Below are 66,348 nucleotides of genomic sequence, written 5' to 3' on the forward strand. Positions count from 1 at the left end.
AATAATGAAATATTCTGTTCACAATTAAAATGTCACATCCACCTCTATAAATTGTAAACAATGTTTTAAAATGAACACTAACACAGGTTAATATGTTTCAATATATCCCATTTAATTTACTGAGTGTGTGAAAACTCTTTGAATCATTATTTTCTGAAATATACTCTGCTTTACAATGTGTGGTTTCCGTTCACATTGACATCTGTCACATCCAAAATTGCACAAACATAAGAATCTTGAATTTGACCTGTGCTTTCAAACTGGCTGATATTATTTGTGAACATTACCCATATTATGACCATCAAAGCTGTGAAATATCAGAGTCATTCATTGATTATTAAAATTGTTGAGTAAACCTTTTCATGTCAATTTCCCTTTTTTACCACAAAAATTACATGTAAGTGGCCATAAATTTGTCATTACACAACAAAATTTGCCCAAATTTGGTCAGAAGAGAGCCTATGACATACTTGTTTATTTTAAATATCTATTATATGTATTGGACAGTAAAAGTATAAATATTCACTACTCAATATTTATCAAATTTGTTAAAAATTACATAACATGAGATAATAAATTATAATTTTCTTCAAGAAGTAGAGAGATTTAAGCTGGGAAATGATATTTTTATGAAAATCTGGTCTTATGTGGAAAAGAAAACCCCAATTAAATGAAATTAAATCCATTTTGAAAATTTCAAGTTTTTTTCACCAAAAGTGGCGCCTAACCGTGAAATGGGCCATATACAAGTTTACAAACAACATATCAAAAGCCTGTGAATGAAAACAAAAGCAGTACCTTAAGGTGGTACTACACCTCCTGATAAATTTTGTGAATAATTTTGCATTTTTCTCAAAACATAACTACACACTAGTAACAAAAGTTATGTGTATTATAGGGGCAAGGAATCCAATTACTTCACTGAAATTTCAGTGATTCAAGACAAGTGGTATAGAAATGAGGTACATTCTAGCGGTACCTCTTTTCTCATCATAAATAACATACCGCTTGTCTTGAGTCACTGAAATTGCAGTGTAGAAACTGGATTCCTTGCCCCTATAATATACATAAATGTTGTTAGCAGAGTGTTATTATTTTTTGTGAAAAATGCAAAAATAGTCACAAATTTATCATGGGGTGTAGTACCACCTTAACCTTGTGTCTGACAGATTTACAAGTTTACTTATGATTTGATTTTAAGTCTGATCATGTGGACTCATAACATTTTGCAAATATCCTTTTACAAATTAAGCATACTGCTGACCATCCAGCGCATATTATTTTCTACAAGGGCCTCTACACAAGCTTGGGTCTGGTTTTTGTTCCTGGCTGGTGGGTGGGGGAGACACGTGTGGTGGTTGGCGGGTGCATCCTTGTGATGTGGATGTACACACAATGTGTTTAAACAGTGCAATAGTATATCTTTTTATGTAAATGCCCCAATGGGTTGGAGGAGTCACACCTTTTGGTGACAGTGTCTTGATGCTTCTGACTCTTCCTGGCTAGCCCATTGGGTCTATTTTTACTTTTGTTTCCTTTTGTATGTATTATGTAATTTTACTTTGCTTTTTGATGTTTTTTTAGCCGAATTTGTAAAATAAAAATAAAAATAAAATAAGCTTGACGTAGCGCGCGTACATGTGCGCGTTGGTTTAGGTTAGCGCTTTTAAAAAAAGGAACCTTGCAACAGATTATTCTTCAGAAAATGACACATATTGAGACATTCTCCTTTCCTTTGTCAACAGATGCAAGCCATTCGACATTCAGGAAGTCACCAAGTAAAATAGCCTTAGTTACAGGATCTGGGGTCAATTTCACTCAACTTTACGAAGCTTTGTAAGTCTCGAAATTGGTCGTAACTTAAGACGAGTCGTAAAATCCATTTCACTGAACTTACTTATGAACGGTACCCTTCGTAAGTAATATGAATTTATGAATTTACTACAGGGACCCTACGTAAAGTTACCTCTAGTATTGAGTATTTGTAACTTTACGAATGGTTACTTGAGTTTATACGAAGTCGAAGGGTTAAAAGTTTAGTGAAATGGACCCCAATAATACTAAACAGGAGATGGCCTTAGGCTCCAAAGATAAGCCCTACAATATCAGTATATGATCACAGCCACTGCCTTGCCATTTTGATGGGAAATATATTCTCTTGTATTTTAAATGTTGTTTTTTTTGTCTGCTTTCCAGATTTTGTCCTTAGGGTTTATTTGTTCTTTTAAGTGTATTACATGTACGAAAAGTGCTATCGGTGCACCGCTGGGGGGGGGGGGTGATAGTTTTTGTAATAAATGGAGCCCTAGCAAAGACAAATGTGTCTTCTGAACAGTAAAATCTCATTAGGTCTCCAATTAAAACATTATTGTTCGCAACATGCACAGCGTTCGAAATAGGGCCGGTCAGCCAGCCATTGGCCTGTAACATTTTGGCCTGGCCGGTAACTTTTCTGACTGACATCTAGTTGCCGGCCCGGCTGGCCGGTAACTTTTTAAGGTCAAGCCCCACTGGCCTGTAACTTTTTGAGGCATATTTCGAACACTGAACATGCACCCATATATCTTCAGAAGTTTTAATCTAAAAGTTGCTACTAAGGTGCCTACTCCATCTTTACTTCACTTTTCTTCACATGTGATTCACATGTGATTCACAATCACAAGGCACTTGAACCAACCCAAGTTTGCGCTTGTCAAAAGTAAATTCTGGAAACTGCAAAGCTCCTGTATCTAATGTATCGAATGCCTTGTCTTCATCCACATCTCCAATTACCATTGTAGGACTATCACTATCAAAGTCACAGATAACTCTGTTTACTTGACCATATCTATTAACCAGGTACCAGCTATTATCATTCTCAACAAAGAATGAATCTTCATCTAATGTGGTATCAACCGCGATATCTATTAATTCATTGGTAGCTGGTTTATACAGAGCAACTACAACAGCCTCATATCCATATTGACCATGATGACTACCATCAGGATTGGGACCTGTTCTGTATTGCTTCCCTTTGATGAATATCTGTCCTGTTGGTAGTAAAATAATATATGGTGAACCAAGCAACATGTCCTCTACAAGAATTTCCCATGATTTGCTGCGAATATCGAATCGTTGAATCATACTCTTGGACGTATCAATTTCACCGATCAAATATATGTATTCTTTTATTTGCACCATTCTAGGATAGGTCAATAATTCAGGCATTGGTGGAAGCAAGATCCATTCATTCGTCTCAGACTTGTACCAGAAAAAGTTATTTTCCTTAACCCATTTCTGATTTTCACTTTCTTCACCATCTGGCCCATCACAATATTCAACATCAATTGCAGCATACAATTGATTCTCATTGCTGACAAACAAACTTAAATTCTCGTCTAAATACGGCGTGGGAACAGTAATATCAGCCAACTTAGTCATCTTATAACATGCTGTTTCAGTTTCGCATTTTAATAAAATTATGGGAGCAGTGCTGCTGATAACATCATAGTCTTTTGCCAATCTAGCTGTGATAGTGTTTCTAGTAGCCAACAACTCTGGGTGACTTTTGATCAATGGTGGTGAAGCCGTATCCATGGTAACACTCAACTTGATAACCTCCTCCACCATCACCTTACACTCGGGTATAGCTAGTAACTCATCACCAAGGATACTGTGGAGTCTGTTCAACCAGATTAATCCACATACCAGTACCACTGACCTTCAGCTGGGTTGCGATGACGTCACCCTGTGATGTCATTGGGTGAGGTAGAGTTCGGATGGTTCTGTCCCAGGCGTGTGAGAGGTTGTTTCTGAGTCCTCCACCACGGTTGAGGGATGGTTGTTCTGCTCGCAGCCAGATGGCTTCTTTAACTCCCCGTTCGTACCACCGTGCTTCGTGGTCGAGGACTTTGACGTCCTCTAGGTCCACCTCGTGTTTGCTGGCTTTTAGGTGTGTGTAAACCGCCGACTCTGCAGGCCCCGAACTACATGTAGAGCGTTGATGTTGCTGTAGCCGTTTCTTAAGTGGTTGGGATGTTTCTCCAATGTAAGTGTCAGTACAGTTGAAACTCTCCGCGCACTGAATACCATATGGTCATTTTCACGGTAAAGGGTGTAACTTTGGATTTTTAACATTTTAATCCGTAGTGTTCTAATAAAGCCACAGAATTCCATAATTTTTGGCCACATAAGTCATCTAGTTAGCAGCTACCTTGGGTAGCATAATCAGCTTTGGGAGTTACTGCGTTCAGTTTTAGCAGGCTTAAATGTACTTAATATTGCCATTTGGAAAAACTATAAAAAACAGTAACATTTTTGTAAAACCCTGTGTTTTCTTCAGTTAGTTCATGGATAATTTTTCTTATCCTGAAAGTACAGTCATATGTTCTGTAAACACTGCCACATTAGATTTAATTGTGAACGGCCCTGTATTTTTGAGAACCGGACTTGATATTTGTCGTTTCGAGGCTTCATTTTCCGTTAACAATTGTTAACAAACTTTGTGGGTGTAGCTTTGGTTCATAATTCTTGGTTATTTCTTCACTTCTTCTTGATTTATAACAGTTGTTATCTTAACTTGAAATGGGTAACAAAAATTAGCCGATTTGCAAGCTTTTAAAATTTTTATAAAATCTTGACTTCAAATAGCCGTTTTTCCGTTAACTTTTTGAAGCCTCCGAAACAAACTGTTCAGCAAGCTTGTGCAAATATAAATAAAAGAGCTCATCCAATCTATTTATCAAAATGTAGCAAAGTAGATCCTCAAGTCACATGTTTTTAAATCGTGGAGATATATATCACCGTTTGAAAATGGGACCCAATACAAACTTTCCGTTAACAATTGAAGCCTCGAAACAAATGAAGCCTCGAAACAACAGTAAACTTAATTATCATCTATGCATATCTAAATTGGTGTGTTTCATACTGATATCTGCATTGTAATTATTACTTGATATGTGCAGAATGTCATAAATTTAAAAAAAAATTGACATTATGGTTAATGTTTGAAAAATATACTGATACCTTAAAAAGCCTGTTTCGGAGGCTTCACATGCAAAAAACACCATACTTAACAAATGGGTGAAAAAATTAATGTGTGATAAATCTACAATATCTGCCGCATAGAATCATTGATTCAATACACACAAGAAAATAACAGCTTAGATGATCCCAACACTGTTGTTTTCAAAAAACTACTTCTGCAATGTTTAACAATTGTTAACATGAAGCCTCCGAAACAAAAAAAATGACTTGCTGTGATAATTTAATTTTTGTCACAACTGAAATTCAATACTTAGAAGCAAAGCATGAAAATTGGTAATTGTGATATTTTTACCTATTTTTTTATGTCAACTTGTAGTAGTTAGCTAAATATTTTACTTTTATGATCACCTGTGTTGTTAACTGAAGCCTCCGAAACACAAATCGCTTGAATTGCCAATTCTAAAAAATAACTCCAATTTCTGTGAAACTTGGCTGGGAGGTTCCTTTCATCAAGTAGTATTTGTACATGAAGTTAGACATTCAAATTATTTTAGGAACCCAATTAAAACTTAAAAAATATGTTTAAGGTTTGGAAATTTCCATTGTAAATGACACTTGATGTTAAAAATTTTCAAAACTGCAATTACAAACATAGCAAAACATGGTATAAAATTTAACTTATATCTGTTGACTTACTTTGGAATGGAATTTCACATGTATTCCAGCTTTCATGTCAAAATTTTCTGAGGTTATGTAAAATACATTTTTTTTTATATTTAAACCAAAATGTTATGCAAATGTCAATTTTTTTATTAGAAATCAAAAGGTTTAAGCCTTGAAACATTATTTTACTTGAATTTAAGTTGCTTCTATGCATGATTTCAGTAAACAGAAACATATTTAAGTGGTTTGAAATTTTGACCCTAAAAATCAAAAGTTACACCCTTTACCGTGAAAATGACCATATACAAGTCCTGGGACAGAACCATCCGAACTCTACCGGACTCAAGGTGTTTAACATCACAAGCCAGCTGAAGGTCAGTGGTACTGACCGCAACGTTGGTTGCTCCAAGGTATGTGGATTAATATGGTTGAATAGATTGAAATCATTCTCTCATTGTATGATTCCCAGATGATTGAGAGTATTCACAAAAAGTTACCCAGTATTAATCTGGACAACTCTGTTATCCAGATTTTGTCCTCAGGGTTTATTAAGTGTATTACTTTATGTTGCTGGTATACTTTGTAATTTGCTGAATAAAGTTTGATACGGGAAGGCGGCCAATTGAGTACGATAAGTGCTATTAGTGCACCGCTTAGGGTGGGGGTAATAATTTTTAATTGGGGACCTAGCAAAACAAAAGTGTTCAAAATGTCTTCTGAACAGTAAAATCTCATTAGGTCTCCAATTAAAACATGCACCCATATATATATCTTTATCGTAAGTAATTGGATGCCTTGCCTAACATTCATAAGTTTTAATCTAAATGGCTGTACTGCTACTGAGGTGCCTACTCCAGCTTTACTTCTCTTTTCTTCACATGTGATTCACAACCACAAGGCACTTGAACCAACCCAAGTTTGCGCTTGTCAAAAGTAAATTCTGGATTAAACTGCTCTCTAATATCTAATTTCTCAAACATGTCTTCAACAACATCATCTCCAATTACAATTGCAGGCTTATCACTATCAAGCTCATCACAGATAACTATATTTACTTTGTCTTTGCATTCACCTCTAGTAACCAGGTAGCAGTTATTATCATGCTCCACAAAGAATGAATCTTCATCTAATGTGGTATCAAGCGAGACATCCAGTAATTCATTGGTAGCTGGTTTATACAGAGCAACTACAACAGCCCAGTATCCATATCCATAATGCCTGACATCAGGATTATTGGGACCTGATCTATAATATTTCTGCGCTTTGACTAATATCTGTCCCGTTGGTAGTGAAATAGCATACGGTGTAAGAAGCAATGAGTCCTCTACAAGAATTTCCCATGATTTGCTGCGAATATTGAATCGTTGAATCATACTCTTGGACGTGTCAATTTTAACTTCACCGATCAAATATATGTATTCTTTTATTTGCACCATTCTAGGATAGGTCAATAATTCAGGCATTGGTGGAAGCAAGATCCATTCATTTGTCTCAGACTTGTACTGGAAAAAGTTATTTTCCTTATTCCATTTCTGATTTCCACTTTCTTCACCACCTGGTTCATCAAAATACTCAACATCAATTGCAGCATACAACTGATTTTCATTGCTGACAAATACCCTATACACACTTAATTTCTCGGCAGAATATGGAAATCGATTAGGAATATCAGCCAACTTAGTCATCTTATAACATGCTGTTTCAGTTTCACATTTTAATAAAACTATGGTACCAGTGCTGGCATCATCATAGTCTTCTTCCAATCTAGCTGTGATAGTGTTTCTAGTAGCAAACAACTCTGAGTGACTTTTGATCAATGGCGGTGAAGCCGTATCCATAGTAACACTCAACTTGAGAACCTCCTCCACCATCACCTTACACTCGGGTATAGCTAGTAACTCATCACCAAGGATACTGTGGAGTCTGTCAACTGGTACCAGACCAAGACGTATCTTCTTCAGGAGGTCAACTACATTGACTTTGCGCTGCTCCCAATCATGCTTCAGCCATGTTACTGTTCCTTGCAGAATCTGTTCTTCAGTCGTGTCGTCTGTCTCGATATCTTCATCACTGAGAATCTCGAGTATCATACTTTCTGAACAATGTTCCAGAAACTCTTTGGATTGAACACACTTGGAGAAGTTCTGTATAAGGTAACGTCTATACAATCGTGCAACATCTGTAAGACTGCTATGATTGCTTGTAATGGTCCATATCTCATAACAGTCTTCAATTGTGAAACTATCTTTGACTTCTCTCAGATATTCAGCACATAAATCCATTGCTTCAGGTATCACCATGTAACAAGCCATTTGGAGAATACCTGTGACAGTTCGTAAGGAGAGAGTGAAGTATCCTGTATAAGCAAAGTCCAAGATTTGGCGAAGCTTTCTTCTGTTCCAGGAACAGTTATCTCACTCATTGTGCTTTCTTGAAACCCTGAAGAGAACATTCCTTGGAAGTAGTCACTTGCACAGCTTAGGACTGCTTTGTGAGCAGGAAATCTTTGATTACCAACAATGATGTTGACATCACAGAAGGCAGCCTGGTGTCTCAACTGATTAGTCCTGATGAGGATAGACGAGACGAGTGGGCCTGATTTCCCACACATTGTACACACTGATCTTGCTTGAATGCGGCCATCTTGTTCTCTCAAAGTCAAATTGGTAGCAGCACAATATACAGTGTAGGACTTGGCAAACTCAAATCAGATATAGGCTGTAACAAAAAAGAAATTACAATTTGGAAAAAATATTTCAAAAAGTGAATTGTTTGACCAGTGTTTATTTTTACTTCCTATACAGTCTTACAGATAGAGGTAAATTCTTTTTTTACATTTTACATGTAGATCATCATAAGTAGGGATGTCCAATTTGCTGTCAACACATTTGTGCTGCTAGAACAGTTTACAATACAATACAATACAACTGAAATTTATAAAGCGCCTAAAACCAAACAATTGTACTAAGGCGCTGATAAACACTTAAACCAAATAAAATTACAGTCCGTATGTAGGCAACATTAAACAAATGGCATTTCAAGAGTCTTTTGAAAATGAGAAGAGAGTTTGCATTTCTGATATGTTTCGGCAGCCGGTTCCATTGACGAGGTGCGTAGCATGTAAAAGCACGGGCTGCAAATGTTCTACACTGTATGGCGAGTTCTAGGTTCGAACAGTAATGGTGCAGAGGAGGAACGTAACCGCCTGCGGTCAGTCTGTATTTGGAGCATGCTAGAAAGATATTCTGCATGTTGGTGGAGAGATTTGTATGTTAGAACCATGATCTTAAAGTCAATTCTTTGCTTAACAGGCAACCAATGCAAGTTGATGAGATCGTCAGAGATGGGGTCGACCGGGTTGTATTTTCGCTTTCTGGTGATCAACCTAGCTGCAGTGCGTTGAATGTTCTGGAGTCTTTTGAGGAGATCGTTGTTGATACCTGCTAATAAACTGTTGCAATAATCAAAGTCTAGATGTGACTAAGGTGTGAACAGCTAATTTGGTACTACATGTACACACCTGCACACCCCTAGCCAATTTTTTGCTTATTTTTGCATTTTCTCCAAAATTATAGCGCATTGGTGACAAGTAAGATATGTATTATAGGGGCAAGGACTACAACTACTGCACTGAAAATTCAGCAACTCAAGGCAAGTAGTTATTGATTTATTGATCAAATATTGGTTTTCCCTCATTTTTGACTGTAACTCCACAACTGTTGTCTGTGCTGAAATAAAAATTTCCAGTGTAGCAGTTGTAGTCCTTGCCCCTAATATACATACATGTATCTTACTTGTCACCAATGAGAAAAATGCAAAAATAGGCACAAAATTGGGCAGGGGTGTAGTACCCCCTTAAGGATGTAAATCCTATTGACACGGCATATAAGGCCAAGCCAGTCTCTGTGTACAAACGGCGTACACACAAGACTGGCAAGCGAGTCTAGTCTTCAAATGATAGCGTTTTGAGTTGGGCCAGTAAATAGGTGGAGATGTTACATGCGCGCTACATTTTAGGGTTCATCTTTTTAATTTTCTCAGTTAATATGCAGCCTGTAGTTTTAAAAATTTGGTGTCAGATTAAAGCTTGTGATGAGACCAATACAGTAAACCTTTAAAAAGTTGTAAAAAGTTATTAACATTTGAATAATTTGCATCTAATTAGCATAATGTGCGGGGTGGAGGAGGATCAGGAGGAGCAAATTTAATAAAAGTGACCCCAAGGGGTCATATGATGCTAGAGGTCCATTTCTTTTTTCCAATTTTTACAATTCACTTTAAACTGCATAATATACATGTGTAACACCATACAATCATATTCCAGGTAATTTAATTTGCTTTGAGAAGCAATTTTGAATTTTATTTTCCGTTCGGGTTACATATTGAAGTCAATGGGAAAATATGCCTTGAAAGGGGCTGGCGCAAAATCATTTTGATTTTATTTAACCCTATGATGGGTTACATTTAAAGCTCTGACTGAGAGGAATTCAAATATGGAACTTTTAAATATGTGGGGTGAAGCTTTTTTTAATTTGTCAAATTTTACATTTTTTCCCTAAAATATTTGGTATTTTCGGTTTCATAACTCCTTAGTGTTACACCCTGTGCCATTTTAAAGTCCATTTTTGGATTCCTTGGTTCATTTGCAGCAAGAAAATGTATACTTTTATTTATGTTGGGTATAATGTGTGAAAAAACATGCAATTTTCATCTCATGAAAACATGTAACGCATTACGGCCCAACTCAAAACACATGGCCATAAACAACATATATAGGGCATTTCGTGATCCACAGCATCATCCCCCACTTTTCTCAAAAAAGTTGAGATTTTTATATCACTGGAAACCTCTGGCTACATAATGTTTATTTCTAAAAAAATTCTGGCAGATTAATTCGTTTAGCAAAGATATCGTGAAATTTGAAACACATTGTCTATGGAGCAGTGTAATGCACATATAAATCATGCATAACTTGCAAACGCAAAATCAAAATCCACTGAAATTTTGGGAATAAGCTTTTTTCGTGGATATCTACTAAAAATGTCATCAAAAGAGGAAATACTCCTTTAAATGATGCATGACAATGACATGAAATTGATGAATGATCTAGACCGAATAAGGGGCTGTGCAATAATTATTAGCCCCTCAGCTAAACGGCTCGCTTGAAAATCGCTTGCCCCCCCCCTCTCTCGCCCGCCAAAAATTGCTTGTCCCCCACTCTCGGCCCATAAAAATTCTTTGCCCCCCCTTGAACATGCCAAATTTTTGGGATCCCAAATTGCAAAGCTTAAATGGTCTTAAATGGTCAACGAGCAGGAAAATTTGCATATTTAAAGCCATATTATATTACATTTAACTGTAAAAATAGATTAGTATTTATTTTCCATAAAAATGTTAGCTTTTACTATCAGATATGTCCCCTTTTAATTTTGAGCTGAACAAGTGAGGTAATAGAAAATTGGAAGCGCCCATGCATGTCACTCTCACGGTTGTACATGTAATACGGTACTATCCTCTGGGTGTGTTTGTTTGTGCATATCCCGCACACCGTGTATGTAGGCCTACTGTGCATACGTGTTCGACTAATATTTCCATCGTAATAATAAAACGTCGGTTCCATCGTTTAATATTCAAAATCTCGGATTTTGACAAAACTACAGCACCTAAACATTTTTTGTCAATTCTTGATTTTTGCAGAGTATCTTTATTGAAAGTACATAATACAATCGTGTTAACCAGAATTTAAAAAAAATTGAGGGCGTTCTCCTCACAGCAAATGTTATAATATAGCTAAGCGTTTCCGTACTGTTTTCCTAAGCCTTTTTAGAGCGTTTTATTAAAAAGGTGCCCGATGAATGTGTGCCAAAAATCGCTACCCCCCCCCTTCTCGGCTTGCCAAAAATTGCTCCCCCCCCCTTCGGCTTGCCAAAAATTTCTTGCCCCCCCCCCCCAATTTTACCCTCCCCCCAGGGCTCATAATTATTACACAGCCCCTAATCAGTCACAAATCCTGACATTCAATCATCATGATGCATGAATCGATGAATGACAATTTGATCATAATCAGAGAAGACTAGTCACTGTTATTGGTTTTCCCTATAGCTGTGTACTCAGAGCGTACTCCCTAAAGTCCTAGTGAGTAAGATTTTCTTGCAATATTTGGCCTATTTACCTTCAAATGTGATCCCTACATGTACTTTGATTCCAGTAGAATATGCAGCGTAGTAAAAAATAAATTTTTGGCGTTTCTGATCGTCACGATGAAACAATTTTCAGGACAAAATCCCTCGTGCCGTTCTCGGTCGCATTTGTTTAGACGTCGGTAAGATGAGAAGAACTTCCGGTGTACTTAATTTATGGGAATGTTCTATTATGCGTAGGGGAGACAGATTTATATTGTTGTGTTTCGCAAAGATGGCTTATTTATTAATGTGCTATGTGCATATGTATATATAAAGAAATACAGAACTGTATAAATTATTCTTGAAGGAATCTGACAACACTTTATATCTCTGAAATGTGTATATCTGTTTTGTATTTTCCCCCTATGGTTACGATATCGTTGATGCTGACATATGCTATCCATGATGCTATTTTCGTGACACAAGTATGTCAACAATGACATGAATTAGCCAAGTGACTTGCAATCTAGTAGATATAGAAATAGTAATGATAAAAGATTTAATTTAATTATAATAATATTATTGATATTTTTGGTGGTACACTGATTAATAATGATATTGGTGTGTTTTCGATATATGTGAAAATTAGGTGGCCATCAATTTTAGCGTTTATATTTTCACGCGTGACCTTGTTGCACAGAGTAGGGGAGATTGGGGTTAGTTGAAACATTTTTCACAAAATCGTCTTTTTAACGCAAACCGATTACTTTCAAGAAACACTAACCATATCAGTATAAACATATACATACATGCTACAAATACAGCCTTAAACTTTAGTGGACCTGCTTATGATTATTCATATAATTCAATTTGAAAATTTGAAAAAAGTGTTTCAACTAACCCCACCCCTGGGGTAAGTTGAAACACAGGGTGGGGTTAGTTGAAACACGACTTGTAAAAATTTCAAAATAATTATTATTGTGTTGTTAGGGTTATACTTCCCTTGAAGGCACCCTTTAACATAGAATCAGTGTGAAAAAATGAAGAAATATATATGTGGGAGTGCAGGTCAATACTTTGGACACAAGGTGACGAGTGTCACCATGGACCAAAATATGAGAAGCCTAAAATATTATAAAATGTACTTTCTGTGTGCACTTTTTGCTTGTATTATTGCTTTTAACCATATTAAAGCAATATTGAAGAAATGGTAAACATGTTACAAATTTTTAAAAAGACAAATTTTTAACCATATTTTTCTATGCGATTTTCACGTTTCAACTAACCCCACCTCAAAAGTTTCAACTAACCCCGATGCCTATTTTTACATTTCAAAGTTCATTACACAAAAGAAGAAATACAATAAAACTTTTATTTAACATTATTCTGGGACTTACTACTAGTGCTTATGATACTCAAAAAATAATCCCTGAATCTTCAAACAACATGGAGATAACGCATCTTTTCTGAGGGGTATAAAAATTAGTCAGTAAGTCAAAAACAGATATATTCCTTTCCCAAGCCAACACTGGTGGGGCATCAGTGCTGTTGCTAATTTGGTGGATGACCCTTACTAATACCTATTACTAGGTGCCAGTATTTTACCAAATTAATTTTTTGTGTCAGAAAAAAATACAATGTTTCAACTTACCCCGCGTTCCAACTAACCCCAATCTCCCCTACTCTCTCCTCTGTGCCTTGTTGTTTTAATCTAATTACCAGTCGTTCAAATCCGTACTTATTGCTGGCATTTTGGGCTTATTTATTGTTGCATTTGGCAACCCTGGTGTTTCCCCGCATCACGTATGTCACCCACTGAATTATGAAGTGTTCCTAGTTTATCTCACCATTTTGGGCGCTGACCTCAATGTTTAGCAATTAGTGCGACTGGTAAATGCAGGCTAAATGTTATGTTTGCGCATGCGCAATAGCATTTGTTACATTTCACTGATTTCAGTTCGTGATCATTTTTGTGGGGCATGGTGAGAGAGACGGCGTCGTAAATCATCTTTATTCGCCGAAATTCGAAATGATATTGCGTTTCAAGAAGTAGGTAAGAATACCTCCAATGGGTTAGATCTCATTTATGAGTACAGTTTCATATGCGTAGTCCAAATTTCAAAGAAATTTTTTTTAATGGAATAGCGGCGCAAAGTCTAAAGCGTAAATCTCCATAGAGATAGCGTGTAAATCAAATTTACACACAAAATGGGAAATACGAGGCTGATGGACATAGGTAGGCATGTTCACAAAATTTTCAAGTAGGATATTTCACATGGAAATTATTTTGTTTAAAAAGGTGATTATTTAACTTAAAAAATGAGGGGTCAACCATGTCTGTAGGTCAAAAACTAGCGAAGTTATGGGCAAATGTCTGTTTTTAAAAAAATGCACTTTTCTGCGACCATCATTGACAATGCCTTCCAATGACTTACTGTACAAAAAAAGCGTGTAATGCATCATTTTTTTACCACGATGATCCATTTTAAACAAAGGCGATTTTATTTTATGAAATCTAACTTTCACTGCATGCTGACTTCTGTATCAAGGATAAAGTACCAGCACTTTTTAGACTGCGTCGTCAAGTTTCTGGTGTCGAAATTTCAAATTTTTGTATGGGGATTACACAGTTAAGCCATTGACTGTGAGCTACTGTGGTCCAAACTTTTTGGATTGAATGTCGCCCTCTATAATAAAGCAATGTGGACATGTCTAACATAGGAACGGCGTCCATGAGCCTCAGCGAGTCCAGAGAAGACTAGTTCACCACGTAAACTTGTATGGCTCAAAATTCGGACCGCTCGCCATTAAGTTTACTGCTTTCTGTGTTTTGAAATTGGTTGACGTTTTAATGATCCCCGATTTCCGGTCGATTATTTTAGCTGTGTCACGTCACATGCATGACGCTACTGGGTACCAGCGAAACTTCAGAAAAAAAAATCGCGATCGCCGATAATGATGTGATGGGACTTACATAGGATTACAGAGAGATATTTCTTGCCAAAATTTGACCATTTCTAGACCTAGCTTGGCCCTACTTTGTCTGCGTTATATGAAAAAGGACAGTCTTAAGTAAGTAAATGTGCAACGCTTTTGATGTTTTGATGTTTTGGAAGACTGGGAGGATCAGAACAAAAAAATGATGGAGCCTATTCTTGACTGTGTAATATTCCTTCAACCAGTTGCCGTGCGGTAACAGTCTTATACGATGGACAGATAGTATCAGTTTGTGAATGAGGACATCGTATAAGTTCCTTCAGGAAAGTTGAAAAAGAAGGAGGGAGAACGGAATTATATCCTTGAGATAATCCCGTAGGTAATCCTGTCGCACCTATTCATAGTCCTTTATTCTCAAGTAGTTACACATCTACTTTAAAGTAGCCTTTGATGTGATGTGGGTTGCCGACTACGGTTGATTAATTTTCACTCCAGAATTGAAACCATATCCAATGTTTCTATAGAGAATTCCTTGAAAGTATGACACGTGTGTGTTAAGTACCCGATGTTGCTCTGAAGGGATGCCACACGTGGATACTATAAGAAAGAAGTGTAGTTTTGTAAAGATTCCAAAAAATCCGCCCATTTTGGAGCGTATATTAATTATTTAGGAGAGTGTTTTAGGATTTTGTTAGAAAAGGTATGATTTTTGATCATCTATATTTTATTGTTTTATGTATTTTCCTGTCATTTCCTGCAAACCTAATAAAGATATTTTGATAATTGAAAATAGGCTGTATCATAAATCGTAGAGGTTGAAAGCGTAACCAAGCGTGCAAAATTATTATTTGCCATGGAACTTCGGTCATATTTTATTTGAAATAAACTGGATGTTAGGATCTGCATGCGTGGTGTGCATAGTATTGATGGTATACAGACACTGACCTTTCCTAAAACTAGTAAGCAGCAACTTGTGTATCACACCCGTCATGGGTTCGAACCCTTTTGTTGTATTTTATTGTTAAACCTAAATAGCGTGATTGCTTTTGAATGAGCGGCAACACACATATTTTGTTTGAGGATAGCTGGATCTATCTCCTTTCTTTACATCTTCTCTGGTTCCTGACCTTGTACTACTAAGAGAAGACTGAGTTCCGCAGTCTAGTCATGCTAGTCGACATTGCCAAACATTTACTTTTACTTACATTTAATTCTTCTCTTCAACCTCATTTAACAGACCAAATAATACTGTATATTTAATATGATGGTATTTATAGTACCAAAACGGATTCACCAAAACCACTTGCATCATTTTCTTCCCATGTAGGATACCATTTTGTTTCTGCATAAATGTTTTTGTTGCAAATTTGAAAGAAAGCTACTAAGATTAACAACATAGCTTTGAATGCACGAAAATTAATTATTTTAGTGTTAATAAAATATTTTTATACATATTATACTCTGCTAAAATATTTAAAGTATTCATTAAATTTAATTTTAGTGCCTTGATTGAAAGAGCCTACAAGTTTGTCCTACGAGCTGTGTTTACCAATCGCAACGAACGATCGCGATTTCACACTTTTTACATGGACGTTTTTAGTTTTAAGCCGTTTTGATACTTTTAAATATAATTACAATACATGAATAAGTACCGCGTGTAATAATGGTTACAGTATCAACAGAAGATTTGCTGCATCCAGAAATTCTCAGTAGAGAAACACTGGTAACCATTCTTTCACAGGTAAGCTTAACAACTTGCATCATACAATGCATGGCAGCATGCTTTTAGTTTTAAACATGTACATGTAAAACTCATCAGTCATCATCATGTATGTTTTGTATTCATGGCAACATGCATTGAAATTTGAATCAGGAATGATAATAAAGAATAAGTCTTATCATGCTTATTGCATGTCCATTCCCTGATAGTGATACCTGATTCAGAATCAGAGTCAGACTGTGTGTGATCATAATGTAGGTATACTAGGTGAATTCAAATTTGCCATCAAATTGCATCATTTTATATATCAAATTAAAACCCTTGAGTAAACTAAGCCAAAACTGAAAACCTTTTTTTCATAGCACTTTCCGTAGCAAAGTTACATCTTGTCAAAGATTGACTTTCATCAAAAAGATTCAGCTAGCAAAATTCCCCAAAACGGCATTTCGGGGTGTTTCTAGATCTTAGTCTCATGGCGATAGCAGCTTTTTTAATGGAACTGCTATCAAAATCCCTCTAAAATTCCATGTGCGACTTGATTATCACCATAAAAAATCATATATTTGGGTCAAGTGAAGTATAGAAAACATATTTATGTAGGTTTCCTTCACCCACCTATTCTCAAAAAAAATTCAAATTTCTATGTAAATATGCATTGTGTTGGGGCCCGGTCTCGCGAATTCGCTGACTAGTAAATGTGTTAACTAAGGTTTGCCTAGGTTACCTACATAATGTTACTCAATTTCACTTTCAATTTGGCCCATGCGTTTGAATTCTGTCGGTCAACATGACGTGACGTCACTTGTGTGAAAATTTGCGATCGATCGTTCCTTCCCATTGGCAATGCCATGGTTGCTTTGGCCGAGATTTGGCTGTTCCATCTCGCCCCCTCGGACACAAAGTCGAAGGGCTGGGGACACTTGCCATTGGCATTGCACGTGGGGACAATCACTTGCTGTACGGTACCTCTTATCAGGGAAATCAACTTTAAATTATTACCATCAATGCAAATTGATATTTTCTGTGACTTAGAAAATTCACTTGAACTGAAAGGGCTTGTAGTTTGTACAAACGGGATTTTGCGAGGGTGTCTAGTTCGCAAGGCAAACTTAAAAAAAACGGGCAAAACAGACGTGTCATTTATCGGTATGACATTTTCGTTATTGACGCTGCCCTATTTTATTTAAAGTTTGCACAGAAGAGGCATCTCAGTAAATTGCACATATGGTCGAATCCAACGAAAAGTGTACGGCATGTTCAGGGCCATAACTTAAAAGTATTAATCAATTGGCATTTATTTTTGTATTGTGTTTATTCGCCTTGATCATACGCTTCACGCCATATATAATAAGACCCCCTTCTGTGAAAAACTTAGACACAGAGACCCCAAAACATGCTATTTTTACCCATTTTTTCAAAATATTTCTTAATGTATTTTTAAAAACATATAAATCAGTTATGAAAAGAAGTCATTGGATTGAATCTAAATTGATTTCCTGAAAGGTGTGTATTCAAAGATTGCCTGTTCAATTTTTCACATATTTGTACATAATTATGAATTTTTTGTGATAATTTTTTGAGTGGTATTTTTTACATTACCTACGAATACAATTTTTCATAGCACTAGATATATCTTTAAAAAATGGAAATCACTAATAAATGCATAATTGATACAAGCTTTGATATGTCCAATACTGAAATGCATTGCATTCGGACATCTTTATTATTGTGTTTAGCTGCCAGAAATTCTAAATGGCACAAAGGTAGGTTTGGTAAAAAATATGCATTACCTCCGAATACATGTTAAAAGCAGTGCCATTTCCACAAAGTGAGAGAATAGTAAACAATAGTTAAGCAATAGGTGCAGGGTAATACACTCTTTATTTCTACCAAGTTTCAATAGCCTGCGTTTAAATATTTCTGAGATATCAACAATAAAAGCAAGTATTCGTAGGTAAATTTCTGTAACCGAATGTTACCTACGAATACAATTTGACATCATGACAGTATTGTGAAACACCGCCATTCATGCCTATGCCCATATTGGTACATAACAAAGGCCTGTATGTTTGCTATCAAATCATATGTCAATGAAAGTTGCGAATTCACATACATGCCCATCATGCAAAACTGAATACGGCTTACATGTAATTGGTGAAAAATATGTACTGAAATAGACGACGGTCTGCTCATTTGAAAGAAAAATCAGATTCAAAGAAGATTAGAAGGGATAAATACTTGGATTTGTCAACTGTCATGTGTGCTTCATTTTAAATGTTTACCGACCTTCTGGTTTCTGAGTAATTTGTGTCCAAATTGATTTATTGAAGGTAACTTTTGATGTTTTCGCTAAGGTTACCTACGAATACCATGGAAAAAACGACTGTTCTCATTGTCTCATGATCTTGACAACACATTGATGGACCCTGGTATAAAGCTAATTGTAGTTGCCCTCAAAGCGAAAGGCCACAAGACGTAACTGACTCCAAGATGGACTTCACAAGTCTGCAATAACGGTTTTAAGCGATTTGTGTGCAATTAAGCAAATTAAAGTCACTTTAGTGCCTTCGTTTCTTACTTCAATCCTCTTTCAACCGCTGTGAACCGACATTATTAATACATGATAGGGTCTAAAGTATCAATAAACGCACATAAAAAAATAATACATTCAAAGTGCTTTATAAAATGAAGTTTTGATTGCGATATCCACCAAAAGTCTAATTCTTACCTACAAATACTGAAATGTTACTTACGAATACAGCATAATACATGACATGTGTAATGAAGTGTCTCTACCAATGGAAATTAATTGTCAAAAACTTTAAGCGGTACCCCAGGACACTATTATTACCCATATACGGATTCATTCAACAATTATTTATTATGTAAAATTGCTGATTAACTACTTGTATATCAAAATGAAGTGGTCAAAATCTTGCTAAAAGCATCAAAATTTTTTGATCTAAGGTAATAGCATTTATTCATTTTGACGTACCATCTGAAAGAGATCTAAAAACTACCATTTTATTAATTCATTACCATAATAGCAAAATTTAAACCTCTAAACTCAATATAGATATTGTTAAATCGCTCATGTTACCTACGAATACCCGGGTTTCTTTACCTTTTCATTGTATAAAGCGTTAGGTGTATGCGTGTAATTCCTAATATTCTTGAAAACATATATCCTACTCGTTCTAATACAATGTGTAAATTGATTCATACTCATTTGATAAATAAAATACTGAAACTGACCTAAACTTCATTTTCAAAAATAAACTAGCATAAATTGACTAAGATCATATTAATCGCGTTATAAAAATAAAAACAAATATTTTCTGGTTGAGCTAGCATTTTCCTGACTCCCTGTGGTCTACATTACACGAAAAAAGCGTTAATGGGAATATTCCATTTGTTTTAGGTTGATTAGTATTGCGATAGTGACCGCATCCTCGTTGCATTCGTATGTAACATTAGGTTTTGATATCACAATTAATATCACACGTCCTGGATTTATTTTTCAAGATTAGTAATGGCACTTTTGGTTCCTATAAGGCCAATATGTCATCAATCAATGGGCAAAAGGAAAAATTGTGGAGACATTTTTATTTCGGACTTTTATTTTTGGCCCGTGGACACTTTTGGTTGGATTCGACCATATACTCACTCTAAATTGTTCATCAAACTAATCCTGCGTTCCTTATGAAAAGAACCATATGCTGCATTGTATGTACAATCACCAAAAAAGATGAAAAACACATCTAAAAAATTCGGTACGTGCAAGCTTACGGCACTATAAATCAAAGTCATAAAGCAGCTAAACAGAGTGACGTCATCGCCTTGCCACAGACCTGAATGTAACACGTGACACCTGATCATGTGATATTTCATATTTACGGCACTAAAAGTTGAAGTTACATTGGGATTGTGTGCTCCGGAAAACTTATTTTTTTCTGGATTCATAATGGAGTATTAATTACAATTTCAGCCATGCACGTTTAGGTAAGAAGTACAACAACCCGTGTAATTAATATTATGACAAACATGCAGATATTTAAGCTTCTGGAGCCTTGTACTGTTTATTAATTGCTCTAATTGAAATTACGTTGCACTCGCTTTCTGCATACAGATCACCCCATACCGTACCAGCAGAGCTAAGTACGGTATGGGTTCCTCGTACTAGAGGGTGTCCCCTTTGTGTGCGAGAAGTGGGTAAGTATAGATGGATCAAGAGAGACAGAGAATGGGTATATTGTTTTGCACACTTTCTGTACATGTTCGAATTAAACATTCAATGTTGTAAATTATGTTTAAATTCAAATATCATTTAATTTCTAGGATAATGTGCAGGTGGAAGAGGAGCAAATTTAACAAAAGTGACTCACAGGGCTCCACCATTTCCCATTCCCACATTTCTTTCATTCCCCACCCACAGTGTTAATCATGTTGGAATGTTATGGGTGTTAATCATGTTGGAATGTTATCATGATGTGGGGCTGTAGTGGTCAGCGACAACCTGTAAAATGTGCTGAGGCTTGTTGATCGACATCTAGGCATTGTCGTGCGAGCAATTAAATGTTTCTTACTCTGGCATTAACGCCAATCCAGCTTGAAATGTGGGGGGGGGGGACAATCAATGAATTGTCAAAAAGTGGCTGAAAAGAACAAAAAATGGACCATTTTGCCAAAAGGGTAGGGCCAGGGGACATGACATGTCCCTCCCCCTCCCCCCGGATTGACACCCATGCTCTGACCAACATGTTTGTATTATTTTCAGAGACAAATAAAATTGGATCATTCTCAGAGACTCAACAAAGAAGTGTTAGTGGAAATATTCCATCGTACAGTGACACCACTAGCGCAGAGAGAGCCAAGGGGTAACAGGCGAGGTAAAGCCACAGCTAAGAAAATCAAAAGGCTGTATGGAAAGAAAACATTTAAATTAGATGATAACAAAGGAGAGGCAGATGGGAAATCATTAAATAGGTATGTCAGTGGAGGACTGGAGGCGTGCATGTTTTTTGCATTTCTTTGCATGTCTGAATTTTTTTAAAGCTTGAATTAATTGTATTGTTAATTTACTCTTTGTATGAATTATGTTTAGGAAGAGTTCAGATGCAAAATACACCATTTTCAAAGATACTCTTCTAAATTGACCTGCTATAGTAGTAAGTAGTATTGCAGGGGGCGGGGGCAGAGCCTGACAAAAAATGAAAGAAAAAAGTGCCCCCCTGACAAAAAAAAAATGAAAGAGAAAATCCGGAGGGCAAAGGAAAAGAAAAGGGGCAAGGACTCGCGGCCCCTTTTCTACCAAAATTCAGCCCAATCATGGGCCAAAATAGCACACATTGTAAAGATAAAGCCATTTCCATCCTGATAATGGGCGAAAACAGTGTAAAATACCACATCGTCCCAATAAACCCGTTTTTGGAGCTCGAAGACACACAGTCTCTATGTATTGTATGATGCAACTGTATTTTTTTTGTCTGTGCCCCCGAAATTTTATTTTGCCCCCCCCCCCCGACCAATAAAGCTGGCTACACCCCTGGTATAGGGACAAAAAATTTCATCCATAATATTTTGATGATGTGAGGTTTTACTACATCGGTGTGTGATATTACTCACTTGGCATGTGATTTCAATACCTTGGAGTGGGGGTGTGAGAGTTGACAGCCCTGTCTTAACTAGTCTACTTCTTCCTAATTTCCAGGTCACAGGATACACAAAGTCAACAAGGTGGTCTTCTTATCTCTGCCAATATTCCATCATCAAAAGCCAGATTAAAACCTCCACCGGTAGTGAAGAACCGCGGCATTATCAGACTCAACTCTTCTTCAAAGCCAGCTTCCTCATCTTCATCCCTAGCAAAGAGTACTAAAACTGAGGATGAAGGTAAAGTGTAACAGTTTCTTTTTTGGGCAGTGCTCGACTTGACTGTGGGGCATTCTCTGTTTGTTTACTGGCAATTTCCATAAAACACTTAAAAGGGATTCAACACTAATATCATATACATGTAGTTCTTTCCCTGCTTTGGTTTAAACAAGATCTGTACAATCCCCATAATGGGCAGTGAAAAAAAATCAAAATTAGTCTAAAAATGAATCACTGCCACCACCCTGAGGGATTAGGGATAGGAGAGGGGGTTAGGGTTAGAATATGGGTAAGGTATATCAGTTGAAATGGCAGCCATGTTGGTAGCCAGGGCCATGTCTCTAGATCAATTCCACAATCATTCATACCTACCACATGTTTTATTGTATTATCATATGCAATTTGCAATTGTACCATGGAATCTTCCTGGAGGACAGAATTTTGACGATGAGACAGTTATAAGTCATCATTTTCCATACCATCTATAACAGACTGATACATCAGCAAAAATCTTACGCAAATGTTGAACCACTGTCAAATGAAGATGTTGGGTCGGGGGAGAGGTTACCATCTTATACCAGTACCTTTGTTCTTATCAATATATTTGCATAAATAGAGGCCTATTAACAATAGCAGCCATGAACTGAAAATTGCCATCCTCTTTTGCAGGTGAAAAGACGAATACCTTGACACCAATCAAAGTGATAAGACTAGGTGAATCCAAGTCATCTCTTGAAGGAGATGTCGCCAAGATATCACTCAAATCACCGGCAGTAATCTCACAATCACAGAAGATATCACTCAAGAGACCATCAGCAGAGGTAAGGCATCTATCTATGATTGCTGCGGGCCTGTATGTAGGGCTAACTGTTGCGCAATAACCTGAACTGTTTATTAAAACCCATGCTCCGTCACCCAAAGACCCATTATTTTTCCATTTGATCTGTCACCTAAAGGCCTGTATTTTTCAATTTCAACTTTCATTGATCACAGATTTCATTACTTTTTTTAAACAGCAAAGCCATTTGAATCCATTTGGAATATTTGCAACTGCTAGTGGCCTTAGTCACAGGTATAATAATACAGTATAATCAAAATGTTCTTCTTGTCGAAACCTATTCTATTTACTGAACTGACTGTTTCAGTCATCTTGGTTGAAGGTCATCATCGGAGTGATGATACTTGATCCTTCCTTGGTTGGTCACCAACAGAGGTCCAATCAACTAGAAGGAAAGATCAAATACCATCACTCTGATGATGACATTCAACCAAGATGGCCGACACTCAGTTCAGTAAATAGAATTGGTTTGGATAAGAAGAACATTGTTATAATTGTATCAAATAAACCTAATGAACTTCTTCAAGAACACAGTATAGTTTCACACAACAGCCATTTAGTACATAGTGGTAGAAATTTGCCCCTCGATGGCTTGTGATTTGGTATCTGCAATAACTAATAATCATCGTTTTGCTTTCTTTTTTTATTCCATTTGCTTTAGTTATCTGGTGACACATCGTCATCTGAAGATACCAAACCTGCCTCAACCACATCACCTACACAGTCAGGAGAGGATTCAACATCACCAAAGAAGAAAATTAAGAAGATAACATGGCCTTAATGTCAACATGGAAGGAAATAATCATAAAACAATTGAAATACCATTTGTCGCAATCAGTGGCGTGACTAGGGTTGGGTAGCGCCCGAGGCAAGAAACAAAATTGGCACCCTACACCCCCCACTCGAGAATATCTTAGACGCGGGGGTGTATTTTAATAATAAAACATTATGAAATTGCAATCATGCTCATGCATGCCAAATGGTAGGTTCAATATTTTTTTAAGTGAGGCCGATTTGGTGCCCCCCTAGTGGTAGCACCCAGGGCACGTTGCCCCCCCCCCCTTGCCCCCCTAGTTACGCCACTGGTCGCAATGAGGATTATTAGTAGTGCCCTGTTTGACATGCTGTATGTCAACATGCTTTATGTCAACATACCATTTTTCACCTTGATGTGGCAGTGATGTTTTAAACATGTTGAAGCAGCTGTTTCGCTTGTGCATCTATGCGGCATCTTTAAGCGCGTGCGTGGACGCCAGCTCTTAGAGCGAACTCTAGTGATTTGAGGCTGTGCCCAATGAATTATGCACTGATGTCACTGCCAATATTATGGTTATGAATGAAATGGTACGATATGAATAGACACACACACAAATTGGGAAATCCCATAAAATTGTGGGCAAAGCAAGGTGTGAGATTTAATTCATTCAGAAACTGTACTAAAAAGAATAAGGTTTAGTAGCAAAATTTGAGATATTGGTGGTTATATAAAGCAGAAAGTTTTCAGAAACTGCTGCCAAGAGACAGATTCAAGTCAGTAATACCCAAGTTTTGGGTTTTTTGCCAGTGAGCTAAAGTACAGCTCTGTGTACTATTATAAAAGGGGTACAGCTCTGTGTACTATTATAAAAGGGATTTTTTTCATGTTAATTTCCATATAGAGGATGTCCCAGACAGAACAGAATCGTCAGAAACTTTTAGGTCATGTTTCACTATAAGCTATAGAAACGCTTATACTCATTCATGTTTTCCATTTATGAACACTTGAAATCCAGTATCTGAAAGAGAACACAAAAATATAGCTGTTGCTATCCCTTGAGTTTGATTTTTAAATTGGAAGGTATTACAAGCAGCACTGAATTCTGAATCATGGACTAATACCAGTTAGATATATTTTGTACAAAGGTCAAGTGATATTTATGGTGGTGAATAAAATGGATTTCTTCATTTGAAGGCTTTTAAATGCGATGTTTTTATAATTTTATGTTTGTATTCAGGGTGCCCCTACTCCCAAAAGCTACATGTAGAAACAACAGATGTGGGTAACTGACCAAGTTGCAGTCCTACTAATTCATGGCACATTCGATGACCCAGGGGAAAGTTAGCCCATATTTGCAAGACTATCTATGCCTTCAAGTCGAAATAAACTGCTCATGTTACGGTATGGCCATAGTCTGATCTTCTAATGGAAATGTTTTCCAATTTGGACCTTTAACACCGGCATGTCCAGGATCTTTTCGTTGGGGGGGCTCAGAGGGCCTTTCAGAGTTATGTGGGGGGCTTAATGGTTAAAATCGCCAAAAAACGGCTGATTTTACATGATTTTTAACAATGTGCGGGGTTTCAGCACCAAAGGCCCCCGGAGTCCTGGACAGGCCACTTTTTAATTAAGATGGCTGTAGAAATTGCATCTTAAAGTGCAACAATACATTTTGATGCACACAATTTGTTCCGTGAGGGCTAAAGGAGGCATTTTTGAAAATTCAGTTACTTTTAATTACTGTAAAAGTAGACATTTTTGCGAGGTTTTTATTTTCGCGAATTTCGCGAGTGGACATAAAATCGCGAAAATAAAAACTCGTGAAAATAACCTTCTGCATTAGGTTTCTATTGTATCAATATCAAAACCGTGAAATTTAATTCTTGCGCAATTGACAAAATCTTCAAAATCGTGAAAATATCTTCTCGCGAAAATATTGACTTTTACAGTATTACCACAAACATTAGGCTGTCATACTGAAAACACCAAAGGTCTAGCATACTTGGTTCTAAAGTTTTGAGGTTTTATGATGTGTATTTTATATTTATTTCATTGTTTTTTACTCCATATTTCTGCCTTTATCAATATTTCAAATTTGCCGCCTTTGGTCGTGTCACAAATATTGTCTGCTAATTGGACCATCCTTTTTAGAAGTACACTACAAGATTTCTACTGACGCTGCCTGCATAGGTACACCATCGGCAAGGTACCTGACTTGTACACAGGGAGTGCGGTACCAATGGTGCTACTGCACATGACTCGCCAGCAGTGGTACACAGATACTCCCCTGGTACGTACTGCACAGTACCAGCCAAGTACATTGGCATGGTGTATCTGTACAGGTGGCCCCAATAGGAATATTGAAGTGTAGATATCTTCAGCTAATAATTGTTTTTGATGGTGTAGCTGATCCAGACATGACATGCAATAATTAAATGAGAAAAGATTCATACATGCTCCCAAATTGAAGAAGAGTTGTTCAAATTTAATTTGGTCCAACATTATATTCACATCAAGTACAAAATATCACTGTTCACCACATAATTATTTTACATACACTTACATCTGTTCCATTGTGAGTTTACTTCAATTCCACATGAATATTCGGCGTAGAAGTGACGTAATAATCGGATTAATACCATAGCAATTATATATATGAATACAATTTTTGAATATTGCCCTGCAATCCGGGCCTGCAATACAAAGCAGGTTGTACTCATCACGTGTGTCTGTCTGCAATCATAGATTGAATACAATACCACTCTTTTCAAAGATACTAATCTTACAGTTGTGAGTGATCAGCATTTCTTTGACATCTATGGTTCAATGCATCAGTAAGTGACAGTAACGTGTGAACGTTGTAGTGCAGGGCGATATATTCAAAATTGTATACATCTATTGCTATGGTAGTTATCCGACTAACTACGTCACTTCTACGACGAATAGAATTTTGTTAAGGGCTGGGGTATGAGCGTTTGGACAGTATTTATTGTGGGACATTAGAGCACATCAGACATATCGAATTGCATTCTGAATCGAAGAATGTCATTCTGATATCAAATAATTTTATTTTTTGAAATTGCAATTTAATACACATTTTATGGCAAATCATTAAAAATTGATATTTTGATATTTAACAGTACTTGAAGTAAACTTCAGATTTATACTTAAAGTGTATGTAGGTGGGATGAAAAGCGGACCATCAATTGAAAATTTTGACCTTTCATTATTGAAGATATGGATTTTTTTCCCAAAACACCAAAAAAAATTAGGTCTTTTGGGAAAAAATCCATATCTTCAATATGAAAGGTCAAAATTTTCAATTGACCGTCGGCTTTTCCTCCTGCTACATACACTTTAAGAATATGTCATTAGATTTATATAATTTACTTGAGGACTGTTATATATCAAAATTTGAAAAATATCAATTTTTTTATAATTTGTCATAAAATTTGTATTATATTGTGATTTTCAAAAAATTAAAATTATTTGATATCAGAAAGACATGCTTCGTATTCAGAATGCAATTCGATAGGTCTGAGGTGCTCTCATGTCCCACAAAAAATACTGTCGAAACGCAATAAACGCTCATTTTAGATCCCTTAAGTTGTGATACATGTTTCCCATACAAGGTAGAACTTGTCTGGAATGTGGACGTACCAAGAACCCTCACTGTCCAATGAACAGGCTCTTCAAAGTCCATACTCAGTGAATATATTAACATGGTTTACAGATTTCCTTTTACAAATTAAGCGTATTGCTAACCGTCCAGCACATAATTAGTTTGCACAAGGTCCCGCTTGACAAGGTCCCACATATATATGCAATAGTAAACAGTGGCGTGCGCAGCACATTGAAAGTGGGGGGGGGGGCGGGTTGTTCAGTTCCCCTGAATGGAGTCTGATTAGGAGCAAATTTTGATGTTTTTAATGTTAATCCCCCGAATGACCAACAAAAGTGGGGGCATGCCCCCCCCCCCTTTGCGCACGCCACTGATGGTAAAGGAACCTTAAAAAAAGAGTATATACACCAATTTTTTTTCAAGAGCCATTCTACTTCTCAAACAAAATAAGTTGAATGTAGTGGACCCTCGTCAATTTTTACAGGCCCAAAGTCAAATTTTAAAATTAGCACATAATGCATGTTTGAAAGCTCAATTAAAAAAAAAATTACACCTTATGATGTATTTCATTGATGAGTCCTTTTCAAGCTTGAATTTGGAATTTTGGATACCACATTTTTTAAGATTTGAATGTTAAACTGGTTCACATTTGTGACACTTTCTAAGACGTAACACTCACAAATCGACAAATACAGTAAAGATTTGTCTAATGGCTCACATAGGCTCCTTTGCCTTACGGCAAATTTCAAATACAAATAGCTCTCTTTCTCTCTTCTGAAATCCCAACAAGAATTAAGGATATTTGCTGGTGGGATTTTAACAGGAGGGCACTTTTAGTTTGTGTTTAAAATTGCAGTTATGTCAAGGAAGCCCATATGGTCACATTAGGCACTGATTACTGTATGCTGTTACAATGTAGCAGTAAGGATAAAGTCGGCATTGAGTCTTGTGGGCTTGCTGATTTTATAAAACAAATTTTACAAGCCCTGGCCCACAGAAGAGTGTACATGTATGTACAGTGTATAGGGGCCACAGTGATTTGATTTTCACAGGCTTTTGACTGCCTTATTTCCAATACTGCTTCGATTTATTTATTCTCTGTGTAAACATCATCGGGGCATGAAGTGCTTTTGCTCCATAATGTGCCCCATAAAGTTGTACATGTACTTTTATATAAAATCAAAGATTGCCCTCATTTTGTCAGCATGACTTTTCCTGATTTTTTTTGCCAATTTTTTATAGCAAAAAATTACAATTTTAATGACTTATCCTTCACTCTCAGCTAGGCAATTTATAATATTTTTTTATAAACAATTTTATTTTTACACCTTTGCTGGGATCACTTAATAGGCCTTTAATATGCTGTTGTGTCAGTTACAAAAAATGTACCAAATAGCGAACCCTTCTGTTCGAACAACTGTACCACTTTCAAAAATAGCCTGTTGGTGAATCAAATTCCATGTTACATGCATGTATATGTATAACCTCCCTGCAAGCAACAATCACTCACCATGCCCCAGTGTGAGAAATTTCACTGTACATTTTTTTATTTTAATGTACACTTTATTGCATTTTCCCATATCAATCAAGAACACAAAACAATTAAAGATAATGAATGAATTATGTAATAAGTAAGGTACCATTTTTTTTTTAGGGGTGTCATTTTGGGTAATTTTGTGACCCGGCGCATTTTTTTTTAAAGTTATTTATTTTTTCGGTTTTGTAGTGTCCCTGGACCTAGACCTAAATGCTAGGATCATTCATTTAAATATGAAAATTGATAAGTTGTTTTCATATCATACTCTATTATTGATATCAAAATGCATTCAAATTCAATTTTTTTAGGTCAACCATGAGTGATCCTAGCATTTAGGTCTAGGTCCAGGGACACTACAAAACCAAAAAAAAAAAATAAAAAAAAAAATAATAATAATAATTTGGGCACCCGGGCAGGGTATTTCCTGCCCGGGTAATGTAATCTCGGGCGGGTACCCGCGAGCCCGCCTGAAAATGCCAGCCTTAGTTTTTATATGACCTCACAACTTAAGTGAGGGCAGATTTCAAAACCAAGGTAACCAGTGTTCTGATTAATGGGCTGTAAGGTCATATTCAAAAACTGGTAACTTATTTATTGTACCTACTGAATACCATATACCAAGTTTACAATCTGAAGTACAATACAATACAATACATTGATGCATCTACATCTACATACAAAAGAGCATTTATTTATTTCATAAAAGGTACAGTAATTGCATAAGGCATTTAGGTTCAAAAACAGGTAGGATTGTAGGAAGATGTAATAAATGGTAATTGCAAAATGATGTTTGCATCGCAATAGTTTAAAATCATCCTTATTAGGAAGAATTACATTCTTCAAAAGTTCCATGATGATGATAAATTGTTGATTATTACATTTTAACCCCTGATACTCAAGAGTTCAATCATCATATGATTAGACACAAAATATCATGATCAAAAAGTAAATTGTCTATGTTCTCATGATTTAAAGAATAAGCCCAATCGCCATTCTAACTTCCGGTTTTTTGAGAGCAGTTATGGGACACTTTGACCTCTGACATATCGGGGAAATTGCTGTAATTATTAAATAATTAATTTATTCAATAATGTTTGTTGGGTTTGTTTTCATTCTTATAAAACATTTTAAATTATATCTTGTACGCACAAAAACCAATTTTTCTGAATTTTCCCAATATGTCAGAAGGCAAAGTGTCCCAAAACTGCAAAAATTGTCCCACAATGCATTGCTAACTTCCAATGCCAATTTGGCTTAAATACTGAATTTAAAAGAAAAACGTGCTATTCCACTTGGAAGACATGACCTTTTATCTACTACACAGGGGGTGTGAAATTCAAATGGGATTACCTGAATGTGGGATTCAATTTGAAATCTACACTCCTGTGTAAGAGACTAAGGACATGTTTGGATTTCAACTGGAATAGCCCATTCTCCCAACATGCCCAAGCATCACCTGCTCCGTGCTCAAAAACGTCAATAAAGCACAAAAAAATCACATAAATTTATGAACCAATGTAGAACTAAATCAGCTGCTCTTCTCTTTCTCCTGTTTGGGTTGACTTCCCACTCTCCTTTCTATTATCATTTGCACTATTATCACAGCTCCGGATGCTAGGAGTGTGTAGACTTTAGTTATTGGGTCACCAAGAGTCTGGTAGGTGTGTAGCATAGCTCCAACACAAAACAAGAGTAGAATGTAAGATACAGTCCTTGATCGATGGCTTGTTGTCACCAGAAGACCTGCACCTCCAGTGATTTCTAGACCAGCAACAAATTTACGATAGTTCATCCCTTTCCATTTGAGGTTGTAATGGGTACGAAGCGGAGCCACTCTGGCGTAGTTCACAAAGTGTTTTTTCTGTAGTAAAAAACAAAAAAAGATTGTTGGGCGATTAAAAATCTGTATCATGGTGGGAATAAAAGTACCCTGGTATTCGCCCTTTGCACAGATCCGCCACCTTCCTACCGCATGTAGGCCTATACAACAGGTTCTCCCTACAAGCACATACTGTGCAAAATGTGCATTTTGTTTCTTGTGCTTTTTATCAACATGCCAGAAGCTTGCTTTTGCGAGCGTACGTCAGCACTTGGCGTACCGTGGCCGCCCCTACCCGGGGGCTGAAGAAAATTCAATTTTGCCGTCCCTTCCTCGACAACCAGAAAAGGTTGACCCAATTTTTTTTCCGGTGGTTTGAAAAAGTGAAGAGCAAAAAAAAAAAAAAAAAAAGAAGGATTATAGGCGCTACTGGCGCTAGCCTCTAAAAGCAGCACATTCTATAATTGACATAGATAAAGAAAGTTATACATTTAAAATAGACTTGGTGATTTATTAAAGCATTATTTACAATATTGTTTCATGCAAGCCAGCCGAAGCCGACACTCGTCAGAATATGCTTATCACTGGAAACTGATTTCTATTTCTAGCGGAATGCTCACGCCCATGAAGTGGCGACAGCGATCGCTGGCCGCGATCACCGGCGTAAAACGCGCTGGAGCTAGTGCTAGATCTTTAGACAGTTTAATTGGCATACATTTACGGTCAAAAATGGTTACATAACATAATATAAGCAGTTCAAGTTCATGAAGACAGTCAATACTTGATATATATAAAGAAAGTTATATGCATTGTGCTACAGGACTTGTGATTGAATATTCTATACAAGCACCTGGATCTTAACTGAATGAGCTAAATGTGTTCCTTTATTGTAATTCTCAAAATTAAATATATCACAATTTTTACGGTGATCTAAAAATCTTTACGGATAAAATGCAGTAAATATATGTACAACAAACAGCAGTCGCTGCTAATTAGTGTACCGGTATTGCATTTCAACTTAGTGTACAAAACCTGGGTTTTACCTGAAAACAAATCAAATTTTCATATTAAAGGGGTACTCTTGAGCATGCACATATCGTAACAATGTGTAGAATAGAAACTCTGTGGTATCTCATATGATAGGCTTCATATTTTTGGTGTAAATGGTATGCTTAGCCTGAGTCGCTCGGCCTATCTCGAACAAAATCGCCATTGAAAAACGAGAGGATTCGCTGTACTATAGTCTGTCCACATAGAAGTACAAAGTAAATAGACCTCGGAAACTGCAGGTATGAGAATAATTATTTCAGCGCAATACTTCTTTGGCGCGCCAACTGCTGCGCGATTTGTACACCATGCTCTTTACGCGTCGAGTCGCGCTTGCGTGTAACGCAGAGCATCGACCCCCGATGCCACAGTCCACAGATTTGGTTTGTACTTCTAAGTGTAGGTAACCCAGGCAAACCTTAGTTAACACATTTGCTAGTCAGTCAAATTCGCCGACAATGTCAATGCATTTTTACATAGAAATTTAAAACAAGTGCCCGAAGAAAGAAACCTACATAAATATGTTTTCTATACTTCACTTGACCCAAATATATGATTTTTTATGGTGATAAGTCACCCGCACATGGAATTTTAGAGGATTTGGATAGCATTTCCATTAAAAAAGCTGCTATCATAATGAGACTAAGATCTAGAAACACCCCCGAAATGCCATTTTGGGGAATTTTGCTAGCTGAATCTTTTTGATGAAAGTCAATCTTGCTTTGACAAGATGTAACTTTGCTACGGAAAGTGCTATGAAAAAATGGTTTTCAGTTTTGGCTTTGTTTACTCAAGGGCTTTAATTTGATATATAAAATGATGCAGTTTGATGGCAAATTTAAATTCACCTAGCATACCTACTAAGTGGACAGACTGTAGTCTGTACATGACATGTACACTGTCATGACTGTATCACTGGCACTGCAATTTTTGACACAAAGATTATAGAATATAGCAGAGGATGATTTAAGCACTTCCCACCACGCCACTGTGTTGACTTGCGGTTAGCACAGCTGTGTGAGTGAACATGACACGACTGCTCGCACATAGCATTGACGGCCATGGTTAAATTTGAATTTGGACTGATATATTTACAATAAAACGCATTCACAATGCTGGTCGATTTCACATTTTATGTTACCTACAGAAGGTGTGAATTATCCTTCATGCATACATCACTTTAGATCTGAAATCGACCAACTAATAATGACACACGCACAATTCTTAAACAACATCTTTTGCACAGAGTTCAATGGGATTTGAAAAGTAAAGTGGCAGTTGAAACTCTGGTGATAACACGTTTGCAGTGCATGATGGGGCTTCCTTAAATCATCCTCTGAGAATATAGGGATGATGACGATATGTGCGGGGCTAGTCGGGCCAAAAATACTTAGTTTGATTGTACCAAGTACATCAATGAAAGGTAAATCATAATTAATATAATAAGCAGGTAAGCACTGTGAATGTTGGTTTGTATACATGCAAGACCTAGCCTAGCTACAATTCGTAGAGTTATTTTTAAAGTAAGCTTACTCACCATTGAATTGTGTAGATTTTCGTTGACACCTGGACTCATTTTACAGAAACCCGTATACATGAAATACAACCCAATACACGCTGAAAAAGCTATCAAAATTGACTTCGCCATCTTGCATAGAGACTGTGTAGTTTGACCAGTATTGATGTGACAAGGAAACGGAATTTACTAATTAATTAAAAGCTGACGAGCTAAAAACATGACAAAGCAAATGCATGCTTTCCGGAAATCTGCAGAATTTTTTTTTTGTTTACTATCGCGCGCCCTCTCTTGGTCATGCATGGGGTACTCTGTAAACAAGAAATGTCTTTAAACAGCAATGTGGAAACTGGAAACATAGACTGTAAAGAGTTACCGTACGGTCTATGGTGGAAAACACTGAATAATAGAATTTAATGTACAGTAGTTCATCTAAGATGCTAATCTCACCATAACTCGTAAGACCAAACCCAGCCTTTTCAATTACAACGTTGCGCAACAAGACATAGAAAGAACATCTAATCATAAGTAGCCTACCTCGGTGTCACCATCTCCAGTGACTTAACGTGGAACCAGCATATTGCCAAAATTAGATCAAAGGCCTGCAGTACTCTAGGAATCATCAGAAGAAACATGGGACGAATGCTGGACGGTTCGCACCCTTTCAATTTCGGACCCGTGCACTTTCGCCCCCTTTCTATTTCGCACCCGTGCACTTTCGCCCCTTTTTTATACCGCGGGTATTGTGCTGCTGTTGATTGATGCACGATCGATTGCTTGAACTCTCGGCGGTGCGGCGTAGTATGTTTTATAGTGCTGGGGCCGTCGGGCATGCACAAAGTCATGATAAACCCGGGAAGGAAGGAAAGAAAGGATATTTTATAACAAAATAGAGGAACGATTTTTTTTTCTCAGTAATATGATGATAATAATAATAATATGATAATAATATTAATAATAATAATAATAACAATGTTAATAATATAAACAAAGTTTACTTAATAATATAATATAATGATAATAATAATAAGAAGAAGAAGAAGAATAACAATGATATGCGGATGAATGCAGATCATTTTTATCATATTCATTTATTATAAATTTTTTGTCACTTAGTGAAATATTGTATTAGTCTATGTACATTTTTGCATTATAATTATCTTTTAACAAACTTTTATATTTTATATTTTAATAATGTTTTAATATCCACACGGACATGTGGAAGATCAATATTGTATTGAACATGTTTTACCGTGTTAAATAAAGTTATTATTATTATTATTATTATTATTATTATTATTATTATTATTATCCCCTCACTTTTCTCAAAAAAATTGAGATTTTTATACCACTGGAAACCTCTGGCTACATAATGTTTATGTCCAAAAAATAATTCGTGCAGATTTAATTCGTCTAGCAAAAATATCGTCAATTTTGAATTACAACAGTGGCCTATGGAGCAGTGTAATACACATAGTCATGCATAACACGCATAATGCAAAATCGGAATCAACTGAAATTTTGGGAATAAGATTTTTTCAAGCATATCTACCATGTCTACTAAAAAATGTCATAAAAAGATGATACTAGGATCACGAAATACTCCTTTAAGATAGATGTCATTTATGCGTCGGACCCCTATAGCCTGATCATGCAAACGAAAAAAGAAAGAAAGGAAATAAAGAAAGAAAGGGAAAGAAAAAACGAAATCCAAAGAAATTAAGATGAACTGAACAAATCTAATTGATAGAAATAAATTGATTGTTTAAAACTGTTTATTACTGATGTGCAGCAACGTGCAACAAAATACCATTGATTGGACCCACACCATACCCGGCGCTTTCGCGTAAGTCATTCATTACATAATGGGTTGAAGGAGTCACACTTTATACAATCACGCGGCCGCGTGGCCCGGAGACTTGTCAAGCAATCGATCCGGTACGGGTGTGTTCTGGGACGAATATATGCGTGCTACTGCCTAGTCACCGTAGGCTACCATTGCATTGATTGAACCCATGTCACGCCCGGCGCTTTCGCGTACCAGTGGCAGCTAATACTCGCGGTGAAGAAAGGTGGTGAAAGTCGGCACAGCATTATCGCAAAGCTGCTGCAGGCATTTGTTTTGCTTGTGCGCATTTGTCTTTGAGAAATTTGCTAAATTTTTTTTTCCATTAGTGTCATGTCAAAGAAGATCAATTCGGCAACATAAAGATGGGATAAAATTATAAATTATAAGCCATCATATTTTTGTCCATATCAATATTAGGCCCTATAAATTGTATACTTTATAGGCCATAAATAATTGAATACTAAATTATATAGCCTATTATAAAGTACTAATAAGATAACATAATTCTAATAACAATAATATAATAATAATTAATATAATAATAATAATAATAATAATAATAATAATAATAATAATAATGATAATATAATAAAAATAATTAATAGGCTTAAAATAAAATAAAATAGAAATGAAATAAAATAAAATAGGCCTAAGTAAAACAAAATAACAAATCAAAAACATAATGAATACCAATCTTTAGTCGAAGCACATTTAATATATGAATCGTAATAAATTAATAATATAGGCCTATTAAATTCAATCGAACCGGAGAGTCCATCAACATACTATTTGCTTTTGTACACGCTGGACCCAGTACCGGTACTGCAAACACAGACAATCAACACTCAAAAGTCAACCAATACTATACACATACAACACCCCACTGTACCGCCGCACAGTGGGCCAGGGCGGAATCAAAGTGTGCCAAAATTCAAATTTGGTGAATGTGGAATTTCTAATTTTTTTTCAGTTGTTTGAGAACGAAAACATTCTAAAGTATATTGTTTGGCCCATAATTTATGTTTCGATGGATTTCATAAGTGTCGTTTAGTCATGAATTTGACCCAAAATTGTCATAGTTTCTCTTAAAATGGTAAAAGTGTGAATTTTGAAAACAACTAATGTAACGTTAGTAAATGAGAAACTGTTGTCTTGCCATTGTGCATATATCATACCTAATAGTAGTCAAACCAAATCATTAAAGTCAAAATATAAATAATTGTATTAATCAGGAGTAATGAGGGGGCTAATTTGGTGAAATACGGTAAAAATATGCATTTTTGGGAAAAAATAGAAATTTAGTTTGGATTCCTGTCAATTCCTGTACAGAAACTAATTTTATTAGTTGCAGACAAGTTTTAGAACTATGTTGATGGCAATTGTTTTTGCAAATATTTGCAAGCCTGCAATTCCAGGGTCAATCCAATGTACCCCCATTTGCTCACTTTTCAGCTAATTTTGATGGATCAGTGCACAGCGTACGGGTTTATCATGTCATGTGCATAGCGCCCTCATATTACCTACATACCCTTGGTATCATTGCGGTTTTCACTACAACTCTGCCTAATAAGAAATAGCATTTTTAAATGCTAAAAGGTCTCAATATTTTAATACATCATTGATAAAGATAAAGCAAAATCATGGCATCATTATCAAGAACATTTTTTAATGCTGCTTATTCAGCAGGTTCACCTTCATCATAAATTCATCATACCATGTATGTATGGATGTTTTACGCATTAATCATAGAATTGAACTTCCAGTTTGAAAGGTATGAAAGCTTTCTTTATCGTTTACGTGAACGATGGAATAACGTTGTGGATCAGTTCACACTCAAAATAAAGGCTAGCTTAACCGGACATTTGATGAAGAAACTGAAGTGTTTATTGCTGAGAACTCCATGCAGCAGCTGAACTTCCAGCTGCAGAGGTTCCTAGCATTTCTCATTCTGAAGGAACTTCATCGCCACCAGGACGGCACTGTCAGATCGTTCAAAGAAAAGGAAAGCACATGAGCTTTTAGAAGAAAGAGAGCATGAGCTGAACCCGGGGAGCTGAATAACTGTTATCAGGGGCGGATACAGGATTTCGAGAAAGGTGGGGCACACTCCTGAAAATAAAAAAATTTAATAAATGGCCGTGAAGCGGTCATCCCGGAGCGCTTGCGCGACGCAGGGGGGTGTCTGAGGGGGGATGTGCCCCCCTCAGAAGTGAGAAACTTTTGGAAAATGAAGACCCAAGTGAAGCCATTTGGTGGACCATTTTGTCAACATTATGGTGTACAATTTTAGTTTGAAAAAGCCTAAAATTTGCAAAAAGACGGCCCAGTTGAAGCCATTCGTGGACAAGTTTTGACCTCTTTTGTAAAATTTGCTTTATATGTACCCATAACGTTTCGCGACATGGGGGGTGTCTGAGGGGATGCCCCTCAGAAATGAGAAACATTTGCAAAATAAAAACCTAATTGAAGCCATTTGGTGGACCATTTTGGCACTATTATGGTGTAAAATTTGAGTTTGAAAAAGCCGAAAATATAACATTTGCGAAATGACAGGCCAATTGAAGCCACCTTTTTTCACTGTTATTGTATAAATTCAGAGTGCTGGGTGTGAAATACAGAAGCGAAAACGGGCAGTTGTTTATACAGGCAGGGGGTGTCTGATGTTCCCCCTCCGAAATTTGGAAATTTTATGAAATGAAGGTCCAATTGAAGCCATTTGGTGCATCTGTTTTACACTATACGAGAGTATATCATTGCTTTTTAAAACAAAACAGGGCCCGAACTCAATTTGTAAAATGTTACACTGACACTTTAATAGGCCTATAAGACTTGGAGATTCGGCATGGATCAAAGTCAGCATGGAGTCCGTATTAATACTGACTTTGGTGACAAAATGTGACGGGCCCTGCATCATCGACGGGCCATCAGAAATCAACAAGTACTGCCTAAAAGAATCCGGCCTATATTAGGCCTATATAGGGCCTACTTTTGATATACCAGACTGTGAGCTACTGTGCGGTTTATTTGGCATGGGCCTACTAATTATACGTGCAATTTAACTTTTTTCCCCTTTCTCCTTTTTTCCTCTTTCTCTTCTCTTCTCTCTTTTCCTCTTTTTTTGGGAGAGGGGGGAGGAAGGGGCGCCGCCCCCTGAATCCGCGCCTGGAGAGTGCCACCCCGGTGTATGATACTCACTACAGATTTATTAGGCTATAGGCCCGAAGATTTTTTTTCTTTCTTTTTATGTTGTGCCGTTTTCTTTTTTCTTTCTTTTCTTTTCTTTTTTCCCTTTTCCTCCTTCTCTTCTCTTTCTTTTCTTCTTTTTTTATTTTATTTTTTGGGATCCGCCAGGGGGGCACGGGCCGGCTGTGCCCCCCTCTAAATCCGCGCATGACTGTTATACGCAGCATCACAAGGCATATGCTAACTCAATACACATTTAATGTGAAAAATTTTACTTTCATAAAGTGTAATAAAACACCCACAATTTGGATTAGTTTTGTGACCTTTTATATCATGATAATGATATCATAAAACATTTTCGTGAATGTAGCTCAGTTTCACAGTTCATATGAAAAACCCTGAACTTTGTGCTGTTATTAACTTACATGTGCTCGATAAAGTTGTGGTCGTTTTGGTCAGAAAAATAATTGTTTTTAAAATAATGAATATCAGGGAATTAGAGTAGGCCTATTTTGACTTTATTAGTCTTATGATTGAAACGTACATTTATATATTACATGCATATTCTATTCTGCTTTGACCATTCATATAAATTATAGAATTTATGAAAGAAACTCAAGACACAAGAACCCCATGGTCTGCCAATTTTAAACGTGACATCTAGATTTGGGATTACGTCTACTTAAAAAAAATCAAATTCACATTTCAATACTGGGCCTATATTATAGCGAACGACCAAATAACATGCCGTAACTGTATCATCACTGATCATGTGTCTGTAATGCAGAAATTTGAATCAGATAACATCATTTTAGTGTCGTTTGTGATGGTGTTGAGGGTTAATAAAATGCAACATCCGGGGTGGGGGTCTCCCATTGACATGGTATACGTATGTGCTTGCCTTTTGGGGTGCTTTTTTAATGATGTCATACGTATTAGAAAATGCCGTCAGTGAATTTTGCAGTCCGTATAACCTTAAATATACTATTTGATAATACTTTTCCAATCGGACATTTGAATTACTGCAGTAAGCGTAATTAGCCAATCACGGCTCGGTATTTTAATTACGTCATATGCCTTGGAAAATGGCTCTATTGAATTCCGCAGTCCTTAAAACCCCCGATTTGAAAGTTTTTTATAATATTCCTTACACAGGCATTTGAATAACTGTGGTAGGAATAATTGACCAATCACATATCAGCATATTAATGACGTCATACGCTTTCGAAAATGTCATCATTGAATTTCTCACCCCTTGGAACCCCTATTTTGCATTTTCAATTTAAATTTTAACATATATCATTTAATAAACTGATGTAAAAATAATCGACCAATCACCGTTCAGCATTTTGATGACGTCATACATTCTTTTAAATGCCTCCATTGAATTCTGCAGCCTCAAAAACCCCTAATATAGTCATTTTACCGTGTTTGTAAGCGTTTGATTGTCCAATAATAATTTTGGCACACTTTGAGGCGATTCTGGCCCACTGTGCGCCGGGAGTTGAAGCGATCGATTGTGCATCATCAATCAACAGCAGCACATTACCCGCGGTTTAAAAAGGGGGCGAAAGTGCACGGGTGCGAAATTGAAAGGGGGCGAAAGTGCACGGGTCCGAAATTGAAAGGGTGCGAACCGTCCTGTTTCCCATGGGAATATGCTCACAAAACATCAAGCTGAAAGCATACCAAACCCTGGTTCGTCCCCAGCTGGAGTACGCGGCGGCAGCATGGAGTCCACACACTGCAAAAAACATCTACTCTCTGGAGGCGGTCCAGCGCCAGGCTGTGCGTTATATCTGTGGTGTCTATGACCGTAAAGCCATTATCTCACCTCTTCTACAACAACTTGATCTTGATCAACTAGTTACCCGGCGAATACTCCACCAATGCACCATGTTCTTCAAGTTCCACTACAACCTCATCAATGTCAGTTTTCCACCTTGTGTTCAGCTTCACCCACTACCAGTCAGATCAAGCCATCACCTCCGTTATCATCCAATACAAGCTTCTCGTGACACATATAAGTTCTCCTTCTTCATCCGCACCATTCCACTTTGGAATAGACTCCCGTTGGAAGCAGTGATAGCACCATCAGTCGCAGCATTCCAGGCAGCAGCCCTTCCAGCGGTGAGAGCAATGCAGCCAACCACCACCCATCATCAGCTTTAAAGATGAGGCTGTTTTTTACTTGCACTGCTAGTCTTCTATTCTTCGCACCCGCACATCTGCACAGCACGATTTCGTCCGTCTCCTTGGACAAGTGGAAGCTTTCTAGGAGTTAAGACATCAAGCATCAAGCATATCCGACGCATCCCTTCTTATAGGGTCTGTGGACGCACCAATATTTTTTCTCACTAGGATATTTAATTGAGCATTTTTTAGACAACAATCTTTATCGACTTTCATACGTCAGATCTCACTGATCTAGTATAACAGTAGGCCTATAACAAATCTATCAATGCGACTTTTAAACACTTATAGAAAATTTATTAACTCCTACATTGAATAAGCTAAACATGGTGCTTTTATGTCAAGAGAGACCATTATATTAATTCTTTTTGTCAACAATTCAGTGTAAACTGCATTTATCCAAATGCACCTCTCATCAAGGATGCACAAAAAAGTGGCAGTTTTATTCTGACTAGCAGGATGCCCACGCTCCGCGCAGTGCCCCCTGCTAGCTGAGTAAAAGGGAGTAAGAGTAGATGTGAGCATTGTAGGCCTACTATCTGGTATTGATAAACTACCTGATATCAGCAGTAGGCCTAGATGTGAAACTACCTAATATCAGCAGCAGTAGGCCTAGATGTGAGCACTGGTATACTACTATATATCAGCAGTGCAGTAGACCTGATGTCAGCATGCTGTTAGATGTCAGCATTGATAAACTACCTGATATCAACAGTAGATGTGAGCAGTGGTAAACTACATGATATCAGCAGTAGATGTAAGCATTGATATACTATCTGGTATGTCAGCACTGACAAATGACTGAGCGGTAGGCCTAGATGTGAGCATTCATAAATTACCTGTGATATCAGCAGTATCATTGTGAGCATTGATAGACTACCGTACCTGATATCAGCAATAGATGTGAGCATATAGTAATTAACTACCTGATATCAGCAGTAGATGTGAGCATTGGTAAACTACCTGATATCAGCAGTATATAGATGTGAGCATTGATAAACTACCTGATATCAGCAGTAGATGTGAGCATTGGTAAACTACCTGATATCAGTAGGGGATATGGATGTGAGCATTAATAAACTACCTGATATCAGCAGTAGATGTGAGCATTGATAAAATATCTGATATCAGTAGTCCGCTGCTAGCTGAGTAAAAGGGAGTAAGATATCAGCAGTAGATGTAAGCATTGATATAGGCATACTATCTGGTATGTCAGCAGTAGATGTAATCGTGAGCATTCATCAATTACCTGATATCAGCAGTATTGTAGATGTGTCCATCCCCTGCTGATATCAGGTAGTTTATCAATAGCAGTATTGTAGATGTGACCATTAATAAACTACCTGATATATTAGCAGTAGATGAGCATTGATAAACTATCTGATACCAGTAGTAGATGTCAGCATTAATTAACTACCTGATATCAGCAGTAGATCTGAGTATTGATAGGCTTCCTTATATCAGCAGTATAATTATATATACCGGTATGCATTAATTACCTGAAAGAGTCATGGAAACGTTTTAAAACGTTCGGTATTATGAAGACTATTATAATAATAATAATAATAATAATATCTTTATTTATTCACGGTAAAACATGTTCAATATAAAAGTCATTGTTCTTCCACATGTCCGTGGCATATACACATTAAAGTAACAGAATTATAAATTAGTACCTACAATTATTAAAACATTATTAAAACAATAGTCAGTATATTACAAAATTATGAAAGCATAAGAACATATAATATTTTAAAAAAAAACCAGTAAAACTCATTTCAGTATGACATCAAAATCTAAGAAAACAGGCAAGAAGATAAATATAATCACCAGAATAAAATAAAAGTTCTAGACCTTATATTGCAACATATATATCTGAATACCACTTACACATTCATCAAGTTCACACTCGCACTATAAACGCCTATACACAGCCCAAGTACACCCCAACTCCAGCACACCCATAAATACCACACACCCACATAACCACACACCCTTTGCACCCACATCTTACTCCCATAGCGCACCTTCATCCTAAATCCACAAGCATGAATCCATAACACAATGACACGGTTTTTAAAATATAAAATAGGTATAAGCTATATTATAATGTACAACAATATTAATTAAAAGAAAAGCACCAGCAATATAGGAAAATTAAAGCACATTGACAAAAGTCTACATCAAATCCATTTTACAAATTGCACTAAACTAATACACATTTGAGGTGGTTATGGAGGCATTATAAAAGTGCTCTAAACATGTTTTAAACAGATTAATTGAGTAGAGCAAAGTACACTGATCAATATGCCTTTTGTTTGGAGTCAATCGGACATACGGTTTTCAAAATATATCAATTTATATTTTTTTTGTATCTTATTGTTTTTTATCAATAATCAATAAAGTTAATGAGCTAAAATGACTGGAGAAGCTCATTAACATATAATTTTTGCCAATATTTTGCTAAAAATCATGCATAAATGTTCAGGGTACTTTTATTTTGCATACTTTTGCCCTGAAACTTGGTCAAAGTGTTTCTAATATGTTCTAATGTATTATATAGTGAAGCCGCCCCCTAATTTGCATATTTGCATAATTAATTAGCATTTATGCAAATTAGCTCATTAATTATGCAAATATGCAAATTAGAGGGCGGCTTCACTATATAATACATTAGGACATATTAGAAACACTTTGACCAAGTTTCAGGGCAAAATTATGTAAAATAAAAGTACCCTGAACATTTATGCATTGATTTTTAGCAGAATATTGGCTAAAATTACATATTCATGAGCCTTTGCAGTCATTTTAGCTCATTAACTACATTGATTATTGACAAAAACAATAGGATACAAAGAAAATATAAATTGATGTATTATGGAAACCGTATGTCCGATTTGCTCCAAGCAAAAGGCATATTGATCAGTGTACTTTACCCGACTCAATTAATCTATTTAAAACATGCTCAAAGCATTTTCTATTTTCTAGAAAATGCATCCAATACCACCTTGAGCAAGAAGTCAAGATTGAATTTCTATGACACATAAATAAAAAACGTTCATATAATACTATCAACATGGTTAAAGCAGTATTTAAAATGTTTAAGTTGATGTTTGCATTGATAAACCACAGCAGTAGATGCGAGTATTGATAAACTACCTGGTATCAGCAGTAGATATGAGCAATGAAAAACTACCTGATATCAGTAGTTGATGTGACCGTGGATAAACTACTTAATTGATATCAGCAATAGATGTTGAGTATTGATAACCTAACTGATATCAGCAGTAGATATGTGTATTGATAAACTACCTGATATCAGCAGTTGATATGAGCATTGATACACTACCTGATATCAGTAGTAGATGTTAACGTTGATAAACTACCTTATATCAGTATGGTGTGAGCAATGATAAACTACCTGCATATCAGTATACGTGAGCAAAATAGTGAATATTCTCAGTCATCCAGTCGTTAAAATCACAAGGTTTTGAATTAAATCAAATACTGGAACTTACATTTTTTTGCAACTTGCTACGTTGTGTCTGAAACCATCAGACTTCATCAGGCAACTGACCCACTGGGCTGGTCATGTGACACTTTGAGACGGCTAGGGATCGTCTTGATGGCCCGGTCCCATGCGTGAGATAGGTTGTGTCTGGGACCGGGCCATCAAGACGATCCCTAGCCGTCTCAAAGTGTCACATGACCAGCCCAGCGGGTCAGTTGCCTGATGAAGTCTGATGGTTTCAGACGCAACGTAGCAAGTTGCAAAAAAAAAATGTAAGTTCCAGTATTTGATTTAATTCAAAACCTTGTGAGTATACGTGAGCGTTGATAAACTACCTGATATCAGTATAGTAGATGTGAGCATTGATAAACTACCTGATATCTGTAGTATATGTGAGCATTGATAAACTACCTGATATCAGTAGTAGATGTGAGCATTGATAAACTACCTGATATCAGTAGTAGATGTGAGCAATGATAAACTACCTGATATCAGTAGTAGATGTGAGCATTGATAAACTACCTGATATCTGTAGTATATGTGACCATTGATAAACTACCTGATATCAGCAGTAAATGTGAGCATTGATAAACTATCTGATATCAGCAGTAGATGTGAGCATTGATAAATTACCTGATATCAGCAGTAAATTTGAGCATTGATAAACTACCTGATATCAGCAGTAGATATGAGCATTGATAAACTACCTGATATCAGCAGTAGATGTAAGCTGAACAAATTTCAATCTTTCCCCAGAGTAGGCCAGTGCACATAAACGTTGAAATTTTTTCAGTAGATGTAAGCATTTATAAACTACCTGATATCAGAAGTAGACGTGTGCATTGATAAACTACCTGATATTAGCAGTAGATGTGAGCATTGATACACTACCTGATATCAGCAGTAGATGTGAGCATTGATAAACTACCTGATATCAGCAGTAGATGTAAGCTGAACAAATTTTTATCTTTCCCCAGAGTAGGCCAGTGCACATAAACGTTGAAATTTTTTTCAGTAGATGTAAGCATTTATAAACTACCTGATATCAGAAGTAGATGTGAGCATTGATAAATTACCTGATATCAGCAGTAGATGTGAGCATTGATACACTACCTGATATCAGTAGTAGATGTGAGCATTGATAAATTACCTGATATCAGCATGAGATGTGAGCATTGATAAACTACCTGATATCAGCAGTAGATGTGAGCATTGATAAACTACTCGATATCAGCAGTAGATGTAAGCATTGATACACTACACACTGGGAACTATATTTGCTAGGCACTCATCTAGCGATCAATTCCTTATCCGGAGGAGGAAAAAGCTCCATATACCAATGGACAAATATTTCGCTAGGCAATCATCTGCACGATCATCTCCTCGGAGGAGGAAATAAAAAGCTCCGTATACCAATGGAGATAATATAAAATGCCGCGGACTTACATTAATTCGCTAGGCAGTCATCTAGCGCGTCAAAAGAAATTAAATAGCTGATACCTTTCTCATTTTCCTATTATATTCATATTATAGATTACATAGTGGGCATCAGTAAATACCAACGCCAAATTACCCTGTAGGTAAAGGCCTACGGATTGGAACTACTAAATAGAATTTATTAATGTAATACATGTATAATTATGTACATTAAATTGATAATTTTAGAAAAAGGATCGAAAAACTGCCACGAGGACTACTTGTTAACATCAGTACCCTGTACCCTGGAATAAGCTATTTCTGATCCCCTCTTTTCCTTTGCTAGTAAACACCGCAAGAGCCACACTTGTGATTATTTGAAGAGCCTCTGAATTTTACGGTTGAGGCCTCTTCACCACAGTGGACCTTTGACCCGATTTTTTATTTGAACATGTTGAAGGAGTTTTAACTCCTTCAACATGTTCAACATGTTCACCAATTAAAATTGCAAAACCGTTGTTTTTCGCCCAACGCCTAGCAAACACAGTGCCATGCTCTGAACATTTATGAAATCGAATACATCACTAGGATACCATGTCTACCCTAAATACAAAAGGGCAGCATATAACAGATATTAACGCGATAACACACCGGCTGCGCAACCTCATAAAAATTTGAACCCAATATTTCATTTTTATTTATATTTTGAAGAACAAGAAAATCCGAGGGCATAGTACTTGGCCCCTGTCTATAGCTATCCCATGCCAACCTGGTGTTGATTCCTTCCTTCCTGCTATAAACAAAATTACTCGACTACATTACCACCTAAGACTGAAATTGACACCAATTGTATCAATTTTGTTAATGCTTCTGAAGACGCAAAGTGAACACACCTATATAAAATAGAATTTAAAAACAAATTACAACTGCGCAACAGAATATAATTATGTTGCTGAGATAGAAACTGAACCTAAAGTGATCTACCCACGCACACTCTCACACCCGTATACAATAGTCATACTACTACGTAACTCAAAGAACCTCAATGTAATTAGAATATTATTCAAATTCGGGGAACTCTCAATCGAATATATTTCATTTTTCCTTCGTATTTCATCTCATTCCTAATTACCTTTTAACTTGAAAACCGACACTCTATATGTACTTGTTTCGCTACTGCGAGACTCAAATTTTATGACACACTGTCAAACTCTTTTTTAAACAGATATCAAATATGACATATGGGGAGTGGTGGGTGGGATAAACAATTTCTGCATCCGTTCTTGCTGAAAAACTGACAGAGAATAACCTTAGCCAACAAAATGGCCACCGACGGTCCGAGCATGGATGCCCGTGATTGGCCCCCCTGATACCAAACAAGGCACCCAATTGGCTCCCCATGAAAACATCGCGTGTTCTCACGAGGGCGATCCCATTTCAGCCGCAGGGATAATTTCGTGTTTCATTTGACGTGCAAATTAAACTGCATTTTAAGCTTACGATATCCAAACACATTCAGGGTATTTTGAGCGAGAGATGTAGAAATATAGAAACCATCAGAAATAAGGACACTTACCGTTGTGCTAGTCTGTTAAGAACTTTTAAAATAAGAAAATATAAATACTGTTACGATACAAGTATAATTATGTAGTTATCAATGTAAGAGAAATACAGCCATTTATTTTCCAAACATACAGCCCTAAAAGTCAATTAATTGATAATTGATATCACAAGCAACGATTCTAAAAATCAATGTCATCAAGTTGATCAATTATTATGGTACATGTACATATCTTTAAACAGTTTTTACAAATTATATTTTAATGCTCTTCGTGCTAGCCATGCGCTTCAACGGAAAAAGTTGAAGTTTTGAAATATTTTCTCAAAATATCAAGAGCTATCTTAAGTACTACTGAACCAATACTAGGCTTGTTTGTACTCATTTTAATGCATTTTTCATGCTGATTCCAAAGATGGTCATGACAATTTACATTTATGAAATTTTTGAATTAAAAAAAAAATTGAAACATGTCGTCTGCAGTCGACACCCGTGTGAAGAGAGTTAAACTGTGTATACAAATAATTAGAATAATAAGGGTCGGTTCATAGTGAATATTCGAAGGCGAATATTCGGCTTCGAATACTTTTTGTGACGTCAAAATATATACGGCAACGAATAAAATATGAGTTGGATCGGATTTAATATCGCTCAACTGATAGCGAGATACTATTGATTTATATAAAAGGCTCGAGGTCACTTGAATATCGTTCGACGAACGATGATTTCAAAAATCCCCAATGATTTCAAAAATCCCCAATGATTTCAAAAATCCCCAATGATTTTGACATGCTCTCAATACTCCAAACCCGATTCTGCCATTTTTTAATTCGCGGACCTATTTTCTCAATAATTATAAAAATGCGACTTTTTTTGTGTAAAAATGCGACGAATTTATGTATAGGCTTTCCACTTTTATTTAAGCTATAATTCGCCACTCTTTCTGATTAATAAGTCTAAAGACCAGCCCAAAATACCTCAAATAGTTTCTGTATTTTACCGGAACTCATTAGGGTTACACAAACGGCGCATTGATTTAGTGGTGTGCCCCCTTATTAGTGCGGTACAAGCGTACCCATTTTTATATGATACTAGGTGTACTGAAAAAGCCTATAGCTAAAATAATAAATTCTCGATCATGAGATCGTACCTTTTGCGTAATACTGCGTTCGCTATTTTTCCATGGAATAACCCCGGGGGAATAACACGATCGCGCGACCTACATGACTGGGGGCAGGGGGGGGGCAGAGTGACCCCTGACAAAAAATGAAAGAAAAAGGAGCCCTTTTCTAGCAAAATTCAGGGCCAAAATAGTGTAAAATACAAAAATTTTCCGCGCTACGCGCGCACATTGTAACAATAAATCCCTTTTTAGCCGGATGATGGGCGAAAATAGTGTCAAATACCTTTTTTTCGCGCTACGCGCGCACATCATCCCAATGAGGCCCTTTTCGGGTAGCTCGAAGACATACAGTCTCTATGTATTGTATGATGCAACTGCAATTTTTTTCGTCTCTGCCCCCAAAATTTTATTTTGCCCCCCCCTGACTAAGAAAGCTGGCTACGCCCCTGGTGGTAAATCATTGGTTATTGATATAAAAATGCGTTTGCCACGGAGGTTCACCCATTTTTGTCATCTTTTCCGCACTAGCGGAAATCTTGACGTTTTGGGCACCTATAAACGATGTTATTTTGGGTGGAATAAAGATGTAATGCGTTCAGTCAAATTCATAATTATAATTAATAATTAAGAGGGCAAAATAAGTAACATGTAGGAATGGATATATAGCGCTTTGCAATTAATATCTTCATAAACTATGCAGAACAACCAAAACCACAAGCGTTGGTACCCTATCATTGCGTGTTTTTTTAAAAACAATTCTTGTTTATTTCTATAATTTGTGAATCAGGCATTAAAAGACACTTAGGCCCTAGCAATGTAGGCCTACACAAGTTCGGAACGAGACTTTTTATCTTTTGACGCGTATTTCGGTCGAATGCCAAAATTGATTGCTCAATGAATCATGAAATGAGAGCAATACTACTTTGATGATACCGATCTCAAGTGGATATCAGCCAATGAAAAAGTATTCACCGGAAATATATTTGTGGGAGTTGAATTTTGTTGAACTCGACAGATATATATTTGGTGGGTCACCGTTGGTGGTCTCATATATAACACTTGTGAGGGCTGTCATATTTGTCGTCGCTTCTATCATATCTTATGATATTTATTTATTTATTTATTTATTTATTTATTTATTTATTTATTTATTTAATTAATTAATTAATTAATTAATTAATTAATTAATTAATTAATTATTTATTGACTTGTTTATTTATTTTTATTCATTCATTTCTTGATTTGCTTTGCAGTTGAAACCTGCAAAAAGGTATGGGTCAACCTCCGCGCCGGTTACAGGCAGGTCGTAAATGCCCCGAAAATCAAATCTTTTTGACTCTCAGGGGCGTAACCAGACCTGACCTTCCGGGGGGCAAGATTGAAAAATTTCTGATCAAAAGTTTTAGTATTTATGTTCGAGAGAAAGCTCGCTTGCCGCGAAGCGTTAAACGGGTGGAGTCGGTGGGGTCCAGGAAGCTCCTGGTTTTTGGCATATTAGAAAATATCAGTGTTTCAGAGTACAAATTTCCCAATGAAAGTAGTAGGCCTATAATAGATCTTTCCCTTTTCTCTTCTCCCTTGAGTCCCTTCCCCTTTTCTCTTCTCCCTTCCCCCTTTTCTTTCCTCTTTTTTCTTTTCTTCTTTCCCCTTTCTCTTCCCTCTTTCTTTCCCTTTTTTCTCTTCTCCCTTCCCCTTTTTTCTCTTCTTTCCCCTTTCTCTTCCCTCTTTTTTCTTCCCACTTTTTCTCTCTTTCCCCTTTTCCCCTTCCCAATTTTTGACTCTTCTTCCAGGTTTTTTGTGTCCGGGGCAGCTTGCATCCCCCGGCCCCCATTGGTTACGCCACTGCTCCTACATGTATTTAGACCCATTTATACAGACATTAAATCATGACAATTATACTTCAATGGAGTTTACCTATTATGATTTTATTAACTTCGTTGAAGAAATTCTCTAAATTTTGCTTACCTTGGTCAACGGGCAATACTTGTTAACAGTCGGGCAACGCTGTGAATTGTAGAAATATATCTTTCTCCGGTTCATAGTTATATATTCGAAGCCGCATATATTTTGACGCCCAAAACGTATTCGAAGCCGAATATTCGCCTTCGAATATTCACTTTGAACCAGCCTTAACTGAATAAGCTTTATATTATATCATCTCCAAAAATATGACTACCAAAGGTCCATATACAAAATGATATACTTAACGTTTGTATTAGCAGCAATTAAAACCCACTGGTTCTGGTTTACTATAATGCACATTTTTGTTTTCATCATTTGTTTTCCTTTTTTCTTACTTTACTAAAAGTTGTTCTCCCTGGGTCTGAATGTTTTGGTCTTAAATTACATCCCACTGAATAAAAACGCAGAAATTGTTTTTAATAGTTAACAACGTCAGCGAAACGTCTGTACATCATGCGCATTGAGTATAACAGGGCGTTTGTAATATAACTTAAAAGGGCATTTCGTGATCCACAGCCTCATCCCCCACTTTTCTCAAAAAAAGTTTATACCACTGGAAACCTCTGGCTACATAATGTTTATGTGCAAAATGTTTCTTGCAGATTAATTCGTTTAGCAAAGATATCGTGAAATTTGAATTTGGTTCTGGTGCACCAGAACGAAATTACAACGCATTGTCTATGGAACAGTGTAATACACATAAACATGCATAACTCGTGAACGCAAAATCGGAATCAACTGAAATTTTGGGAATAGGTTTTTTTCGTGGATATCTAATGAAAAATGACATAAATAGAGGATGCTAGGATCACGGAATACTCCTTTAATATCGTTTTATGGAAATTTTACTTATTTCAACATAATTATTCTTGTAAAAAACTCGCAACAATGCAATTGCTACGTGCCGTATTCAAAGTTTAACCAAGCACTTGAAAGCGTAAAAGGTCCAGAGTTGTAACGAGTCGAGTCATTTGACGGAGTCGAGTCGAGTCATTTGAGCACTTTCTCGACTCCAAAAAAGTCTCGAGTCACTGTAATCTATAGGGGGAAATTTGAAAATCTCAGTCGAGTCTTTCATTTTTGAAAAAGTCGAGTCTCGCGTCATGACTTGTTACAAATCTGGAAAGGTCATGAACACTTTGCAAAACACCATAGCATAATATTCCGGCTTCAAACTACCGTTTTATCAGGTGAGATTGTTTTGCCAGTTATTGTTATTTGGTTGTTACAAAATGAGACTATGGTGGTGTAGAAATGTCACCCCTGGACAATTCAAGATTTCCAAGGTCAAAGTTTATACAGGGACCAAATTCAAATACCCGTACTAGAATGTAAGTTCCTCTAATCATAAGGATTCAGAAAATAGTCACACCCTCGGAATCTCATTTTGTACCAACCCTAGAACAATAACTAACAAAGAAAAAAATAACTAGCAAAACCATCACCGGACTAAATGCACGGGCCTAGTGCATAGTATATCAACATCTGCCTGTGTTTACGTATTTGATAGCTGGTAGCTGATTCTTATATTTCTTGCTCAACCAAAAGACAATTCACATCCTTCTTATAGGCTTGCATTAGCATAGCGTGAATCAAAAAAAGTTATTTTGGGAAGTACACTTATGATAAGGATAATGAACTGAGTGCAATGCATCAGTCATGATAATCGCACGCGCCCTGGAGTTATTGCATTTAGCTCGAGAAGCTTCGAGAGCCGATAGGCTCGAGAGCTAAATGCAATAACTCCATGGCAAGTGCGATTATCTTGACGAATGCATTTGCACGAGTACATTATCCGTCATATACTTTGAGTGTATTAAAACAATAGGCATTAGTAATTGCTGCATTCATTATATTAGTTTGAATATTAGGTAAAATATCTTACATTTTAAAAACACCGTCAGATTGATAAGTTAGCTATCAATGGTATCGATTGCGCCATACGTCATACTTTAGTAACTTATTCACGCATGGTTTGCAACCAATTGACTTTATGTTGTGATCATTTAATATCGTGGTTCCGAACACAGAGAGCACTGAAGCAGGTGACCTGGAAACAATCGATTTTGATGTCCCACTATATGTAGTACTACGGTGAATGGAGATGAGAGAATAAACTTATATATCAATATCAACTGGACTTTATAGTTCTACAATTTGAACTTTAAAATCTACTAATATTGTTAAAACACACGACAGTGGAATTTTTCAATTTGTTCAGTATTATAAAGCATGATCATGATGTTATACGCTAGTGTGTTTCCCGGTCGTGTTTATGTTATCTTAGATATAGGCCGACATGTAATTCATTTGTAAAATGATGAATATTTTCTAATGGTGTCATCTTGTATAATTATGGTACACCTGTTTTTAGCCCTTTTTAATTAATAGAAGCTCGATTATTCTCATTTGATGTTTGATTTATTTGAGTTCATTAATCATAATTTATGGCAATGATAGTTGCAAAATAGAACAGTTTATAACCTATGATTTACAAAGTGCGCATGAAAAAATACCATACCCTATAACTATTTTAACACCACATAATGTATATTCGTACTTTTTTGGTGGTATATATATCGAACATAGTTATATAAGTTATATAGTAATGTGAAAGTAGTATTTCTAGTATTTGTTTAGCGTGCGGGTTTTAGATAATGTATTGTTTAGCGTGCAGGTTTATATAAACCTGCACGCGAAGTAGTTCGCGAAAATAATGCACGGGAGAAGAATACATAATGATGAATAGAAACGGGCACTAGAAGTATATAGTGAGATAACTTATCTTACTATGAAGGCTAAGTGCCATCACTTGTTGAGATTTCAAGATAATTTATCTTGACATGGTGACATAATTATAATCTTAATTGTCATGAGTCATGACGACATATAATCGATAATATGACAACAATAGGCTTGTCAAGATAGTATATCACCTGCACCATGTCGAAATAATTACCTTGCCATGACGACATATCTCACCATGTCGAGATAATTATCTCACCATGTCAGTAAGATATTGTCTTGGCAAAATAAGTACCATCCAGATGGCAAGATCTGGATGCAGAGGATGAGTTAAGCACTTCCCAGCAAGTCTTGCGGTTAGCACAGCTGTGTGAGTGAACATGACACCACTGCCCGCCCACTCATACACACGTGCATGGTTAAATTTGAATTTGGACAGATATATTTACAATAAAAACCCCTTCAAAAGGTTGGTCGATTTCACATTTTATGTCATCTACAGAAGGCGTGATATATCCTTCATGCATACATCACTTTAGATCTGAAATCGACCAAGTAATAATGACACACGGGCAATTCTAAAACAACATCTTTTGCACAGAGTTCAATGGGATTTGAAAAGTAAAGTGGCAGTTGAAACTCTAGTGATAACACTTTTACAGTGCATGATGGGGCTTCCTTAAATCATCCTCTGATCTGGATGGTACTTAAAACGTTCCGTATCTTTCGATATCGATACCAATATCAGGCAAAAGCATATAAACTATACAACCAAATCAGATCAATTAATTAAAGAACCCCATACCCAACCAATGCACTTAGCTACACTTGTAGCACGAGTCAAGCTTATTTACATTATCAGTTTCATCAGATTCCGTAATGTCCAGCATCGTCCATATCTAGCTCATTTCTTATAGGCCTACGTCTTGATAGCGTTTTGGATCTCATTTTCAAATAGGCGTTCCTCTTGTTGTCTTGACGCGCTAGATCTCAAATATTGAACGACTTGATCGAGGCATAACAGTAGCTGCAAGTAGAGTTACTAATGCTACACTGATATCTGAAAAATTATCAAGTTGGCTAGTCAGCGCTATAATGTGTACACCAATTCCAACGGCTAAGAAAGCTATGATAATAATATTAGTTTGAAACGCTAAAATAGACCCCCCTGCAGTATGACACAGTCCTGTACACTCTTTGATTCCATCTGTCCAACGTGTCTTTTGACTACCTCTTCTGCGATATCCTTCAACATTTCTTCTAGAAAAATGACCAAAATATTGAAGTTTGTTCCGGTCAATCTTCTGGCATAATAAGGTGTGATCTCCTATCTGGCTTCTGACAAATTCATTTGTTTTGTGTTCTTTCCAAGAAATTCGCAACATTTTCCTCCAGCACCACTGTTCAAAAGCTTGGATTCTAGATATATCTGCTCTTCCAATAGTCCATGTTTCAGACCCATGTGTGGTAATCGGGAAGACCAGGGCATCCATGATGTTCAACTTTGTTGTTCTATAGAGATTCCTCTATCTTTCTAAATGTCTTTGAGTGCAATGGCAGATGTTCTTGCAAAATAACCAAAACATCCACTTTAATACGACTTCTTCGTACTAGCCGCCCGAATTATCCCAATCATTGAACACAACAAACCATTCGATACTGACCAAAAGGAATGATACCATAACAATTGTGGCCCCAAATAGGATCATTAAATAACACCATCCAATACACTTGTAGCACGAGTCATACTTCTTTTCATCATCAGCTTCATCACCTTCCGTAATGTCCAGCATTAAATCGTCCATATCCAGCTCATTTCGTACATACGTCTTGATAGCGTTTTCGATCTCATTTTCAAATAGGCGTTCCTCTTGTTGCCTTGACGCGCTAGATCTCAAATATTGAACAACTTGAGGCATAACAGTAGCTGCAAGTAGAGTTACTAAGGGAGCGATCGTTATTTATGGCAGGGGGGGGAATGGGTAAATTTAGGGGGAACACGAAATTTTTTTGTGGTCTTGAGGGGGGAACCTGATATTTTTAGTTGAACCAGGAGAGGGGATTGTTAAATTTTAAATGGAGAAAATTGGGAAAACAAGGGGGAACGCGAAAATTTTGAGCGGACGCGAGGGGGGAACGCGAAATTTTTTGTCGATATTTTGGCCAAAACACCCATTCCCCCCTGCCGTAAATAACGATCGGTCCCTAATGCTACACTGATATCTGAAAAGTTATCAAGTTGGCTCGTCAGAGCTATAATGTGAACACCAATTCCAACGGCTAAGAAAGCTATGATAATCTGAACGACAACGGCGACAACTTTCAGACGTAGTGGGTGGCATTTTTCTACGACATACCAAAATAAATTAGTATCAATGCTGGTTTCATCTTCATCACTTTCATTTTTATATATCACAACAAGGTGCATCGCATCACTTTGGTTTGATAGCATATTTGCTTTCTGGAGCGTCAACTGGAAGACTTTGTAATAAGTATCGTAAATGCCGACAACTGATTTTAGAATGAAACCTAATAAGGACAAGGCAAAGATGTAGTAGGAGTTGATAGCAGAGCTATTCATTACCAAACCAGTGAATGTAAGCACGATTGCTATACCAAGTATGTATATAAAATGAAAGATTCGACAGCAGAAAATAAACACAACGGCACTGTGAAAGATAAAAACAGAAAACGAAAATAGTCTGGATCGAAACAAATATACCAACTTGAAAGATCTAACCACGATGTAAACACTTGGTATTGACAGCAAGCAATTCAACAGTAGTAGTAATGTGGTGTAAACGTAAACAAACGGAACCGCTATGAGAGACAGAACTAAGCCCACACTTGCTGGGACCTTACACAGTTTGGTTCCTAAATGATCAAGAATGCTTGAAATTAAGCTCACCCACATGTCACAATTTAGAATCAAATTAATGCGCCACTTTGCGTAGTAAATAAGGGTTGACATACCTGTTGGAATGTGTTTTGGGTGTTTAGGAATCTCATATTCTATTGGCAATCTATGAAATGGCAGTAAATACCTACGTTCTTTGTCATTTTCTTCGAACATCATGTCTGTGACAAATCGGATGCGTTTAAACTTACAACAGTTTAACAAGGCCATAACTGACACTTCCAAAAGTAGAGGGATAACGGAGAAAGTCACCATTTTCATGTGATCATCAAACGTGGATTTGAAACACCCACGGTAAAACAGTACACAAATTTCAAAAGGCATAGTTCGAATTTGAGAAATCCGCGTGGGATAGAATTTATCCATAAGTCGAAAGAGTGCGAATTCTGGGTACAAGAAAAAGACAATGAGCGTGAGCATTATATATGTTCTGACAAATGAGACTATGTATGAGCTGGAACCTTTAGGGCTCCAATAAAATAATAAATGCTTTAGACCTACTGGTAAATCCGTGTTTGTACTTAACACAGTTTGGGTACCACAAGGCGCGTTTCTTGGTGGATTTCTACGCTGAAATAGCACTAATAGAAATGGAAGAAAGGTTGACAACACCACTGCCATAATAACTGCCACCCTATTTGAATAATTGAAGTAAAATGAAAAGTCAAGATGATTGTGAACGTCACCTCTATACAGGTGATTTTGCTTAGCGTTTGGCAGGGTTGGATCGCAATGCGTTTCCATGATATAGAGGATTTCGAAAATGTTTCCAAAAATAGGTGAGATTTGAAGATCGTGCGTTACGATTTGCTGACAGATCAAGTCTAAACTTGGAACGGCGTCCCATGGATCTGACTTGGTTAGATTGGCAATAACATGCTGAATTCCAAAAATGAGAGATTGTTGTATAGAATACCAGGTGTATGCATCATCTTGGAGTTTATACTTAAACGGTGGTTCAGAAGGATACATTGGGTGTGCCCATTTCGACTCTCTTGATGAAGCGTTAATTATATTGGTACACGGATCGTTGTCAGCTCTGGCTATGATCGGATCCAATGAAATTTCAAGGTCTACATCTGCGACACCTGGGCTGAGACTTCCTACTGAAAGTGGACGCATTATGTATGGTAAGTTATACAAAGATCGGCCTCTGCCTTTAAATACCAAGGCAAACATAAATAGGGGTACAGGGTAACTGTATTGTCGCAAGGGGTATGTTTCAAAGTCATGTTCAGGCCAGTGTGAACCTTTCAGATAAGGATCAAAATCGACAGTTGAGTTTCTGGTGTGTACAGTATACGGCCACCATTCATCAGCTTCGTCGAAGTAATACTTTTCTTGGTCAGGGTCGCCAAATTTCACGTTTACAAAAGTAACGCTTGGATCTTGGGTTATTATTTTTCGTAAACTGTCCAGTGAACGTATGGTGACGTTGAAGAGACAGAAGTCGTTACCGGTATAGTTGGCTAAAGGTACTGGTCTTCCTAGTTCGGTGCCAAGACCGCCATATCCATGCGATGCAGACGACTGATGATATAATGAAAGAAGAATAATTGTGAGAATTCCGAGTCTTCTGAATAAAACAGTACTCCCCATATCTTTGCTGATTAGGTTCAGAGGATATTCGTGTATTATAGCTGTGTGTATAAAAAAAGATCAAGTTATTGTCCAAAACTGATGAGTCAACCCAAACATTTTCAGGGAAAATGTGAGCAGTAACATTCAAACTATTGTTTAATAATGTATTGAATAATAAAGATGATAAAGAAATAACAATATTGGTTTTCAAAAAGCGTTTATAGCGATCAATAGGATTTTTAAATCAGAGTTATTTTAATATTGATATAGAACTAAGGGAGTGTTCAGAAATACATTGGTATGGGGTGGAAAATAGGTAGGGTCATAACATTTTTGGAGTTCTGAATAAGGGGGTTAAGAAAGTTTAGGGTGTATGAAGCGGGGCGGCAAAAAGGTTTTTTTCTTGGTACGTAGAGAGGGGCGGGATGTAAAAACTTTACCAACATTAATCCTGAAGGAAAAAATACAAAATAGCCTGAAATTGAAAATTATTCGCGCGCTTCGCGCTCAAATATCCCAGTAAACCGGAACAAAAGTACATGACAGATAAGGCTTTATCAGGTACTTCATGTAATTTATTTTGATAAATCATTCAATAAATATGAACCACTATAAGACAAGCCCGATTTGATCGAACCCCCTTTGTTACATGTGATGTGCCCTGAGTAATTTTATTTGATTATTTATCTTTGTTTACAAAATTAAGAGATATTTCATGATGACATCATTGGAGAAATCCCCTCTCATTCATCGAGTTGATCAAAACCAAGTTGAATCATTTCTAATTTTTGATATTTGGGGAAACCCCTTTGTGATGTAATCACAGTAAGCAAAGTCAGGACTATTTATGGATGGGTAATCCCCATGAATATAAAGTTTATAATGACATCTTGGGAATACCCACAGGAAGTGTTGTAATATGACAGAATGGTCTTTTATTAGATCATGGGTTTTTTGAGCAGTTCAAAAATGCGAAGCAAGTGAGCTCTTGGCAGAAGATGAGGAGAGATTGTAGACCCTCTACATATGTGTGTTGGTCGTCATTGTGCTTCAAAAGGAGGTACCTTTAAAGTGCTATTTAATACAGCAATGAAGGTGATTTTGAGTGTATGAAAGACTTACTGGAGTCTGATTTGTAAAACAACACATCTGTCAATAAAGTGGCGCAGTGCATAAAGAAGCCTGTTTCCTGGAGAAAGAGAGCATTTTTGGAGAACTGCACAAGGAGTTAAGTGTTTGGAGAATGCGCAAGGAGTTAAGTGTTTGGAGAAAGCAGCACCATTTCTGTGCGAGGATTTTATACGCAAGGATATATAAATGCAAGTGATTTTCGCAGGACAAGTGAATAAAAAAGGATATACATCAGCCGTCCAGAACATTACAAGAACTCTATGATCACCAAATATTTTATGTGCAATTACTGTTGTTATGTACCAATCATATATTTTACTTTCAATTAAAGACTTAGAATTTGTTAACTAAATCAAACATGGTATTTTTGTTGTGCATTCGTGTGAATTCGGGTAAAAGGCGATTTTGGCCTTAAGTCATTAAGACTTGTAACAGATACACTGTAAAAAGAAAAGTTAACCATAATTTACTAAGAGTCTTAAAAGTGAAAGTACAATATGGCGTTCAATGCAGAAGAGTTTCTTAAAACTATAACTTGGGAGAAGTTGAATGAGTTGAAAAGCCTGCATTGCTATACTTTGCAAAATATTATGACTTGGATGTAAAGCAATCCAACAGAAAACAAGTGATCAAAAATGCCTTGATTGATGTTTTGGTTGAGGAAGAGACTTTTGAGGAATTCGTATTGGACAAGAAAAAAGAGGTTCAAACTGAAATTGGTGGGGATGCAGTTAAGTTGAAAGAACTAGAAGTTCAGTTGGAAATGGAAAAAATTAAAATGAAATTGCAGTAAGATGGTAAAAGTTAGACATGGATAACTAAAAACTAGAAATTGAAGAAAAAACGCGCCAAAAAAAGATGACACAAAAAAAGATGACACTTGACACGCTTGAAGAAAAATCGCGTCAAGAAAAGATGGCATTTGAAGAAAAAGCGCGTCAAGAAAAGATGGCGCTTGAGCAACAAAAGATATATTTGGAAGCACATTTGAAAGAAAAAGAAATTGAGGAAAAGTGCTAGTTTGAACAGGAGAAGTTGGCAAAGCTAGGTGACAAATACTCATCAAGTTTCTCCTCAAAGTCAACAAATGGTCAAGGTTTGATGTTACAAAGTATGTAAAGCTTGTGCCTAAATTCAAAGAAAAAGAAGTAGACGAGTATTTTCAACATTTTGAAAAGGTAGCTACAAATTTGAAATGGCCTAAAGTTAAGAGCATTGGACCCTACTTTTACAAAGTGGTTTGTGGGGAAGGCCAGGGAGACTTACTCAGCTCTACCAATAGAGAAGTGTAATAATTATGAAGAAGTCAAACAGGCAGTTCTTAAAGCCTATGAACTATTGCCTGAAGCATACAGACAAAAGTTCAGAGATTCAAGAGAGCAAGCAGATCAAACTTATCATGCTTATGTAGAATTTGCTACAGTAAAAGAACAAATGTTTGGTTGTAGTCCCTTATATTTGGTCGAATCCAACCAAAAGTGTCCACGGGCCAAAAATAAAAGTCCGAAATAAAAATGTCTCCACAATATTTTCCTTTTACCCATTGATTGATGACATATTGGCCTTATAGGAACCAAAAGTGCCATTACTAATCTTGAAAAATAAATCCAGGACGTGTGATAGTAAATGTGATATCAAAACCCAATGTTACCTACTAATACCACTAGGATGCTTTCACTATCGCAATACTAAATCAACCTAAAACAAATGGAATATTCCCATTAACGCTTTTTTCGTGTAATGTAGACCACAGGGTGTCAGGAAAATGCTAGCTCAACCAGAAAATATTTGTTTTTATTTTTATAACGCGATCAATATGATCTTAGTCAATTTATGCTAGTTTATTTAAAAAAATGAAGTTTAGGTCAGTTTCTGTATTTTATTTATCAAATGAGTATGAATCAATTTACACATTGTATAAGAACGAGTAGGATATATGTTTTCAAGAATATTAGGAATTATACGCATACACCTAATGCTTTATACAATGAAACAGTGAAGAAACCCGGGTATTCGTAGGTAACATGAGCGATTTAACAATATCTATATTGAGTTTAGAGGTTTAAATTTTGCTATTATGGTAATGAATTAATAAAATGGTAGTTTTAGATCTCTTTCAGATGGTACGTCCAAATGAATAAATGCTATTACCTTAGATCAAAAAAATTTAGATGCTTTTAGCAAGATTTTGACCACTTCATTTTGATATACAAGTAGTTAATCAGCAATTTTACATAATAAATAATTGTTGAATGAATCCGTATATGGGTAATAATAGTGTCCTGGGGTACCGCTTAAAGTTTTGACAATTAATTTCCATTGTTAGGGACACTTCATTACACATGTCATGTATTATGCTGTATTCGTAAGTAACATTTCAGTATTTGTAGGTAAGAATTAGACTTTTGGTGGATATCGCAATCAAAACTTCATTTTATAAAGCACTTTGAATGTATTATTTTCTTTATGTGCGTTTATTGATACTTTAGACCCTATCATGTATTAATAATGTCGGTTCACAGCGGTTGAAAGAGGATTGAAGTAAGAAACAAAGGCACTAAAGTGACTTTAATTTGTAATTGCACACAAATCGCTTAAAACCGTTATTGCAGACTTGTGAAGTCCATCTTGGAGTCAGTTACGCCTTGTGGCCTTTCGTTTGAGGGCAACTACAATTAGCTTTATACCAGGGTCCATCACTGTGTTGTCGCATGTCTAGATCATGAGACAATGAGAACAGTCGTTTTTACCATGGTATTCGTAGGTGACCTTAGCGAAAACGTCAAAAGTTACCTTCGAATAAATCAATTTGGACACAAATTAAGGCTGGTTCAAAGTGAATATTCGAAGGCGAATATTCGGCTTCGAATACGTTTTGGGCGTCAAAATATATGCGGCTTCGAATATAAAACTATGAACCGGAGAAAGATATATTTCTACAGTTCATAGCGTTGCCCGACTGTTAATAAGTATTGCCCGTTGACCAAGGTAAGCAAAATTTAGAGAATTTCTTTAACGAAGTTAATAAAATCATAATAGGTAAACTCCATTGAACTATTGTCATGATTTAATGTCTGTATAAACATGATAAATGGGTTTAAATAGGAGCAGTGGCGTAACCAGTGGGGGCCGGGGTGCAAGCTGCCCCCCGGACACACAAAAACCTGGAAGAAGAGTCAAAAATTGGGAAAGGGAAAGAGAGAAAAAGAGGAGGGAAGAAAAAGGGGAAAGAAGAGAAAAAATGGGAAGGGAGAAAAGAAAAAAGAGGGAAGAGAAAGGGAAAGAAGAAAAGAAAAAGAGGGAAGAAAAGGGGAAGAGAGAAGAGAAAGGGAAGGGACTCAAGGGAGAAGAGAAAAGGGAAACATATCAAAACGTTTTGGCTGTGATAGACCCTTTACAAACTGCGACTTATTACTTATTTCCAACACTCTTTATAGGGATCAGAAGGTCAAACGAGATCTGTGCATATCGTTCTGTGCAGGCTCATGTTACCAGTCTTAACCTTTTTGAAACCTCACTATACCAACCGCCTCACTGCACGTATTGTGTACAGAGTGCGGAAAGACCAGTGGTATCTGGTTCACGCAGAGGTGATTTGGGGGTTGCTGTATTAAAAGTTCAATACTAGTTTTTAGTTTTTCCGCTGTTTGCGAGTGAGATACTTGGCAAATCAGATTCTTTCTTAGATGATAAGCTTGAAACATCCCAAGCTCCAATTGGATACCAGGAAGCAGGTATACAAATGGTGTCATGACGTTGAAAGGCTTTGAGACAAATGGTCAAAATACATAGAAAAGTAGTGAAAAAGCTGAAAAACGCGGATTGCAGGCAGAGAATGAAGCAATATTAATGCATAGGTGAAGGTGAATAAAAATTATTTGCGAGTAAACAATATCATCTACATTATTGTCGATACGATCATAAATTGCAGGATATTCTCATGTTTGTTTTGGTGTAAAGAAGCATGATATAGGACTAATAATTTCAAAGTTATGATTTTAGTAATACAAATGTTTTGAAAAATGTCTGATTTTTGTTGATGTCAATGGATGGTTGTAATGGAATGAAATAAGAAAATGGTCAATGGCACTTAGGGTACCCTAACGTTTTGATATGGAAAGAGAGAAGAAAATCTATAGGCCTACTACTTTCATTGTGAAATTTGTACTCTGAAACACTGATATTTTCTAATATGCCAAAAACCGGGAGCTTCATGGCGCTCAGCCCCCTTGACCCCCGCCTGGGCTTTGCCCCTGGACCCCTGGACCCCACCGACTCCACCCGTTTAACGCTTCGTGGCAAGCGAGCGTTCTCTCGAATATAAATACTAAAACTTTTGATCAGAAATTGGGAAATTTTTAAATCTTGCCCCCCGGAAGTTCAGGTCTGGTTACGCCCTGACCTGAATAGAGTCAAAAAGATTTGCTTTTCAGGGGCATTTACGACCTGCCTGTAACAGGCGCGAAAGGTTGACCCATACCTTCTTGTAGGTTTCAACTGCAAAGCAAATCAAGAAATGAATGAGTAATAGATAAATAAATAAATAAAATAAAAAAAAAAAAAAAAAAAAAAAAAAAATAAAAAATAAATAAATAAGTCAATAAATAAGTCAATAAATAAATAAATAATTAAATAAATAAATAAATAAATAAATAAATAAATAAATAAATAAATAAATAAATAAATAAATAAATAAATATATAAATATATATAAATAAATAAATTATTAAATAAATAAATAAATAAATTAATAAATTAATAAATTAATAAATAAATAAATATAAATAAATAAATAAATAAATAAATAAATAAATAAATAAATAAATAAATAAATAAATAAATAAATATATAAATAAATATATAAATATCATAAGATATGATTGAAGCGATGACAAATATGACAGCCCTCACAAGTGTTATATATGAGACCACCCACGGTGCCCCACCAAATATATATCTGTCGAGTTCAACAAAATTCAACTCCCACAAATATATTTCCGGTGAATACTTTTTTCATTGGCTGATATCCACTTGAGATCGGTATCATCAAAGTAGTATTGGTCTCATTTCATGATTCATTGAGCAATCAATTTTGGCATTTGACCGAAATACGCGTCAAAAGATAAAAAGTCTCGTTCCGAACTTGTGTAGGCCTACATTGCTAGGGCCTAAGTGTGTTTTAATGCCTGATTCACAAATTATAGAAATAAACAAGAATTTATTTTAAAAGAACACGCAATGATAGGGTACCAACGCTCGTGGTTTTGGTTGTTCTGCATAGTTTATGAAGAGATTCATTGCAAAGCGCTATATATCCATTCCTACATATTACTTATTTTGCCCTCTTAATTATTAATTATAATTATGAATTTGACTGATAACAACGCATTACATCTTTATTCGGCCCAAAATAACAAAAATGGGTGAACTTCCATGGCAAACGCATTTTTATATCAATAACCAATGATTTACCACCCCGGATCCTCACACGTCCTCTGCCAGGGGCAGATGCATATGGAGATCTAGAACTGGGGCCAAACATTATTTATGTAAAACCGGGGTGGAGGCATAAATCTGAATTTGGAGTTAGACTTTTTTTCTGCATCAGTCGATTTAAATAGAGCTACGTTAATATGGAAACATTCACTTGTACATTTAGGTTATGTTTGTAAGCCTAAATATCAAATTATTTGCATAAAACATTACTAATCATATAAAAATGGGTACTCTTGTACCGCACTAATAAGACTTATTAATCAAAAAGAGTGGCGAATTATAGCTTAAATAAAAGTGGAAAGCCTATACATAAATTTGAGTCACCAAAAAGTAGCATTTTATAATTATTGAGAAAATAGGTCCGCGAATTAAAAATGGCAGAATCGGGTTTGCAGTCATGAGAGCATGTCAAAACAGTGAGGGCGCTGTTCGCGGCCTCGTAGCGGGAAAACGAGGTGGAAGGACCCCTATACATTGAAACATGTGTTAAACTTAAATTTCATCGATTTACAATCGACTGGTCACTATCATAAAAATTTTTTAAACGAGCCCAAAAGGCCTCAAAATGAGCAAAGAAAACCGGTGTTTTTACACGTATTTCAATGGGAAGATTATTTAGTGGTGTGCGCCCAAAGCATTTTCTTTCAGTTCGTTATCAGCCATGTTGGAACTATCCAGGCGTATTTGACAACTGGGCAGGTTAAGGGATGGGGTATGAACGTTTGGACAGTAGGTCTATTTATTGTGGGACATTGGAGCACATCAGACATATCGAATAGGATTCAGAATACGAAGAATGTCCTTCTGATATCAAATAATTTTAATTGTTTGAAATTCGCAATGAAATACACATTTTATGGCAAATGATTAAAATTGATATTTTGATATTTAACAGTACTCAGTTTAGGATATGGATTCTCTTCAAACTTACATACAATGTCAAATATTGTCCCTTTATCAATCTATGTGAGAAAACGGGAACAATTTCAGCATAAATGTGAATAATTAGCATATTAAGCCAATACACTGGTACGCGTGAATTGCATTCTGGTCAGGCATCCCGAAACAACGGCCGAGCGCATGTCCCGGTGGAAACAGGAAGTGTTCGCCTTGGCACTGAAAACCGGCTCGCCCCTGTACACTTTTATACCCTCTATTCGTACTGATTAATCTTAAAAAACATTACATATCACTGCGCTCATTATCATTCTTGACAAGATAGACCATGCTGTATTTACTTCGCTTAATTATTTCTTTATTTTTAGCTATATGATGCACATTTTCACATATTTATGATTTTTCTTTGTTTTATTTTTTAACTAATTTTTTAATGGGGGGGAGGTGCTCTCATAATGTTTTCATATTCCTCGTATCATGCTTGACAATATAGGTCATGTTTCCTTATTTATTTCGCCTCTTATGTATTTCTTTATTTTTTTGTTTTTGTTTTATATCATTATAGCGCCATCTATAGTTTGACATTAGGGGCCTATTTGATGTATTTTGCGGACGAATTGGTACTGGGGTGAAGTCTTCCGAATCTATTCCGATTTCATTCTATGACTACCCAAAACTCCCGTGTCGTGTAAAATGCGAACAACTGGTAGCCTGTAAAAACCGATGTGTTTCATGATTTCTCTGGAAATACATCGACTTGGAGCGTCAAATTTCATGGTAGTAATGAGAAAATTAGTATCTATCATGGCATGTGATACCAAAACCTCATCAACAATGAAAAAAATCGGGGGGATGATGCTGTCGATCGGATTACGGACCTTTAACAGTAACTTAATAAATCTGATGATTTATACTTATAGTGTATGTAGGTGGGATGAAAAGCCGACAATCAAGTGACAATTTTGACCTTTCGTATTGAAGATATGGATTTTTTCCCCAAAACACCAAAAAAATTAGGTCTTTTTGGGAAAAATCCATATCTTCAATATGAAAAGCAAAATTTCAATTGATCGCCGGCTTTCCTCCCAACTACATAGAAACCTACACTTTAAGAAAATATCATTAGATTTATAATATTTACTTCGAGGACTGTTATAGGGGGGCCTATATCAATATGTGAAAAATATCACATTCTAATAATTTGTCATAAAATTTGTATTATATCGTGAATGTCAAAAAATGAAAATTATTTGATATCAGAAACACATTCTTCGTATTCATAATGTAATTCGATATGTCTGATGTGCTCTCATGTCCCACAAAAATACTGTCGAAACGCTCAAAACGCTCATTCCAGATCCTTTAATTTTCA

General features: G+C 36.4%; 3 protein-coding genes across 3 annotated transcripts; 1 reads left to right on the top strand and 2 right to left on the bottom strand.

The window, feature by feature from the left end:
* Positions 1-5,988: 5,988 nt before the first annotated feature.
* On the bottom strand, positions 5,989-16,003 carry LOC140156709 (kelch-like protein 14). The gene is made up of 2 exons (XM_072179647.1): positions 15,893-16,003; positions 5,989-8,346 (listed from the first exon to the last, which is right to left on the bottom strand). Exon 2 carries the CDS (start codon positions 7,938-7,940, stop codon positions 6,477-6,479), a length of 1,464 nt encoding a protein of 487 aa, XP_072035748.1. The 5' UTR covers positions 7,941-8,346; positions 15,893-16,003; the 3' UTR covers positions 5,989-6,476.
* Positions 16,004-16,234: 231 nt separating this feature from the next.
* On the top strand, positions 16,235-24,712 carry LOC140156710 (uncharacterized). Its single transcript, XM_072179648.1, has 5 exons — positions 16,235-16,428; positions 21,185-21,393; positions 22,118-22,299; positions 22,948-23,099; positions 23,778-24,712. The coding sequence occupies exons 1-5, from the start codon at positions 16,351-16,353 to the stop codon at positions 23,895-23,897; spliced, it is 741 nt and encodes a 246-aa protein (XP_072035749.1). The 5' UTR covers positions 16,235-16,350; the 3' UTR covers positions 23,898-24,712.
* Positions 24,713-29,419: 4,707 nt separating this feature from the next.
* Positions 29,420-33,681, bottom strand: LOC140156712 (novel acetylcholine receptor chaperone-like). Its single transcript, XM_072179649.1, has 2 exons — positions 33,436-33,681; positions 29,420-30,893 (listed from the first exon to the last, which is right to left on the bottom strand). The coding sequence occupies exons 1-2, from the start codon at positions 33,544-33,546 to the stop codon at positions 30,561-30,563; spliced, it is 444 nt and encodes a 147-aa protein (XP_072035750.1). The 5' UTR covers positions 33,547-33,681; the 3' UTR covers positions 29,420-30,560.
* Between the last annotated feature and the right edge of the window lie 32,667 nt (positions 33,682-66,348).

This window comes from Amphiura filiformis, chromosome 7 (genome assembly GCF_039555335.1).
Source record: "Amphiura filiformis chromosome 7, Afil_fr2py, whole genome shotgun sequence".
Lineage (NCBI taxonomy): Eukaryota > Metazoa > Echinodermata > Ophiuroidea > Amphilepidida > Amphiuridae > Amphiura > Amphiura filiformis.

Coding starts and splice junctions, on each gene's coding strand:
- LOC140156709 (XM_072179647.1), bottom strand. CDS start 7,940: ATGGCTTGTTACATGGTGATACCTGAAGCAATGGATTTATGTGCTGAA.
- LOC140156710 (XM_072179648.1), top strand. CDS start 16,351: ATGGTTACAGTATCAACAGAAGATTTGCTGCATCCAGAAATTCTCAGT. Junction 16,429..21,184: donor TGGTAACCATTCTTTCACAG/GTAAGCTTAACA, acceptor TATTATTTTCAG/AGACAAATAAAATTGGATCA. Junction 22,300..22,947: donor TACTAAAACTGAGGATGAAG/GTAAAGTGTAAC, acceptor CCTCTTTTGCAG/GTGAAAAGACGAATACCTTG.
- LOC140156712 (XM_072179649.1), bottom strand. CDS start 33,546: ATGGCGAAGTCAATTTTGATAGCTTTTTCAGCGTGTATTGGGTTGTAT. Junction 30,894..33,435: donor AAAATCTACACAATTCAATG/GTGAGTAAGCTT, acceptor TTTTTACTACAG/AAAAAACACTTTGTGAACTA.